The sequence below is a fragment of the Megascapheus bottae genome, chromosome 35, assembly GCF_031878675.1.
Source record: "Megascapheus bottae isolate mThoBot1 chromosome 35, mThoBot2.hap1, whole genome shotgun sequence".
Taxonomy (NCBI): domain Eukaryota; kingdom Metazoa; phylum Chordata; class Mammalia; order Rodentia; family Geomyidae; genus Megascapheus; species Megascapheus bottae.
Window position 1 is genome coordinate 7189331 of NC_143543.1, and position 72089 is coordinate 7261419.

Here is a 72089-nt window from a genome sequence, read left to right on the forward strand (position 1 = left end):
GGTTAGAGTTAGGGTAAGGGCTCTCTTTAGGGTTAGGGTTCAGGGTTGGTTTAGGTTTAGGCTTCGGGTTACTGGTCGGGTTAGGGTTTGAGTTCTGATTTGGGTTCGAATTAGAGTTCATTTTAGGTTTAGGATTAGGGTTTGTTTCTGGATAGGGTTAGATTTTGGGTTCGTGTTAGGGTTACGGTTAGTGTTTGGATTCAGGTTAGGTTTGGGTTTAGCTTTCAGTTTCAGGTTAGGGTTAGGGCTAGGGTTAGGGTTCAGTTTAAGGTTGGGTTTGGAATTTGGGTTCATGTTTGGGTTAGAGATAGGGTCTGTGTTAAGATTACATTGACCGAGAGTTTTCGTGTTAGGGTTTGGGTTAGGTATATCTTTAGGGTTAGGATTAGCATTCAGGTTAGGATTGGTTTTCACGTTTGGATTCATGTTTGGGTTAGAGTTAGCATTTGGGGTAGGATTGGGCTTCAGGTAAGGGTTAGGGTTCGGGTTCAGGTTAAGGTTATGGACAGTTTTCTTGTTGCGGTTCGCTTTAGGTTTCGGCTTCGGGTAGAGTTAGGGTTCGGGTTCAGGCTCAGATTCATATTACGGTAAGGGTTAGGGTTCAGGTCAGGTTTAGGGTTCACTTTAGTGTGTGGTGAAGGGTTCAGTTTAGGGATAGGATTACAGTGTTGATTAGGGTTAGGGTTTTGGTTAGGTTTAGGATTACATTTAGGGCTACTGTTCTGGTTAAGTTTGGGTTTGGTTTCAGGTCTGATTAAGTTTGGAGCTAGGATTAGGATTTGGCATAGGTTTCAGTTTAGGGTTAGGGTTAGGACTCAGGTTAGGGTTATAGTTAGGTTTAGGATTCTGGTTGGGTTTAGGGTTCAGGACAGGGTTCAGGTACAGTTTACGGTTAGGTTATGTTTACGATTAGGGTAAGGATTTGGTTTTGGTTAGTGTTATGGTTAGGGTTAGATTTTGGGTTCAGATTGGATTAGGGTTATCCATAGGTTTAGGGATAGAATTAGAGTTCAGGTTCACGTTTGTATTATGATTAGGATTCAGTGTTGGTTTTGGTTTAGGTGTAGGGTTAGGTTTAGGGTTTAGAGATAGGGTTAGGGTTTGGTTTAGGTTTTGTGTTCAGGTTAAGGTTAGGTTTCATGTTAGTTTAGGGATAGTGTTTAGGTTAGGGTTCGGTTTGGGTTCGAGTTTTGGTTTTGGTTAGGTTTAGAATTAGGTGTAGAGTTAGGGTTTGGGTTCGGTTTAGGGTTAGGGTTATGTGTAGGATTCGGGTTTGGTTTAGGGTTAGTGTTTGGGGTAGTGTTAGAGTTAGAGTTAGGTTTAGGGTTCAGATTCTGCTTAGGTTAAGTGTTCAGGTTAGCGTTAGGTTTAGGTTTAGGACTACTTTTTGGGTTAGGGTTAGAGTAAGGTTTACCGTTCGGCTTTGGGTTATTGTTAGGGTTTGAGTTAGGGTTCAGGATAGGGTTAGGGTTAGGGTGAGGGATCAGATTTGGCTTATATTTCTGGTTCACCTTAGGGTTAGGCTTTGTGTTTAGGTTTAGGGTTAAGTTCAGGTTACAGTTAGGGTTAGGATTCGGTTAGCCTTCGGGTTAGGGTCGGGTTTGGATTAGGATTATGGTTAGGGTTACGTTTCTGGTTAGGGTTAGGTTTCTATTTAGGATTTGGGTTAAGGTTAGAATTTGGGTTCTGTTTAGGGGTAGGGTTTAGGTTAGGTTTAGGTTTACCGTTCAGGTTAGGGTTATGGTTCTGTTTTAGAGTTCGTTTCAGGTTAAGTTTAGGTTTCTGTAAGGGTTAGATTTAGGTTTACAGTTTGGTTTAGTGTTAGGATGCAGGTTAGACTTAGAGTTATTGTTAGGGTCAGGATTTGCATTCGGGTTAAAGTTTTGGAATGGGGTTATGTTTAGGGTTTGGGTTAGATTTAGGGTTAGGGTTTGGTTTATATTTAGGTTAGGGTTACGGTTTGTGTTATGTTTTGTTTTAGGTTAAGGGTTTGGTTTAGGGTTCTGTTTAGAGTAAGGGTTCAAGTTTGGGTTAGGTTTGGAGTAAGGTTTCCACTGATGATTAGGGTTTAGGTTAAGGCTGGGTTAAGGTGAGAGTTAGTGTTCAGCTTAGAGTTAGATTTTGTGTTAGCATTAGGTTTCAGGTTAGAGTTCAGGTTAGGGTTAGGTTTCAAGTTAGGGTTTGGTTTTGGTTTCTAGCCAGGTTAGGGTTTGGGTTATAGTTAGGATGCTGTGTTAGGATGCAGTTTAGGATTACAGTTAGGGTTAAGGTTAGGTTTCATATTCGAGTTCTGGTTGGGGTTTGGGTTAGGACTCTGGTTAGGGTTACGCTTAGGTTAAGGTTAGTGTTAGGATTATTGTTAGGGTAGGGTTAAATTCGGGTTCATGTTATGGTTATGGTTAGGGTCGGGTTCATGTTCAGGTTCGAGTGAGGGGTAGGGGAGTGCTTAGGTTTAGAGTGAGGTTTAAGGTTTGGGTTAGTGTTCGGTTTAGGGTTCGGGTTGGGATTCAGGTAAGCTTAGGGTTAGGATTAGGATTACGGTTAGGGTTAGGGTTAGGGTTGGTTTTGGGTTCAAGTTCCAGTTAGGGTTAGTATTTTTTATTGAGTTTGTTTTAGGGTTAGGGTTAGGGTCCAGGTTAGGGTTAGTGCTACGTTTAGGGTTTTCGTAAGGGTTAAGTTTAGGGTTAGGAGTAGAGTTTGTCTTATGGTTGGGGTTAATTTTCATTTTCGTCTTAGGTTAGAGTTAGGTTTTGGTTTTGGTTTAAGTTTGGTTTTGGGTTCCAGTTAGGGTTCATGTTTGGGTTAGATTAGGGTTAGGTTTCGTCTTTGGATTAGGTTTATGCTTAGAATTAGATTTAGGGTTAGGATTAGGAATTGTGTGCACGTTTGGATCGGGTTAGGACTTGGTGTAGGTTTATGTTTAGGGTTAGGGTTAGCCTTTGTATTTGGATTAGGATACAGGTTAGAGTTTGTTTTAGGGTTACAGTTAGGGTTCATAAGTAGGATAGGGTTAGGGTTATGGTTAGGGTTAGAATTAGTTTGCAGATTACAGTTGGGATTAGGGTTAGTGTTAGGGTTTGGGCTCCTGTTCAAGGTCACGCTCGTTTTAGGGTTAGCTTTTGGGTTCGTTTTAGGGATATGGTTAAGTTTCATGTTAGGGATAATGTTCGGGTTAGGGTTCGGGTTGGGTTTTGGATTAGAGTTAGCGTTCTGGTTTGGGTTCTGGTATGGTTAGGATTATGGCTAGGGTTTGGGTCAGACTTAGGGTTGTTGTTCATGTTAGGGGTAAGTTTCGTGTTAGGGTTAGGATTATCTTTAGGGTTAGCCTTAGGGTTCTGCTTAGGGTTTCTGTTTAGGTTTGAGTTAGTGTTAGTGTTATGTTTAGGGTTAGGTTTTGGGTTAGGGTCAGGTTAGATTTAGGTTTAGGTTTCAGGTTGGGGTTAGGGTTACAGTTTCAGGTTATGGTTAGTGTTATGTTTAGGGATTGGGTTGTTCAAATTAAGGTTAGGGTTTGGATAAGGGTTAATTTTAGAGTCCATGTTTGAGTTAGGGTTAGGATAAAGGTTAGGGTTCAGGTTCATGGTCAATTTAGGGTTAGGGTCAGAATTTTGTGTAGGTTTCATTTGAAAGTTAGGAATCAGGTTAGGTTCTTTAGTTCAGGTAAGGGATACAATTAGGGTTAGGTTTAGGGTTAGATTTCTGGTTAGGGTTGGTTTGAGTTAGGTTTAGAGTTAGGTTTAGATTTGGGGTGGGGTTCTCACAGGGTTAGGTTTAGAATTAGGGTTAGGGTTCTGGTTAGGGTCAGAGTTAGGTTTAGGGATAGAATTAGGGTTCGGGTTGAAGTTTGGGTGAGGCTTACGATTCAGTGTAGGATTTGGTTTAGGGTTAGGTAAGGGTTAGGGTTAGGGTTAGGATTCAGATTAGGTTTCAAATTACAGTTAGGATTAGGGATAACATTCTGCCTCGGGTTCGGGTTCAGGTTCAGGTTAAGATTAGGCTTAGGGTTAGGGTTAGTTTTCAGGTTATGGTTATGGTTTGGGTTATTGTTAGGATTGGAGTTCCAGTTTTAGTTCGGTTTAGTGTTAGGATTGAGGTTCATTTTGGAGGAGGTTTAAGATTTGAGTTCCTGTAAAGGTTACTTTAGGGTTCAGGATACATTTAGGATTCAGGTCAGGGTTAGGATTCAGGTTTAGATTTGTGTTAGGGTTAGGGTTCTGGTTAGGGTTAGGGTTAGTGTTTAGGTTAGTGTTAGGTTTGGGTTTCAGGTTAGTGTTAGAGTTATTCTCACCAACAGTCCAGTAGAGGTTCATATAAGCCACATCCCCACCAGCATTTGTTGTTATGTTTCTAATTGAAATGAGGTGAAATATCAGTGATATTTTAGTTTGCAGTTCTTTTATGGGTAGAGATGTTGAACACTTCTTTATGTGTCTTTTGGTCATTCTAATTTCTTTCTCAAAAAAACAACCCTCCCCAAAATAACCATACCTTACAACATCAATACATCCATTGGATAGTCAAATTTTAATATCTTATTTTCCTATTTTATTTCTTCATTGTCATTGGGGAGTGGACATTGTAATAGTAAATTGGCATGCATTCAGACATGAGATACACTTTGTTCTACTATAGGAATCTTTGGATGTAGACATTTAGGAGATGCTTAGGCATGTGGGAAATAGGTTTCCTTGGAAGAATTTAGATAAAACACCAAAGTTTCAGTTGGTAATTATTGCTGTCTTCTTTCTTCTGTCAGGAGTATTCAGGGAATTTTGTCACTAGCTGATGTGAAACATGATAAAGGTCTTTTTCTCTGTATAAAGCTATTATTTATAAACACGTATGTTTAAATCTCTGTAATGCAACATTTCAGAAAACATAAGATTTAAACTTCTTGTGTTTGAAATTCAGTGCAAACTAGGCATCCAATCTTTGGCCATATACTCAGTGCTTCTACTGTAAATGATATGAGAGTCTTCGTTTCATTCAAACGAATCAATAGGGTTGAACATAATTTTCTTAGTAAAAACTTCATCAGAATTTAACAATAGCTAAAATCTGTGAGAGTAGTTAATGCAATATATTTGAGAGTCTCTGCTTAATACTGAGTTATAACTGTTTTTTGTACTTTAATAAGACTTTTCACGCTCCTCTCTTAAGATGACAGTGTTCTAGTTGTATTTTAGTGGGGTAGGCTATCACTTGGGAGTAAGTATGGAAAATACACTCTACTTCTTTCCTTCAACCAAAAGGGAGAACAATGGAAACAAAAGAGGTAAAATGAGCTTTAGTAGTTGTTACACACAAGCAGATTGCTTGCAAAGTATCAAGAGTGTGTGCCATGGTACTCACATAGAATTTTGTCAGAATGTACTATTTAAATCCAGAATACCATATAATGAGAAATTACTTTTACTTCAATACTTTTTTAAGAGTTTTGTTTGATTTTAACCAGAAAAAAAACCTTGTGTCATTTTCTGCCTGTCCTGGCTCTTGAATTAAGGGCCTGGGAATTTCCATAAGCTTTCTCAAGGCTGGAGCTCTACCACTTGAGCCATGGCATTATTGCTGGCTCTTTCTGTGTATGTGGTAATGAGGAATCAAACCCAGGGCTACATGAATGTAGGAAAGCACTCTATTACTAGACCATGCCCCCAACCCTACTTGTCATTTTTTTAATGCGGAGAAGAACGAAGAATATCTAACAATTACAGGTGTAGGAATGGGGAGATCAGTGTATCCAAGTCTTGCTGCATGAATGGAAATGTCGAAGAATCAGTGAATGATTGGCATTCCCTACCTGTTGCCTGGAATGGGATTCACATGTATGTGCACAAGAACGCCCTCACAAGCACATGTGTGTGTATGTGTGTGTGTGTGTGTGTGTGTGTGTGTCTGTGTCTTTAAACCAGAGCCTAGGTGCTCTCCTTGATCTTTTTTGCTTAGGGTTAGCATTCTGCCTCTTGAACTATAGCTCACTTCTGGCATCTTGGGGAGGAATGTGATGGATAATTGCAGACATTCTTGCCTGCACTGGGTTTGAAACATGATCTTCAGAACTCAGCCTCCTGAAAACCCACGAACCTGATGGGTTGTCCTGTTGTAGTGCATTGGTGATTTATTCCAGGAAATAGTATCAATCTACAAGAAAGAGTATCTATCTCCATCAATTATCACTTTATTTCAGTCCTTGTGAGGTAGCTGTTATGGTATTAATTCATTTTTACCATGTCTTTATTGTATTGTCTTTCTGTCAGTAGACATTCTGTTATGCTTTCACTTTCATCAAAATTTGCTGACACAACAACTGCAATACAGCTGTTGGTGGATGGCTTTTCTTGAAGAATAAATAACTAATGAACAACATGTTTCCATTCACTTCCACCAACCATCCTCTATCAAATATATATGTTGTATGATTTTTACTTAAAAAGTGTGTGTGTCCCACTTAAACTTTCATTGAATTCTTTTTCTAAAGTCTGTGATTGTGGTTACGGATGTGATAATATAATCCTTTGACTTGTTGTTTTGTTTTGAAGAACTGGATGAAAAGCTACCATTACTATAGCACACATTTACTTAGAGAGCTGAAGCTACATGATGGTCATTCCAGAGTTTTTCTTTGACATTGGCTTCATAACAAGCAAATAGAGGCATGATTTATGAGCATCAATATCAGAATTTCTGCAGCCCAAATCTCAGTAGCCAGGTTAACCTCTATCAAGGATAACCTCTAGAGTGGAGGTTTAGTTTGCAGAGTCTATATGAAGTACCAGCAATTTTCATGGAGTGTTTTGAAATTTGTTTCTCTCTGCTCCAGCATTTCACTGACTTGTTTGTTTTCAGGAATTTTAGCTTAAGAAACATACTGCTTCTCTGAGTCTTTGCAATGGGTTGAGGCTTGTCCTCAGGGAATAGACACCCTTTACCTGAATGGTTTTTGGCTCAAGGATTGTATCCTACCACTTTGAGCCACAGTTCTACATCTGGTTCTCTGGTGGTTGAGTGAAGATAAGTTTCTCAGGACCTCCTGCCAGGGCTGTATTTGAACCTCAGATCTCAGCCCCCTGAATAACTAGGATGAGTAATGTGAGCCACAGAGCTCCACTGATTCTAGTAATTTCCATCAACCTTGATACTAGGGATTTCATTTGAGCTTAACATTCTGTCTAAAGAGTTGTTGATTTTTATTTCATTTGTTTTCCTTGTGTGCATGAGCATATGTCTTTCTGTATCCTAACAACAGGCAAAATAAAGTAAAATTGTGTGACATCATTTAGCCCTAAAAGTACCAGAGTTTTGCTCTGTATTTGTGCCACTTATGAAAATAAGATGAGCCAAAGCCTGGAATATATGTTACAAGATTGAGTGACCGGTGAGCCCTCATCTAAGTGAGCACTAAACTTCTGAATATTCTGTCATTTTTTGATGCTTGATTATTACCAATGTCAACATCAGAACTTCACCTCTCTACTGACTATAACATTTTCACATCATTGACGGGATATCTATAGCATCATCTCTCGTGTCATTGTCTTAATTAGACTTGATAAACTTATTTCCTTTCTGATGGCCAACAACAATACTGACATATGGATAGTAGGTATTTGGGAATTCATGTGTTTTGATGAGTATGAATAATTGTTACTAAATGGGACATCACTGTTTTACTTGTGAATAATAATCCAACACCATTTAATAAATTATTAAAATAAATCAGAAAATCAATTATGACTTCAAGAGAAACTGACATCTTGTCACCATATATTTAATGAAAATGTTAACAATTTAGAAATATTTGCTCAGTAGTGTGCCATTTAAAACAAACATAAACACAATGGTTTTTTTGACAACTACATTATTATATTTCCAGTATAAAACTAGTGTAATAGATATCTATTAGAAACACAAAGGTGAGAAAAAAGTACAATGTGAATAAGTGTGTAATGCAATGTGTAAATGATTGTGAAAGAGTGCCATTATGTAATTATACATGTTAAACAGTCACACGTTTCTTTAAATATGTAGAACACAGTAATTCAACCTGTTTAAAATAATGAATAATAAAGTACTGGAAATATAATGTCTTCATGGTATAAACTGTAAGAACACCTAGAGGTCCCTCAGTTGATGAGTGGGTCAACAAATTGGGGTATTTGTACACAATGGAATTCTGTGCTGCTCTCAGAAAAATGACATTGCCCCATTTGTTAGGAAATGGAAAGACTTAGAAAAGATCATATTAAGTGAAGTAAGCCAGACTCAAAGGAACACCATTGATAACATAAAAAGAAAAAAATATGTATATCTAACATATATAACTGTATATATATATAATGTAAAGTGATTTAAAAATACATTCACCCATTTTTTTGGTTTTTGTTTTTTCTTTTCCCCTCACATCTCAATTTTATTTTTTTATTTTTACAATTATACTTTTATTGTAATTAAAAGAAGGGTTACATTATATTCATCACATAGAAGGTACATTACTTTACAAACATTGATATCCCTTCTCAAGTTTGGTCCCCAATTACCACCCCCCATACCTGACCTTCATCTTTTTTTTCTCTTTTTTATTGTAATTAATAAAAAGGTTACATGATATTTGCCATGTTGCCATGGTTGGTTCCATATATTTGTTATGGTAAATATTGCTGCAATGAACATTGTTGTGCTAATGGATTCAGTATGTCCTTCTTTCTGGATTGGGTAAATGCCAAGTAGTGGAATTGCTGCTCATAGAGGAGGTATATGTTAACCCTTTTGAGGCACTGCTGTACTGTTTTCAATAGTGGTTGAACGAGTTTGCACTCCCACAAACAGTGTAGAAGTGATCCCTCCTGGCCACATCCCCTCCAGCATCTGTTTTTATTCGTTTTCCGGATCCTGGCCATTCTAACTGGAGTGAGGTGGAATCTTAGTGTTGTTTTGATTTGCATTTCTTTTATGACTAGAGATGTTGAGCATTGCTTCTTGTGTCTATAGGCCATTTTTGTTTCTTCTTCAGAGTAGACTCTCTTTAAGTCTTAGGCTCATTTTTTAATGGGATGGTTGTTACTTTGGAGGTTAGTTTTGGAGTGATTCAATTTTTTGAGCTGTTGATCTATTTTAGATATGAGGCCTTTGTCTGTTGTTTGGTTGGTGAAGATTTTCTCCCACTCTGTAGGCTTCCTAATTAGTTTACTAGCTATGTCTTTGCCATACAATAGCTCTGCACTTTAATGCACTCCCACTTATCCAGCCTTTCTCTGATTTGTTGTGGTTCCTGGTCCTTACTAAGAACATTTCGACCTGCACCAAGGAGGCCTAGTGGATCTCCTACTCCTTCTTGTAAAGTTTTCAATGTGTTGGCTTTTACCTCCAGGTCTTTGATCCATTTGGAGTTAATTCTAGTGCAGAGTGACAAAGAAGGATCTAACTTTAGTTTTCTACAGGTGCTTAACCAGTTCTACCAGCACCAGTTGTTGAAGAGGGTATCTTTCTTCCATTCTTTATTTTTGGCTCCCTTGTCAAAGATTAGGTGGCTATAGGCCTGTGGTATAATATCTGGGTCCTCAGTTCTAGTCCATTGGTCTTCAGGCCTGTTATTGTGCCAGTACCATGCTGTTTTGTTTATTATAGCTCTGTAATGGAGTCTAAAGTTTGGTACTGAAATTCCTCCTCGCTGTTCTTTCTGCTAAGAAATTTTTTTGCTATACGGGGTATTTTATTATTCCATAAGAAATTTTGGATTGCCTCTTCTATTCTTTAAAGAATGCCATTGGGATATTCATGGATATTGCGTTGAATTTGTAGATAGCCCTTGGCAAGATTGTCATTTTCACAATGTTGATTCTTCCAATCCAGGAGTATGGAAGGTTTTTCCATTTCCTCAATTCTGCTTAATTTCTTTTTTCAGGATTTTAAAGTTTCCATCAAAAAGATCCTTTACATTCTTAGTTAAGGTAATTCATAAGTACTTTATTTTCTTTGTGGCTGTTGCAAAAGGAGTTGCTTTCCTGATTGTTGCCTCATTCCTCTCACTGTTGGCATAGAGGAAGGCAGTTGATTTTTGAGTGTTAATTTTGTAGCCTGTTACCCTTCAAAGTTTTGAATCAGCCCCAGGAGTTCGGGAGTAGAGTGTGTAGGATTCTTTAAATACAGAATCATGTCATCTGCAAAGAGGGAAAGTTTTACTTCCTCTTTCCCTCTTTGGATCCCTTTTATGCTTGCATCTTGCCTTATTGCATTGGATAGGAATTCTAATACTATGTTAAAGAGGATAGGAGAGAGTGGGCATCATTGTGTCATTCCTGATTTTAGAGGAAATGCCTTTATCTTTTCACCATTAAGTATAATACTAGCTGTGCATCTGTCATACACAGCCTTTTTTATATTGCGGAATGTTCCATGGATTCCTACTTTCTCCAGAGCCTTTAACCTAAAGGAGTGTTGGATCTTGTCAAATGCCTTTTCCCCATCTATTGAGACAATCATGTGATTTTTGTCCTTGCTCCTGTTGATGAGTTGAATTATATTTATTGATTTGTGTATTTTGAACTAGATTTGCCTCACTGTGATGAATCCTGTTTTATCATAGTGTAAAATTTTTGGATGAGTGCTTGTAGACACTTGCCCAGTATTTTGTTGAGAAGTTTTACCTCGATCTTCTTCAAAGAAATAGGTTTATAGTTCTCTTTCTTTGATGAATCTCTGTCTGGTTTGGGGATGAGGGTTATACTGGCTTCATAGAATGATTTTGGTAAAGAACCTTCATTTTCAATTTCGCTGAAAAGCTTGAGGAATATTGGTGTGAGCTCTGCTTTGAAGACCTTACAGAATTCAGCTGTGAATCCATCTGGCCCTGGGCTTTTCTTAGGTGGAAGGTCTCATATTACCATTTCTATTTCAGTGCTTGAAATAGGCCTGTTTAGTTGGGGTAGTTCTTCTTGGTTCAGTGTGGCCATACTAATATGGGTTAGGAATTCATCCATTTCTTCCAGATTCTCAAATTTGTTGGCGTAAAGATTTGAGAATTATTCCCTCCTGATACTCTGGATCTTCATAATTTCTCTTGTGATATTACCATTTCCGTCTGAGATTTTTTTTATTTCTGTATGTTCTCTTCTTTTTTTGGAAAGATTTGCTAAGGGTTTGTTAATTTTGGTACTTCTTTCAAATAACCATCTCCTTGTTGTGTTGTTTCTTTCTATGGCTTTTTTTTGGATTCCAAATCATTTAATTCTTCTTTGATTTTAATAATTTGCTTCCTTCTACTGGGATTCGTGTTGGTTTGCTGCTCTTTTTCTAGGAGCTTAAGGTTACACATTAACTTGTTGGTTTGTGATTTTTCCAACTTGTTACTGTAGGCACTCAGAGCTATAAAATTTCCTCTGAGTACTGCCTTTGCTGTGTCCCAAAGGAGCTGGTATTTTGTGTGCTCCTTATTGTTAAATTTCATAAACTGTTGGATTTCTGTTCTGATCTCTTCGATGACCCATTGGTGATTCAACAATGTGTTTTTCAATCTCCATGAATTATAGGGTTTTTGTTGGTGGAGATGGGTGTTCAGTTACAATTTGATGCCCTTGTGGTTTGAGAGAGTGGAGGGAATAATTTCAGTGTTTCTGAATCTGTCCAGGTTTGTTTTATGGCCTAAGATGTGGTGTACTTTGGAAAATGTTCCATGTGCTGCTGAAAAAAACGTATATTGTATTGTTGCTGGGTGGCATATTCTGCACATGTCATTTAGATCTAGTTGGTGTATATGGTTGTTCAATTCTAAGGTCTTTCTGTTGAATTTTTGCCTTGTTGATCTGTCCATAGGTGAGAGTGGTGTGTTCAAGTCACCAACAAACACTGTGTGTCGTTCTATGTATGGTTTCAGTGAAAGTAAAGTTTTCTTGATGAAGTTCGGAGCTCTGGGATTAAGTGTGTAGATATTTAGTATCCTTATGTCCTCCTGGAATAAAGATCCCTTTAATAGAATGTAGTAACCTTCTTTGTCTTTTCTAACTAATTTTAGTTTGAAGTCTATTTTATCTGTTATGAGGATGGCAACTCCAGCCTGTTTATGGGGTCGTTAGCATGATAGAGTTTATTCCAACCTCTCACTTTCAAACAATATTTGTCTTTTTGGGTAAGATGTGTCTCTTGAAACAGCAGAACGATGGATCTTGCTTTTTGACCATCTAGAGAGTCTATGACATTTAATTGGAAAGTTAAGTCCATTGATATTGATAGGTAGGATTGAGAGATATTCATTTGTTCCTACCATTTTTTAAAGCTTTCATTAGGGCCTGTGTCTTGACAGTTCTTGTGGTACTTAGATGGTATGATGTTTATGTGTCATTTCTTTCTCTCTATTGCATTTATGTTGGTTTTTCTATGTGTACAACATCTTTGAGAATTTTTTGTAATGTGGGTTTGGATGCTACATAATGTTGCAGCTTTTTCCTGGAATGGAATTATTTTATTGTTCCCTCAGTTATGAATGAGAGCTTAGCTGGTTACAGTATTCTTGGTTGGTAGTTATTTGACTTAGGGGCATGACATATATGCTTCCAATCTCTTCTTGCTTGCATGGTCTCTGCTGAGAAATCTGGGGCTATTCTGATTGCTATGCCTTTATAGGTGATTGATCCGGAAGATGGCAGTGGTTCAGTGTGAGTTTTTCTGACCTCTCGCCAAGATACCAGTTTTGGCAGCGTAGGGGACAGTACATACCTCAAATCAATCCTAAATAAGCTCTAGCGAGATACAGAGACCTCAGTCACAGAGGAAAAAAGGAGAAATCCGGCACAAAGAAGACAGCTGGGACCATTTACAGCTGCTCGGGGCAGTTGCGTAGAGAAAGCGGCTCTTGTGAATCTAAGCAGAAACTCTGCTCAGCACCGAAGATCCAGCAGCTGCAGACAGATCCACACAGAGCCTAGGCGAGCCCAGAGCCGACACCTGGTGATGCAGGGACCTGCCAGCTTTACGGAACCGGAAAATCCAGCAATTTGTGAGTACCTCCGAGGAGAAGGTTCCACTTCTGCTTGAGGATTGGCATTTGGAGGGAGCCCCTCCCCAACAAGCTGAGAGCAGCACCATCTTGACTACTGGCAAGGAGTTGGCCAAAACAATGATAACCTGGGAGGTGTTGCTGACAGCGCCATCTTTCTTACTGGAAAAGGATTTCCCAGAGATCCCTTAGCAGGAAATCTGGCCCCAGAACCGCTGAATTCCATCCCCTGTGCCAGCCACAAGGCTAGTAAACAAAACCCACCCGCGAATCTTTCAGCTTGTTTTCACAAACAAACCATCAGAACAGAAAATCCTGATAGCCAAATCACAACAGAAAAAGACTTTCTGAAGTGTTTGGATCCCGAATTTAGTGGAGATACAAGTTTTCTATCCTGCCCTGACCACCCCCCCCCAAAAAAAACCCTGAAGAATACCTTTTTTAATTTTTTTATTTCTCTTTGTTTTGGGTTTTTATTTCTTCCATCCCTTTTTTTATTTGCATTTTTAGGTGTCTTATTTTCTCTTTACCATCCTACCTACACCTTTTTTTTTTCTCTTTCCTCTCCTGCATCCCTCTGTCATTGTGGTTGTTCCTGGAAACATAATGACAGCTCTGGATACAGTCTGAATACAAACGATATATATATATTGATGGAGTAACCTGCTTTTTAATCTGATAGTCTCAACACAAATATTTCTTAAGCAAGAGCTCACAATAGTAAGGAATCTCCCCCCAACTTTTTCTTTTTCTTTTGTTTTTTTTTCTTGTTGGTGTTGTTGTTGGTTTTGCTTGTTTGTTTTTGTTTTTTGTTTCTCTGTTTTTCGTTCTGTATGGTTTTTTTTTTTGGTGTGCTTGTTTTTGTCTTACTTTGCTTTATTTCTTTCTTGGAGTTCAGTCACGTTTTTATTTGTGGATTCTATGAATTCATCCATCTTTCTTTGAAAAACCTTTATTATGGTCTCCTTTATGGCTTCTTTTTTTTCACTTATCACCTTGTTTATGGTTTCCTCTTGTTTAGCTATGTCTTCCTCCCTTGTTTCTTTCTTTATATTTTCACATTTTTCATTAACAATGTTTCTTTTTCTGCCCATTTGAAAATGGGAGCATGATTAATACTAAACATGATTATAGTTTTTCAGATATAACCAACCTAGACCTCTGTAGCTGGCAGATACTAGATGTTCACAAGTTTTGATTGGTGTTATCACTCTTTCTTTTTGTGTACTTACAGACCAGTCTAATACAACCACTGATAAGCGATTTATACCCAAAACAATAAGCCTCTCAATCCAAACTCTATTGTCTTTAAGTCCCTCTGAGCCTAGAGAATAATTAAACACCTAGATATACAGTATTGCTCAACAGCCAACAAGTGTAGATCCATGCATAATAAGGGTTGAAAGATGAACAGAGGACCAGAGATAGAAAAATAGAATGAGAGAGGTCAGGGGAGGTACAAGAGGATTAACGTAGGAGTGTAAGAATATTATCATAATGAAGAGAATGTATAGCATAAGGATAACTGACCTATTTTTGTAAGTAAGTTGCATATTTGAGTACAAAGTTTGGAAAGTATTGAATAAAACTTACGTGTTGCTGCACAACTAGCTCTTAGCCCAACCAGTGGCCTCACAGTGGACCATGGGATGGATCTGCTGGCTTCAGTCTGAGTGGGCTGGGCAGACCTTTTCCTGTGCTGCTTTCAGGGGTGGCCCCCAGCCAAGGGTCTGGGGATTGAGAGTTTCCAGGGACTCTCAGCAGGACCAGCAGGAGACTGCTCTGTTCCCAGGGGTGGAGCCCAGTTGAAGACATGGGCTCCAAGGGCGGAGCCACGCCTTTTTGATTCTCAGAAGGGGAGCTTGGCTGCTGGTCCGCCCTTCAGATCCCTGCTGAGTTTCCACTGCTTTTTCCAGGGAGTCTGTGACTGTGGGGGGCCCCTTGGTGCTGTCTTGCTCAGGATTCCCAGCTGGAGGATGCCCTGCTCAAAAATTGAGGGGGGAAAGATGCTGGCTCCTAGACTCCCGCACACCCCACCCGCTGTTGTAATTCAGGGTTCCGGCACCCTCCACTCTCCAGATCCAGTGGCCTGGGAGAGGAGCCTGGTGAGTGGGTGGGAGCTGGGACAACTCTGCCTCCTCTGGTGGGGTGCTGAGTCTTAGGGTCCGCCCGCCTGTCAGACTCCAGTCAGAGGGCTGGGAGGTGAGCCCCTTGGTCGGGTGGGAGTTGGGACAGCTCTGCCTCCCTTGGTGGGGTGCTGGGTCTTAGATAGCCCGCCTGTCAATCCCCAGTCAATGGCCTGAGGGAGGGCACTGTTGAAAGAAGGGACAGGATTCTAAATTCCTTGCCCCCCTGCTCCTGCCAGTCTTTCTCAGGCGGGGTGGAGGGGTCTGAGTTAAGTTCTTTTGCTTGGCACCCACTCTATTTCCCTATGTTTTTGGGGATGTGCTGTGTTACTCACGCCTCTGCGTTCCATCTGTGGGTGTTCCACGGTGGTGGGGAGTCTTTCACTCCCCTCGGGTCTCCTCCGCCGCCGCGTCTGGGTTTTGCTGCTTGCTGTTCTGGTTCTGCGTCTGGGTTCCGCTTCTTCTGCTACTCGCAGGGCCGGTGCTATCCTGGTTTCTGCTGGTCGGGGTGGCCAGCCCAGAGCCCTCCGCGCCGCTTTTCGAGGAGCAGGCAGCGAGGGGTGTGGGAGGGGTCCTCGCGTTCTGAATTCTTTGCGGAGTTTGGATGTGAGCTTTACCTGGATTTCTTTTCTGTTTTGAATCCTTCTCCATTGCTTTTTGAGGTTGTTGTTGGGGACTTCTTAAGATAATTGGCTCATGGGATTCCCTGGTTCTCTCTTTGTGTGAGAGAGAGCTAGGTAACGTCCCTGTTGTCTCGGTGTCATCTTCCAGTCTCCTCTTTTTTTCTTTCTTTTTAAAATTTTATGGTAGTATTCTAGATCTACCTACCTCTTTTCTCTATATATTCTTCTTATTACCCTTCTTACTTTCATAAGTTTTATCTAATCCTTTCCAAACTTTGTACTCAAATATGCTACCTACTTACCAACTTAGGTCAGTTATCCTTATGCTATACCTTTTCTTCATTACTATAATAATCTTACACTCCTACGTTATTCCCCTCGTACCTCGCCTGTTCTCTCTCATAGTATTTCATACTATTTTTCTATCTCTGGTCCTCTGTTCATCTTTCAACCCTTATAATGCATGGATCTACACTTGATGATTGTTGAGCAATACTGTATATCTACGTGTTCAATTATACTCTAAATACAATAGACATTGGATTGAGAGGCTTATTGTTTTGGTCATAAATCGGTTATCAGTGGTTTTATTAGACTGGTCTATAAGTTCACAAAAGGAAAGAATGATAATACAGATCAAAAATTGTGAATGTCTAGTCTCTGCCAGCTAAAGAGGTCTAGGTTGGTTATATGTGAAAAAAATTATAATCTTGTTCAGTATTAGTCTTGCTCCCATTTTCAAATGGGCAGAAAATGAAACTCAAGAAAATGTCAAATCAAGGAATAACATCCCCCACTCAATATAAACAGACAACGGAACAGTCATTGGCAAACCTAGAGGAGGGTCTTCCACGTGCTATGCAAATGCAATTGATAAATATCCTTAATGAAAAATGTGAAAATATAAAGAAAGAGATAAGGGAGGAAACCATAGCTAAACAAGAGGAAACCATAAACAAGGTGATAAATGAAAAAGGAGAAGCTATAAAGGAGGCCATAATAAAGATTTTTCAAAGAAAAATGGATGAATTCATAGAATCCACAAACAAAAATGTGACCCAAGTCCAGCAAATGTCCAAAGAGAATAAAGCTACTGAGCTATCCACTCACATGGAATTCACGGAGCTAAAGAAATCCATACATGATTTAAAGAAGAGATGCAAGGCATCAAAAATGAGCAAGTAGAAGCAAGGGAGATGAAGAATAAAGTAGATAGCTTTGATAGCAGGTTATACAATGGAGAAGACAGAATTTTTGGGGTTGAAGATCATTTAGTTGTTATAGAGAAAGAACAGAAAATGAGTCAATTCAAATCTCAGAAATATTAGAAAACGCTACAGGAGATCCAAGATATAATTAGGAAGCCTAATTTAAGGCTAATTTATATTGAGGAGGTTCTGGAGAAAGAGGTCAATGGTATTAGAAATATACTTCATGGAAGCATTCAGCCATGTTTAAGCAAACTATTGTTTGTCTATTCTTTCCTTGGCTATTAATCCATAAATGTAATACATTCTGAGCATATGAAAATATGGAACATCTTTTTTACCATATATTTTTATTGTAATTAATAGAAGGGTTACATTATATACGCCAGATAGTAGGTGCATTACTTCACAAACATTGATACCCTTTCTCATGTCTTGTTCCCCATTTTCCTCCCTCCACCCCTGCCCCTCATCTTGTTTACCCCCTTCCCTAACCTATTTCAAATAACCAAATAAGCATATGTACAATATATCAGGTAACAAGGTAAAATACTGTAACAGCATGAGATAACCAAGGGAGAGCAAAAGAGAAGAGAGATAACATACTACACTAAGGACAACAATCACTCATTTTATGGCTTTTGTTTCTATATCCTAGATACATAAGTTCATATAAGAACATTCTTAAGGGGAAAATGCTAACAAAATGTATGTAAGGATTAAACAGCATAGTGAAGTATAGGCATAAATTTAGTGTAATTTAAGCTATAGAATAATATCTATAATTCTAGAGAACTCAGGAAGCTGTTTATTGGTGATCACGGTTTGAATACAACCTGAAGAAAAATTCTTATCTCTAATTACCCAGCAAATACCCAAATGTGATAATCAAACACCAAGGGACGATAGGCAGGTTTTAAGTTCAAGCTCCAGGACAAGTAATCAAAACACAAATTTTAGCAAAGAATTATGAAAGAAAAAGTAAAAGAAGAGGCAACAGTAAAATAGAGTAGTGGAAATGATGAGATAAGTCCAGACTAATTGAAAAACATCAAAAATACACAGATTGAAATTTAAATTTTGCTGTTATGGCTAGAACTATTGACTGTAGCATTACTAGAGAAAGGCATAAGAGTCACTTAGTAAATGAAGTGATTCCAAACATATGAAGTGATATTTGATAGAAATAATCAGAGTAGATTTATTCTAAATCTTCTATACATTTGAATAATCATTTTGGTTTCATATTAAGAGGGTTTGTTACTCCCAGTCCGACTTTTCCCCTAGAATCCATGCAGACAATTTCTATCTAGTCTTCACAAGATGATGTAGCATTTGGGGGCAAAGATGCAGCCCAGGAGCCCTGCACTAGAGACCAAGATGGAGAAGACCTCTACAGCCACCATAAGCTTCCCCTTGTCACTGTGGTAGACAGGCAGTAAAGTGAGCCAGACACTGCAAAATACCAGCATGCTGAAGGTCAGGAACTTGGTGTCATTGAAGGTGTCATGCAGGTTCCTGGCCATGAAAGCCACAGTGAAGCTGGCCATGGCCAGGGAGCTCAGGAATCCCAGAACACAGTAGAAAATAGTGAGGGAGTCTTTGTTACACAAGATAATAATGTGGCCACGATCAGAGTGTATATCTGTGTCAATGAATGGAGGAGAGGTTCCTAGCCAGATTCCACAAAGAGTCACTTGGATCAGGGTGCAGATGGGAATAATGAAGTCAGGTGTCCCTGATACCAGCAGCAACCTCATCCTTCTCCCAGAAGAAGTGGCATTGAAAGCCAGAACTACAGTTAGAATTTTAGCCAAGACTGCAGAAACAGTTACAGTGAATGAATGTAACTCCAAATGCAGTTTGTTGTAGAATGCAGGTGACTGTGTTGGGACGGCCAATAAAGAGCAAAGGACAGAGAAATCAGAAGATGAGGGAAATGAGCAGGATGTAGTTGAGAGCCTGGTTATTACCCTTGACAATAGGGGTGTTCTGATGTTTCACAAACACCCCAAGAACAACTTCTATGAGTGTAGAAAAAACAAGACAAATACATGTTAAGCCATCCCTAACGGCTCTCCATAACCCAGGATATTGTGGTTCTTTGGAACCTCTTGTTTCTCTATCTTGGCATACTAATGGTCTGGGCAACTCACATATGGTGCAGAACTCAAATAACAATCAGGCTCTCTTAAAGAATTTAAAAGGAAATTAATAAATTCTTATGTAGATATATTTTTGACATGTCAATATATACTAGCAAAAACAATATATTTACTAAATATTATAAGGTATGCTCATTACTATTTTTATATCTAATATGTTCTCATATTGATTGCCACAATCCAAGTTGAAGTTGTTTACTTGAGATGACTAGCATGCATGTTGTGTCTTGCATATCTAATAACCTAACAATAATTCTCTATATTTCTTCATGCTTCCATCATAATTCTCATTCTTTCATGCACAACTCAATGTACTCAACAAGGTGAATAAGAAAGCTTGTACTCTCCTGTATGCCTATGTGCAACATGAATACTTGCCCTGTGGCCCTTCCTTGCAGTTACATTTGTCTCTGCTACTCACCTGTCATGCAGTAAGGAACCCAGAACCAAATCATTTATTGAAGGTATAAATTCATGATATGTACAAAATTTGTAGCTTCTTCTTACATCAAACCTGACCCAAAACTTATTCTGTTTTAAGAACATATCTGCCCACAAGAAACAAAGTTGTGGAAGATTTGTTTCCTTTATAATATAAAAATGATTTGGAGAGAACTGAGACCTTGTGATTAAAAGGGCTTCTCACATAATATGACAGAGATCAAATTTAAATTACAGAGTAGTTGAATAAACATGAATACAATAGACTCCAGAAAAGGTAATTGTATATGTAATTCAGAACCCACTGTATTTTTTTCAAAAAGCAGTATTAGGGGCCAGGAGTTTGGTCTAGAGGTAGAGTACTTGCCCAGCATGCACGAAGACCCAGGTTAGATTCCTTAGTACCCCTCATTCATGGCAAAAAGCCGGACGTGGTGCTGAGGCTCAAGAGCTCTAGCCTTGGAAAGCCCAAGGACAGTGCTCAGGCCTTGAGCTCAAGCCCAGGACTGGCTAAAAAAATAGCAGTATCATCCATCGTCACAATTAAATTACTAAGTAAAAGAAGGAAGACTGATTCTTAATGCACAACATTCTCACACATTTGCATAGATTTGGGGGGGCACTAGGCAAGAGTATAAATTTCTCCCAAATCTGAGAACATACCTGTCTCATTAGCAGTCTCATTCTCTGAGCAAGGATTACAGTCAAAGTAACAGGCAGGCTTTTCCTTCTGAGAGGATTTTCTGAATCCAGGAGCACAACTCTCACTGCAGGCAGAGTGAGTAGGCTAAAAAAATCAAATGAGTGCCAGTATCTGTTTAGTCTTTTTCCTAATTCTCCCAAAATTCTAGTATTTCCAATAATTGGATTATGAAACACAGTATTTCTACACATATAAATCCACTCCATTAATTAAATGGTGTTATGGTTTGCACATCATGTGACCAAAAAGACTTATGTGCTATCGGATTGTTCTCTAGTCTGTTGAACTACTGATAAACATGAACTTTTTAAAATTCAGAAATTAATATTGAGAATGTAAATCTTTGTGGAGTATCCTTGAATTCATGTCATTTCATGTCTCCTATTCATCTGTGAAATGGTAAAGAACAAGGAGGAAGAATTAAATATTATGCTATAAGGTAAAGCACAGAGCTCCCTATTTAGGATCATGTGTACCACATATACATATTATAACCTTACTTTTCCAGTATCTGTACTGGGAGAATCTTTTTCTCACAAATTCAATGATTTCATTCAATGATTCCTTTCTTAAAAATATCTGTGTAGCTGACCAACCTACAATTAAATGACCTTCCACAGAAGAGATCAAAATAAACCATTCAAACACATAAAGTGATCCCTCAGATAACTTATACCTAAGTTGGAACATGCTAAGAAATATGCAAATTGTATTTTTGATAAATAAATATTTAGAAACAAATTTACACTCTCTTAGGGGGATGTTGATTTTGGAGCTTGAATTCAGGGTCCAGACAGTATAATTGACCTTTTGTTACTCAAATTTAGCACTGTGCCATTTGACCAAGAGCTCAAGCTTATTTTATTGGTTATATATTGACAGAGTCTCACAGACCTTGCTATCCTGTTAGGCTTAAAATTCGTCTGTAGTTTTATATCTGAGCAAGGCAGCCTCCTGATTAGATGGGATTATAGGCATCAGTCACCAGCACACAGACCTGATTTTGTGGTGGTTAAATTAAGATAACAGTTGTCCAGTTATTCCTGCTTGGATTGACTTTAAACCCGTGATAGTCAGACCTGAATAGCTATCGTTATAGGAATCACTTGTTCCCATCCAATCAGCTATACATTTTTAGGGTAAAGTTAACTTCTATATCCTTAAAATATTACTGTTAAATGCAAGCCACCTCCGTTGATTCTATGGCCCACTCTATCATATTTTCAGATAAAGACAGTTGATGACCATGTAGAACATTTGGAGAAAATTTTCCTATTTTCACAACAAGATCAAGACCTTCTGGAAAACTCCAAATGTTCACAATGTCATATTCTGCAACCAGTTTTCTGTTGTTATCTAAAATCACCTGATCCCCACCAGGATTGTAAAACAATGATGTTTTTCAGAAAATAGTGTATCAGAAAGAGATATATTATCTTATGGTGAAGTATATTCCAAGGTTCAGTTAGAAAACCTGAACTGAGAAAAGTTACTGATTGCTTTTAATCACTGATTGAGAATTCAAGGATAGAAGAAACATCTAATGAAGTAGTCCAGAGGAAAATCTTTGAAGGAGTAAAAATAATCTTTCTGAATCTTGATCAATTGGCAACGAGTTGAAAGCATTTTTCAAGAGACACTTCTTTCACATAAATATTCATAAATGAGACATTTCTCATATAGCTACTTCCAGTTTGCCACAACCATAAACTCTATCAGAGTCTATAGCTTGAGTTTCTGAAAATTGTAATACCTACATTTGAATGCAACTAGGTCACTTACAAATATATATGCATATTTGTGCTCAAGGTTAGCACAGCTCCACATCTGGCTTCTTTGGAGGCTAATTAGACAGGAGTTCCAAGTGCTTGACTAGCTGTCTTCTAACCTTGATCTAAAGATTTGAGCCTCCTGAGTAGTTAGGATTACAGATGTAAGTCATGGTTACATGGCTTTTAAATCTATTTTTGGGAGGTCATGGGGCTTGAACTCTGCCTGCGCGAGCTCTTCAGCTCAAGGCTATCACCCTGCCTCTGGGCCTGGACGTTGTCCCTGAGCTCTTCAGCTCCAAGTATACTGCCCTATCCTTGAGCCAACCCCCACTTCCCATTTTCTAGAGGTTAACTGGAGATAAGAGTTACAGGTCCGGACCCAGATATTTAACCACAGACCTATGGCCACCTAATCTTTGACAAGGGAGCCAAAAAAAATAGAATGGAAGAAAGACAGCCTTTTAAACAAGTGGTGCTGGCAGAACTGGTTAAGCATCTGCAGAAAACTAAAGTTGGATCCTTCTTTGTCATCCTGCACTGGGATTAACTCCAAATGGATCAAAGACCTCGAGGTCAAAGCCGACAGACTGAAAACTATAAAGGAAGGAATAGGAGACACACTAGGCCTCCTTGGCACAGGTTGAAACGTTCTTATAAGGACCAAGAAACACAACAAATCAGAAAAATCTGGATAAGTGGGACTGCATTAAACTGCAGAGCTTCTGTATGGCAAAGGGCATAACTAGCAAATTGACTTGAAAGCCTAGAGAGTCAGAGAAGAACTTCACTAACCATACAACGGACAAAGGCATCATATCTAAAATATGTCAACAGCTCAAAAAATTGAATCACTCCAAAACTAATCTCCAAAGTAACAACCATCCCATTGAAAGATGGGCCAAAGACTTAAAGAGAGTCTTCTCTGAAGAAGAAATAAAAATGGCCTATAGAAACATGAAGAAATGCTCAACATCTCTGGTCATAAAAGAAATGCAAATCAAAACAAATCTAAGATTCCACGTCACTCCAGTTAGAATGGCCAGGATCAAGAAAACTAATAACAACAGATGCTGGAGGGGATGTGGCCAGGAAGGATCACTACTACACAGTTGGTGGCAGTGCAAACTCGTTCAACCACTATGGAAAGCCGTGTGGCAGTGCCTCAAAAGGCTAAACATAGAACTCCCTTATGACCCAGCAATTCCACTACTTGGCATTTACCCAACTGTCCAGAAACAAGGGCATACTAAATCCATTAGCACAATGATGTTCATTGCAGCACTATTTTCCATATCAAAGATATGGAACCAATCCAGATGTCCCTCAGTTGATGAGTGGGTCAACAAGATGTGGTATTTATACACAATGGAATTCTACGCTGCTGTCAGAAAGAACGACATCATCCCATTTTGTAAGGAAATGGAAAGACTTAGAAAAAATCATATTAAGTGAAATAAGCCAGACTCAAAGGACATAGGCTCAATGGTTTCCCTCATTTGTTGTATAATCAGTAGAAACCTTGGGCTCTCCTAGCAGAGATTTACAATAGAACAAAATCTAGAGACATTAAGCCAAACAGTACAACACTAAATGTAAGGACCTCCAGAATAAGGAAACAAAAGCCATATAATGAGTGACTGTTGTCCTTAATGTACTATGTTATCGTTCATCTCTTTTGCCATCCCTTGGTTATCTCATATTGTTACAATTTTTCACCTTGTTTTCTGATATATTTTATATGTTCTTGATTTGTTATTTGAAATTGGATAGGGAAGTGGGGAAATCAAAATAAGCGGGGGGTGGGGGGGACGGGGAGAGGGAAATGGGGACCATGTCATGAGAAAGGGTATCAATGTTTGTGAAGTTATGCATTTTCTATCTGGTGAATATAATGTAACCCTTCTATTAATCATAATAAAAATTTATTAAAAAAACAAATATATGTGCATACACCCCCCACATATATATGGTGTATATATATATATATATATATATATAGTTACTTTTGTTCAGCAGACTGTAGAAACTAATAGGGAAGTGTATACATTTGTACTTTTTCAAAACATTAGTTAAAAATATATTGAGTCTACTTGTAACTTAAAGAATTTGTAAAACATGGAATTCATTAGGTCCTTGTTATTGGCATGTTCTTGCTTAAGAGCATATGAACACATGTTTAGATTGCCTCACAAACATTTACCGAAGTATAATTTCTTCAGTTTTGGAAAAATATCTGAAATATTTAATGTGATATGGTAAGAAATACCTCTAGGATATGACTTGGCTCATAGTTTGAGTCATGCAAAAGGAAGGCCTGACCTGTACAAAGGAAGATACTATCCCTTTCCTATTTCCTATTGTTAGAAGGAGTTCATGCAGAGCCTGGGCCACAGCATACACAGCGTTGTATATATTGTTACTGTGTTCAGAGATAGACATGACAAAAATGTGCCTAGGCAACCAACCCAAGAAAGCTTTGTGAGGACAGTTTTTCCATGTTACACAGTCAGACTCAGAATGCAAACAATTAAAAGGGAGAGATCACAGCCTACCAAGGAACAAGTCTTTTGGGTATTTGGAAGGGCTAACTGCCTTGAAGAAATCTGTGAATCCAGAAAGATCTGGGGAATTGTGTGAAAAAATGTATGGCACATGAAATGAACCTTGCATGAAATATGTTCTCCTTGTGGTTAAATCCAACTGTGAGTTCATGATACAAACTTTGCCTTTTATTAAATACTGCTCAATACACATCATTAAATTTAGTAGCGATTCATTATCAGCATATATAATGAGGAGATTTGCTGAAGTATTTTTAATCTGGATATAAAGTGCCATAACTTTAAATGACAGAGTATAGTTTGGGATTGTTAGCTCAAAGGCAGACCCACGCCTTTTTGATTCTCAGAAGGGGAGCTTGGCTGCTGGTTGGCCCTTCAGCTGAGTTTCCACTGCTTTGTCCGAGAGTCTGTGACTGTGGAGGAGCCCTCGGTGCTGTCTTGCTCATGATTCCCAGCTGGAGGATGTCCAGCTCAAGAATTGAGGGGGAGCAGATGCTGGCTCCCATTTTCCTGCACACCCTATCCGCTGTTGTAAGGCAGGGACCCAGCGCCTTCCACTCTCCAGATCCAGTGGCCTGGGAGAGGAGCCTGGTGGGTGAGTGGGAGCTGGGACAGCTCCTCCTCCCCTGGTAGGGAGCTGAGTCTAAGGGTCTGCCCGCCTGTCAGTCTCCAGTCAGATGGCTGGGAGTTGAGCCCCTTGGTCGGGTGGGAGTTGGGACAGCTCTGCCACCCTTGGTGGGGTGCTGGGTCTTAGGTAGCCCGCCTGTCAATTTCCAGTCAATGGCCTGAAGGAGCAGGCTGTTGAGGGAAGGGACAGGATTCTAAATTCCTTCCCCCCCCTGCTCCTGCCAGTCTTTCTCAGGTGGGGTGAAGGGGTCTGAGTTAAGTTCTATTGCTTGGCACCCGCTCTGCTTTACCGATGTGGTTGGGGACGCGCTGTGTTACTCACGCTTCTGCGTTCCCTCTGCTTATGATCCACGGTGGTGGGGAGTCTTTCATTCCCCTCGGGTCTCCTCCGCCACCTATGGTCCGTGTCTGGGTTCCGCTGCTTGCTATTCTGCCAAACCCAAAAACAAGACGACTTGATACGCACCTTAGGAGAGCAGTCCATATTTTGACTGACTCGTCCTAATAAATTTTCAAACCCTTAAGAAAAATATGAATATATGGGAATCTTTGTTGCCAGAACTCATACTAAATTTAAGTTTACCTAGGTATATATTATCAGTAGTTCATGTAGCTTATAAATAAAGCAAGGCACTGAAAATGCCTAGAAGAATAGTATCTATTCCATAAACATATAAAAGGTTTGGTCCTGGCCTTTATATTAGCTGTCAGTATTCTTACACATGCAAATATCCGTAATCCAGTGAGTCATGCCCAAAATTTCCATGTTTAAGGAGAGAAAGGAGCAGGGATCAAGTACACTAATATTATTAGTAGCTAAAAACACCATGTCTAACCACACCCCCACGGGATACAGCAGTGATAAAAATTAAGCAATGAACGAAAGTTTGACTAAGTATTGCTGAGTAAGGGTTGGTAAATTTCATGCCAGCCACCGCGGTCATACGATTAACCCTAGTTAATATATAACGGTGTAAAGAGTGCTAAAACTATTGCTTAAATAAGATTCAAGCCTAATTTAGCTGTAAAAAGCATCAATTAAAGCGAAAATCAATAACGAAAGTAGTCTTATTAAATTGCAGCACTAAAGCTATAGAACAAACTGGGATTAGATACCCCACTACGTATATCCATAAACATAAATAAGTTAATAACAAATTTATTCGCCTGAGGACTACAAGCAACTGCTAGAAACTCAAAGGACTTGGCGGTGCTTTATATCCACCTAGAGGAGCCTGTTCCGTAATCGATAAACCCCGATCCACCTTACCACTTCTTGCTAATTCAGCCTATATACCGCCATCCTCAGCTAACCCTGAAAAGGAACATTAGTAAGCATAATCATTATAGATTAATAAAAAAGTTAGGTCAAGGTGTAGCCAATGGAGTGGAGAGTAATGGGCTACATTTTCTGTAGACAGAACATTACGGAATTCCCTCTGAAACACAGGGAATGAAGGAGGATTTAGTAGTAAATTGAAAATAGAGTGTTCAATTGAATAGAGCAATGAAGCACGTACAAACCGCCCGTCACCCTCCTCAATATCATGTATAGCTCAATAATAAATAATTACCAGCAAGTACAAGACTAGAGGAGACAAGTCGTAACAAGGTAAGCGTACTGGAAAGTGCGCTTGGAATAATCAAAGCCTAGCTTATATAAAGCATCTGACTTACACTCAGAAGAATTCAATTTTATGAATGCTTTGAACTATATTTCTAGCCCTATATAACATCTATTACATCAATATTCATTTAATAGACCTAAAACATTTATGGATTACATTATTAGTATAGGTGATAGAAAATAATTAAATCTTAGGAGCTATAGAGATAGTACCGTAAGGGAAAAATGAAAGACTTAAAAAAGTATAGAAAAGCAAAGATTAAACCTTTTACCTTTTGCATAATGAATTAACCAGAAATTAGATGGCAAAAAGAATTGTAGCCATAAACCCCGAAACCAGACGAGCTACCTATGAACAGCAATATTAGAGCCAACTCATCTATGTAGCAAAATAGTGAGAAGATTTGTAGGTAGTGGTGAAAAACCTATCGAGCCTGGTGATAGCTGGTTGCCCATTAATGAATTTTAGTTCTGCTTAAAACATACCATTCATATAAATAAATTTAATGTAAGTTTTAACGTTAATTTAAAAAGGTACAGCTTTTTAAATAAAGGATACAACCTTATTTGGAGAGAATACATCTGAATGTCACCATAGTAGGCTTAAGGGCAGCCATCAATTAAGAGAGCGTTTAAACTCGACCACTTAAATTATTCAATATAATATAAATAATAGGAATCTCCCAAAAGAATATAATTGGGCTAATCTAGCAAAACCTAGATGCAATACTGTTAATATGAGTAATAAGACTACCAAGTCTCCTGGCACAAGCTTATATCAGAACGAATATATCACTGATAGTTAACATAGGATATTATAAATCCACAATTATAAATTTATTCTTATTATAGATATTGTTAACCCAACACCGGAGTGCCACTAAGGAAAGATTAAAAGATGAGAAAGGAACTCGGCAAACAAAAACCCCGCCGGTTTACCAAAAACATCACCTCTAGCATAAAAAGTATTAGAGGCACTGCCTGCCCAGTGACATGAGTTAAATGGCCACGGTATTCTGACAGTGCAAAGGTAGCATAATCACTTGTTCTTTAATTAGGGACTTGTATGAATGGCGTGACGAGGGTTTAACTGTCTCTCCCATCTAATCAATGAAATTGACCTTTTCGTGAAGAGGCAAAAATTTAATAATAAGACGAGAAGACCCTATGGAGCTTAAATTTTATGACTCCATACAGTTAATAAATGAATCAATCCTGAAACAATAAATAACAAATTAACAGAGTGAAGGACCAGAAAAACAAGGCCTACTTAAGTGCCTTAATAAAATACATATGATATTATATCAATATGGAAAATAAAGCTAAATTTAAACCAAGAGAAGGTTGTAGTTAGGGTGGCAGAGTCCGGTAAATGCATAAGATTTAAGACTTTATTATCAGAGGTTCAAAGCCTCTCCCTAACATGTATTTATAATTAACTTTCTAAGTCTAATCCTACCTATTCTTTTAGCCATAGCATTTCTAACACTAGTAGAACGTAAACTAGTAGGTTATATACAACTACGAAAGGGACCAAATGTAGTTGGACCGTACGGAATCCTACAGCCATTCACCGATGCTATAAAATTGTTTATTAAAGAACCATCTCGACCAGCCACATCATCCCTATTACTTTATATAATAGCCCCCATCCTAGCCCTATGTTTAGCATTGACACTATGAATTCCACTTCCTATACCCCAACCACTTGTAAACATAAATATAGGATTATTATTTATCCTAGGTATGTCAAGCATAGCAGTTTATTCTATCTTATGATCAGGATGAGCATCAAATTCAAAATACGCCCTAATAGGTGCCCTACGCGCTGTAGCCCAAACCATCTCATATGAAGTAAGTTTAGCTATTATTCTATTATCTGTCATATTAATAAGTGGCTCATTCTCAATAACAGCATTATCCTCAGCCCAAGAAAATATATGAATAATTATACCCGCATGACCATTAGCTATAATATGATTTATCTCAACATTAGCTGAAACTAATCGAGCCCCATTTGATCTTATAGAAGGTGAGTCAGAACTAGTGTCTGGCTTCAACCTGGAATATACAGCAGGCCCATTTGCATTATTCTTTATAGCTGAATATATGAATATTATCCTAATAAACCTTATTACTACAATATTATTTTTAGGTCCAATATATTACCCAACAGAACCAGAGATCATTACAAGTACATTCATCATAAAAACTATAGTATTAACACTTACTTTCTTATGAATTCGCTCATCATACCCACGATTTCGATATGATCAACTCATATGTTTACTATGAAAAAACTTTTTACCACTAAATCTATCCCTATGTATATGACATGTATCAATTCCAATCATTACGGCAAGTATTCCTCCCATATTATAGAAATATGTCTGATAAAAGAGTTACTTTGATAGAGTAAATAATAGAGGTTTAACTCCTCTTATTTCTAGAATTACAGGAATTGAACCTGACTTAAGAATTCAAATTTCTTAGTGCTACCTATTAAACTAAATTCTAGTAAGGTAAGCAAAATAAGCTATTGGGCCCATACCCCAAACATGTTGGTAAATAATCCCTCCCTTACTAATAAAACCACTATCACTTACACTGATCTCAATTACCCTAATTATAGGAACCCTAATTACCATTGTAAGCTCTAATTGAATACTTATATGAATAGGGCCAGAACTTAACATACTAGCTATAATCCCACTAATAAACTTTAACACAAATTACCGATCTACTGAAGCAGCTACAAAATATTTTCTAGTTCAATCAAGAGCATCAATACTTTTTATATTAGCTATCCTCAATAATCTAAATACATCAGGTCAATGAAACATGCTTAGTATACAAAATAGTATTACTAACTATATTCTACTAATATCATTAGCCATAAAATTATGCCTAGTACCTTTCCACCTATGAGTACCAGAAGTTACACAAGGGATTCCACTGCTACCGGGATTAATTATACTGACATGACAAAAACTAGCTCCCATAGCAATTATTTATCAACTATCTCCATATTTAAAAGTAAATTTAATAATAATTATAGCACTATCATCAATCCTAATTGGAGGATGCGGAGGACTTAATCAAACCCAATTACGAAAAATCATAGCTTATTCTTCCATTGCTCATATAGGCTGAATACTGGCAGCAACAATCTACAACCCATCAGCTATACTATTTAATCTACTAATCTACATTATACTAACAATTACAGTGTTTATTTCGCTTAAATATTTAATAACATTAACAACAGCCTCTCTAGCATCAACATGAAATATTCACCCACTTACTACACTAACACTATTAATCTCCCTCCTATCACTTGGGCGATTACCCCCATTAACAGGATTCTTAACTAAATGGTATATTATTCAAGAAATAGTATTTAATAATATAACAATCTCAGCCCTACTAATGGCTATAATAGCCCTACTAAACCTATTTTTTACGTTCGACTAATCTACTCAACATCAATAACTATATTCCCTATAACAAATCCCAACAAGCTAAAATGATCAATTAACCCCCCCCAAAATTAAGCATAGTACCAACGCTCCTAATAATTTCCTCTTTTTCTATACCTTTAGCCCCCTTAATTTACTCTATCCTATAGGGATTTAGGTTATACAAGACCAAGAGCCTTCAAAGCCCTAAGAAGATAAATTAAATCTAATCCCTGTTAAACCTAAAGACTACAGGTTATATACCTATATCTACTGAGTGCAAATCAGTCAATTTAACTAAGCTAAGTCTTTTCTAAACTGATAGGAATCAAACCTACAAATCATTAGTTAACAGCTAACTGCCTTAATCAACTGGCTTCAATCTACTTCTCCCGCCTAGAAGAAAAAAAAAGCCCCGGCAGGATTGAGCTGCTCCTTTGAATTTGCAATTCAACGTGATTTCATCACCTCAGGGCTTCTGGTAAAAAGAGGACTTACACCTCTGTGATTAGATTTACAGTCTAATGGTTACTCAGCCATTTTACCTATGTTCATTAATCGCTGATTATTCTCCACTAACCACAAAGACATCGGAACTTTATACATAATCTTCGGTGCTTGAGCTGGAATAGTAGGAACAGGCCTAAGTATCTTAATTCGAGCAGAACTTGGTCAACCAGGAACGTTACTTGGAGATGATCAAATTTACAATGTTATTGTTACAGCCCATGCCTTTGTTATAATTTTCTTTATGGTAATACCTATTATAATTGGAGGGTTTGGTAATTGATTAGTACCACTAATGATTGGAGCACCAGATATAGCATTCCCACGTATAAATAATATAAGCTTTTGATTTTTACCACCTTCCTTCCTACTTCTACTAGCTTCATCTATAGTAGAGGCAGGGGCTGGAACCGGCTGAACAGTTTATCCTCCATTAGCTGGAAATTTAGCTCACGCAGGTGGTTCCGTCGATTTAACTATTTTTTCACTTCACCTAGCAGGGGTATCTTCTATCTTAGGGGCCATTAATTTTATCACTACTATTATTAATATAAAACCACCAGCAATTACACAATATCAAACACCACTATTTGTATGATCAGTACTAATTACTGCAGTACTTTTACTCTTATCCCTACCGGTATTAGCTGCAGGAATTACTATACTACTAACTGACCGAAACCTAAACACAACCTTTTTCAATCCTGCTGGTTGTGGAGATCCTATTCTTTATCAACACCTTTTCTGATTTTTTTGGTCACCCTGAAGTCTACCTTTTAATTCTTCCAGGCTTTGGCATAATTTCCCATATTGTAACTTATTATTCAGGAAAGAAGGAACCTTTTGGGTATATAGGAATGGTATGAGCCATAATATCAATTGGTTTCCTAGGATTTATTGTATGAGCACATCATATATTTACAGTCGGAATAGACGTAGATACTCAAGCCTATTTTACATCTGCTACTATAATTATTGCTATTCCTACTGGTGTAAAAGTTTTCAGCTGACTAGCTACCCTTCATGGGGGGAATATTAAATGATCACCAGCTATATTATGAGCCTTAGGCTTTATTTTTCTTTTTACAGTTGGGGGCCTAACAGGAATTGTCTTATCAAACTCACCATTAGATATTGTACTTCATGATACTTATTATGTAGTAGCACATTTCCATTATGTTCTTTCTATAGGAGCTGTATTTGCTATTATAGGAGGATTTGTCCACTGATTTCCTTTATTCACAGGATATACTCTAAGTGACACATGAGCAAAGATCCATTTCACAGTAATATTTGTTGGAGTAAACTTAACATTTTTTCCTCAACATTTCCTTGGACTTGCAGGAATACCACGATGATACTCAGATTATCCAGACGCCTACACTACATGAAACACTGTATCTTCAATAGGATCATTTATCTCCTTAACAGCAGTTATCTTAATAATCTTTATGATCTGAGAGGCACTAGCTTCCAAACGAGTAGTTAAGTCAGTAGAAATAGTAGCTACTAATTTAGAATGAATTCATGGGTGCCCTCCACCTTTCCACACATTTGAGGAGCCTGTATTCATTAAAGCCTCATAGAATAAGAAAGGAAGGAATTGAACCCCCTAAAACTAGTTTCAAGCCAGCTCCATATACCTATATGTCTTTCTCTATTAGATACTAGTAAAATTATAACATAACTTTGTCAAAGTTAAATTACAGGTTAATCCCCTGTGTATCTTAATGGCGTATCCAATGCAACTAGGACATCAAGATGCTACTTCACCAATTATAGAAGAGTTAACTGACTTCCATGATCATACTCTAATGATCGTTTTTCTTATTAGTACATTAGTTTTATATATTATTTCACTAATGTTAACTACTAAGTTAACACACACTAGTACCATGGATGCTCAAGAAGTAGAGACAATTTGAACCGTATTACCCGCCATCATCCTTATTATAATTGCACTACCTTCATTACGAATCTTATATATAATGGATGAAATTAATGATCCCTATCTAACCGTAAAAACTATAGGTCACCAATGATACTGAAGCTATGAGTATACTGACTACGAAGACTTAATGTTTGATTCATATATAATTGCTACCTCAGATTTAAAGCCAGGAGAAATACGATTACTAGAAGTAGATAATCGAGTAGTTTTACCAATTGAGTTACCTATTCGTATATTAATCTCATCAGAAGATGTGCTACATTCATGAGCAGTACCATCACTTGGTCTAAAAACTGATGCTATCCCTGGACGACTAAACCAAGCCACTCTAACCTCATCACGACCCGGGTTATATTATGGTCAATGTTCAGAAATTTGTGGCTCAAATCACAGTTTCATGCCTATCATCCTAGAGATAGTACCCCTAAAATATTTTGAAGCATGAACATTAAGTATGTCATAGTCACCACTATGAAGCTAAAATCAGCGTTAACCTTTTAAGTTAAAAATTGGACGTAGTTATCCCATAGTGATTATGCCTCAGCTAGATAGCTCCCCCTGATTTGTGACTATCCTAGGAACTATAATCTCCCTATTTATTATTTTCCAAATAAAAATCAAAAAAATTATTTCTTTAATAATTCTATTAAAAAATAGAATCAACTATATTTAAACCTTCTTGAGAAACAAAATGAACGAAAATTTATTTGCCTCTTTCACTATCCCTTCATTAATAGGATTACCCCTAGTAATTCTGATTATTATGTTGCCAATACTATTCTATCCTTCAACAAATCGACTAATCTCTAACCAATTGTCTACTATTCAAGCATGATTGATAAGTAATATTATCAAACAATTAATAATGACACATAATCCAAAAGGTCAGACTTGAACCCTGATACTAATCACCCTCATCATATTTATTGCGTCAACAAACTTATTAGGCTTACTTCCCCATTCTTTTACCCCAACAACTCAAGTATCAATAAATTTAACCATAGCTATCCCATTATGAACAGGCACTGTAATTTTAGGCTTTCGACATAAAACAAAAGCATCTCTAGCCCGCTTATCACTCTTTATTAGCCCAAATTCAGAAAAAATACTTTTCCCACTTATCCTTCTATCTTTGTGAGGTATATTAATAACTAGTTCAGTATGCTTACGACAGACAGACCTAAAATCACTCATCGCCTATTCATCAGTCAGCCATATAGCCCTAGTTATTCTCGCCATTATAATTCAAACGCCTTGAAGTTATATAGGAGCCACAGCTATAATAATTTCCCATGGATTGACATCATCAGCCCTATTCTGCCTAGCCAATACTAACTATGAACGTGTACATAGCCGAACCATATTATTAATCCGAGGTTTACAATCCATCCTACTCTTAATAGCTATATGATGATTTTTAATTTCACTGACAAACCTCGCACTACCCCCCACTATTAATTTAATTGGGGAATTATTTATTATCATCTCAACCTTCAAATGAGCCACAACAACTATCCTATTAACTGGACTAAACATAGTAATCACAGCAGTTTATACATTATATATACTTATTTCAACCCAACGAGGAAAACTTCCAATTCATCTTATAAATCTAAAACCTACGCACACTCGAGAACACTCCTTAATTACCCTTCACCTACTTCCTATAGTTCTATTAAAACTAAAACCAGAATTAATTCTAGGTCCAACATTTTGTAATTATAGTTTATAAAAACACTAGAAATAAAGATTAAACTCTTTTAATTACCGAAAAAGTAATAGCTAAGAACTGCTAATTCTTATGCCCCATATATAAAAATATGGCTTTTTTACTTTTTTAGGATAACAGTAATCCGTTGGTTTAGGAACCAAAAAATTGGTGCAATTCCAAACAAAAGTAATAAATATAATAATTTTCTCTTATATATTTATTTTTATTATTCTTCTAAATCCATTCATATTGAACCTATTGATAATTTAAAAATCAAGTACCAATAATATATTAACTGTAAAATGAGCATTTACTCTGTCTAATTCCACTAATAATTTACCTTAATGTTAATAAAGAAATTATTATTTTGAATTGACACTGAGTTACCATCCACACTATTAATATTAACATAAGCTTCAAAATAGACTTTTACTCAATTATATTCATACCTGTAGCACTATATGTCACATGATCAATTATAGAATTTTCACACTGATATATAAAACATGACCCCTACCTTAGCCTATTCATAAACTATTTAAGTATATTTTTGATCACTATATTAATCCTAGTAACCGCAAATAATATATTTCAGCTATTCATTGGATGAGAAGGAGTAGGGATCATATCCTTTCTGCTTATTGGATGATGGTATGGACGTACAGATGCTAACACAGCAGCTATACAAGCTATTATTTATAATCGTATTGGAGATATTGGACTAGTAATTGCCATAGCATGATTTTACAAAAATTTCAATTCTTGAGACTTTCAACAAATCTTTTCTATAAAATTAACATCAAACCTCCCTCTACTAGGACTGATTATTGCCTCTATCGGAAAATCAGCCCAATTTGGCCTACATCCCTGACTACCTGCTGCTATAGAAGGACCCACACCAGTATCCGCATTACTACATTCAAGTACTATAGTTGTAGCAGGAATCTTCTTACTTATTCGATTTCACCCCCTATTATCAGATAATACTACCATACTCTCAATTATTTTATGTACTGGAGCAATAACAACATTATTTACAGCCATTTGTGCACTCACACAAAATGATATTAAAAATGATATTAAAATGATATTAAAAAATTATCGCTTTTTCAACTTCAAGCCAACTAGGATTGATAATAGTCACATTGGGAATTAATCAACCTTACCTGGCATTCTTTCATATCTCTACTCACACTTTCTTCAAAGCAATACTATTTATATGTGCAGGGTCCATTATTCATAACCTCAATGACGAGCAAGACATTCGTAAAACAGGAGGAATTTCAAAATCTATACCAATTACTTCATCAGCTATAGTAATTGGAAATTTAGCCCTTACAGGGATACCATTTTCGTCTGGATTTTATTCAAAAGACTTAATCATTGAATCAATAAATACATCCTATATTAACTCATGGGCGATAATTACAACCCTAGTAGCCACATCCTTAACAGCAGCTTACAGCACACGACTTATTTACTATGTTTTATCAAACCCTCCATGATCCATAACTATTATATATATGAACGAAAATAATAAAAAACTTACCTTTCCAATCCAACGTTTGTTATTAGGAAGTATTTTCGCAGGTTTTATCTTATCTAATTATATTCAACAAATAAATATTCAAAGCATAACTATACCATTAATAATTAAACTAACAGCTATTCTGGTAACAGTAACAGAAGTTATAGTAGCCATAGAACTCAACCTAATAACCCACTATATAAAAGTATATCCTAACAACTATAAAAATAATTTTTCAATTATATTAGGATATTTTCCCCTAATCTTTCACCGATACCTGACTATAATTATCCTGAAATTTAACCAAAAAATTGCAACATCACTATTAGATCTTATATGACTCGAAAAAATTTTACCCAAAAATATTGAATCAACACAAACTTCAATATCATCAGTAACTTCAAATCTAAAAGGCTTAGTTAAATTTTATTTCATATCATTTATATTATCTATAATTATTCTAATAATAATCATCATCTAACCCCACGAGTAATCTCAATAATAATAAAGACTCCTACAAGTAAAGATCAACCTGAAATAATCATAAGTCAGTTTCCCAAATTATATATACTCCCAACTCCAATAGAATCCTCATGAACAATCAGAATCTCTTCCCCTTCAATACCCAATAAATTTAAACCTATAACAGAAGAAGGTAAAAACTCTAATCCTTCAGAAACCATAAAAAGAACAATTAAAATAATTTCTAAGATAATTCCAGAAAATAATAAGAACCACATTCAAGAGTTAGAACTTCACATCTCAGGGTATTCTTCTGTAGCTAAAGCAGTAGTATAGTCAAAAACTACAAGTATTCCACCCAAATAAATCAAGAACGCTATTAATCTTATATAAGAACAACCGTAATATAATACAACACCACACCCAGCATCCCCACTAATAATCAACCCAAACCCTGCATAAATTGGTGATGGCTTAGCTGCCATCACAACAATTCCAAGAACTATAATTATTAAAAGAAAATTACTCAAGTAATTCATAATTTCTACATGGATATTAGCCATGACTAATGACATGAAAAATCATCGTTGTTATTCAACTATAGAAACTAATGACAATTATTTGTAAGTCTCACCCGTTATTTAAAATCGTAAACCACGCCTTTATTGATCTACCTACCCCACCAAATATCTCGGGCTGATGAAATTTTGGTTCCCTGTTAGGTATATGCTTAATCCTACAAATATTAACTGGTCTTTTCCTAGCTATACACTATACATCTGACACTTTAACAGCTTTCTCATCAGTAACTCATATCTGCCGGGATGTAAACTATGGCTGACTAATCCGCTACATACATGCCAATGGAGCTTCCCTGTTCTTCATCTGCTTATATATCCATATCGACGTGGAATCTACTACGGCTCTTACCTTTATAAGGAGACATGAAACGTTGGCATCTTGCTCCTATTCCTATCTATAGCTACTGCATTTGTTGGTTATGTATTACCCTGAGGACAGATATCATTTTGAGGAGCTACTGTTATTACAAATCTCCTATCAGCAATTCCTTATATTGGCCAAAACCTAGTAGAATGAATTTGGGGTGGATTTTCAGTAGATAAAGCTACCCTTACACGACTTTTTGCATTTCATTTCATTCTTCCATTTATTATTGCAGCCCTAGCCACAGTTCACCTTTTATTCCTACATGAGACAGGATGAAATAATCCCCTAGGCATCCCATCAGACTGTGCCAAGATTCCATTTCACCCATACTACTCAACCAAAGACTTTTTAGGAGCAGTAATATTAATCATATTTTTATGACTTTAGTATTATATTTTCCAGATAAACTAGGAGATCAAGACAAGTATACTCCCGCTAACCCCCTCAACACCCCATATTAAACCTGAGTGATACTTTTTATTTGCTTACGCTATTCTACGATCTATTCCCAACAAACTAGGTGGCGTTGTAGCTCTAATCCTATCAATCCTAGTTCTAGCCCTACTCCCATACCTCCACACATCCAACCAACGAAGCCTGTTGTTTCGCCCACTTAGCCAGTTCCTATTTTGAACCCTAGTATCAGATCTACTTCTATTCACATGAATCGGAGGACAACCAGTTGAACCCCCATTTATCATCATCGGCCAAACAGCCTCAATCTTATATTTTACTATTATCTTAATTCTTATACCATTAGCAAGCTTAATTGAAAAAAAGATACTCAAATGAAGATTGCTGTAATAGTATAATTCTAATACTTAGGTCTTGTAAACCTAGAAAGGGATATAAAACTCCCTTAGAGCTAGTCAAGGAAAAGACTTTTGCATCCTACCACCAACTCCCAAAGCTGGAGTTCTATTTAAACTATTCCTTGAAACACCAAAATAATTACCCAGACCACATCTAACATTATTTAATCTTAATTGCCTTCCTACATTCATATATTCTACCAATATAACATCATAAATCAAAGCTACTTTTTGTAAATTCTCAAAATAATCTCACCAACAGCCAATATCTAGGGACTTATTACCCCTTCCCTTACTCCTCCTCCATTAACCCACAATAATCAGTAAGGATCTTCATGTAATACATATATACATATATATATATATATATCACAACCTACACTTACTGGTCTTAAATTACTAGTGATATGTATAATTATACATATTATGTATAATCGTACATATATTATGTATAATTATACATATTATGTATAGTCGTACATATATTATGTATAATTATACATATTATGTATAATCGTACATATATTATGCACAGTTATACATATAATGCTTAATCGTACATAATTCATATAATACATTAACCGTCTGGGTTCTGTTGCTTTTCCAGCTCTCTGGAGGAAGGAAGATGGCGCCGAGACAATAGGGACACTGCCTAGCTCTCTCACACGAAAAGAGAGAACCAGGGAGTCCCACAAGCCAATTATCGTAGGGAAAGCAATTTCCTTTTTGAATAAAATTATTGATAAGACAAAAGATTCCAAATAATCCCTTTGTCTGATCTAAATTTCCAATCCCTTTCCAAAGAATGGGACCATACTCAGCCCATTTCCTTGAATACTCACTCTTCGGTATCATAAAATTTGCTAGATTTCTAAATCTGGTCGCTGATTTTAATTCTCTTATAACACCTGAAATGGCACCAAATTACACATCTTTAAATATTTCCCCACTCTTCCCACCCTCACCTGTGGAAACATGTAGAGACCAGGCAGTGTTCCTATCTGTGCAGATGTTAATCCTGATTGTCCTGTAAGTACTGCTATAGACTTGCTGTTGCTCATACGGGAGTAGTTTGGACTATTGTATTTCCCAAAGAGGCAAATGAAGGGATTTTTAAATGCCATTGGAAATCCAAATTGAATATTGCAGATATGAAATCCCAGAGTCAAATTATGTAATAGAACAGGATTTTGGTTGATCTCTCCAATAGCAAATGTCAAGGCCATAAAAAACCAGTAGTTCTTGAAGATTAAACTGTGTGATTAGTATAGAAATTTAGGAAAATTTTTTCACAACTTATTATTTTGATGAATAGAATTTTTGCTCCTCTGCCAAGGAATATTAAAACATTACTCCCAATTAAGATCAAATGGGAATGTTGTGTCTTATCCTTGTATATATGATTAGATAAGGACATGAAGAGAATTTGTTATGAATGGGATTCAGAAAAAAACTTGACTCAATAAAGACAGCTTGCTTAGTCTGTGCTACCTTACATTTCACAATAAATCTGCTGTGTATTAAACATAAAATAGTCTTTCATGAACAGCAATTTTGCCCTGCAGATAATACATTTTTTATTTATTTAATGATTTTTACCTTTTTTTTGCCAGTCCTGGGCTTGAGCTCAGGGCCTGAGCACTGTCCTTGGACTTTCTCAAGGCTAGAGCTCTACCACATGAGCCTCAGCACCACTTCCGGCTTTTTTTTCTATGTATGTGGTACCGAGAAATCGAACCCGGGTCTTCATGCATGCTAGGCAAGCACTTTAACCACTAGGCCAAACTCCCGGCCCATGATTTTTACCTTTTATTGTTATTGGGGAGTTGATATGTGGTGGGATTAGTTACATGAATCAGGAAGTGAATAGCAAGTATAATTCTTTTTGAACCATCTCTCCCCTTTTGTTGCTCTCTCCTGGTTTTCCTTCCTGTCTCCATCCACAAGATATACACTTCATTTCCCACATACTGTCTAGTGAGTAATAAACTTTACTTTTCAACTTTGTTCCACCATTTATTTAGAACAAACACGGTTATGTAGAATAAACAAGGTTAAAGGAAATGAAAAGAAAAAATAGCAACAATGGCAACTGAAATATCTGTTGTCTCATTTTTTTGGAGTTAATTTCATAGAATATTATTTTATATGATCAATTGAACATATCTCCTAGGGCTTTTTTCAACCACTCCGTTAGGTATGATCCTTTAGCCTCTGTTTGTGAATGTTTAGAATACTATGTAATTCACAGACACACTAAATATATTTTGTCTTTCCCTTGAATAAGTAACTCAAGTCTGTGAAAACTCTTGTGTTTTGAATCAAAGTTTATGTTATGTGGTTATACGGCAGGCCAGGGTAATTAACAAATCTTCACTTTTAGAGCAGCTTTCAAACTAAAGTATCACTTAATCAAGAGTCTATAGAAAGCTGTACTATCAGACCCAAATTATTGAACAGCTCTACCTGCCAGATCAACCAGAAAAAGAATTTATATATCAGGCCAGTGAATTTTATTTTTATTTATCTAAAGAAACAAAATATTTTCATCCAACTTTGAGTATTTCCTTATAGAGAAAGGAGCCTCCAACATGTGGGAAGAAGAGAGAATTGTAAGTAAGCTTTACATTGAAATCCCAGTGCCATGGTCACCATTGTAAAATGCAATGATAACTACTATCTTCCTAATATATTTATCAATTGAGAAATAATAGATGAGTAAAGATGATGTAAAAATCATTTTTCTTTCCTTCATCTGTGCAAGGGTTTGTGTGAATACACACACACATTATGAAGAAATTAATATTAAATCAAAACATATTTTTAAAGAGAAAACAATGGAGGCAAGACAGAAATGCAAGAGACATGATGAATTTGCTCTAAACAAAGTGTATTATATGTCACATTTCAAAATGAATGATTATCATTCTCATGATATATTCCAAGAAGAAGAAAATAATGAGTGTGAAGAAAAACTAATTGAACGACAACATAGTACATTAAGGACAACAATCATTCATTATATGGCTTTCGTTTCACTATCCTGGAGGTCCTTTCAATTAGCTTCACATTATATGTCCTTATGTATCAAGATTTTGCTCTATTGCAAATCTCTGCTAGTAGAGCCCAAGGTTTCTACTGATTATGACGAATGATATCTCATATTGGTATAGCATCTCACTTTGTTATCTGATTTATTGAATTTATTTGTATTTGGATATTTGAAATTTGATAGGGAAGTGGGGAAAACCAAGACGGGTGGAGGGTGTGGGGGGGGAGGGATACGGGTACCAAGACATGTGAAAGGGTATCAATGTATGTGAATTAATGCACCTTCTATCTGGCAAATATCATGTAACCCTTTTACTAATTACAAAAAAAAAACTAATTGAATGTACACATGTGGAGCAGCAACCTGACAACATTATTTCAAAAAGCAAATATTTCTGTTTTGGAGATTTAGTAAATGGTTATGAAAGCAAAAGTTGAAATGATTGTTATTATAAGTAATGACAAAATTTGAAATTCCAAATGTAGAGAAAGATGCTTATATAATCTGTCTAAAGCTGAAAGGTCATCAAGTATTTATCCAAAACATCTACACATCTACAGCAAGGTGCCTTGTATATATACATGTTTATGGAAGATTCTCTAGATTAGAAGAGTAAAGAGAACGATAACAATTACATGCACCTATGTCTGTAACAGCTGGTTCTTCACTAGAAACGACAGAAGCAGAAGAGCATTGTAAGACATGTATTCAGATAAAATTAAAAAAAAACTCTAAGGCAAAACTCGAAGGTAAAATTACAAACTATTCACCAAGATCCCTGTACCTAGGAGAAATATTTCAGTATGAAGGTTAAATGGATAATGATATTCCCAGAAAAGACAAGTTAATAGAATATATTTCACCAGACCTGTACGAGATATATGAAATTATCCTGTCCAATGGCAGAACCATTTATGAACAAGAAGAATATACAAGAATGTATCAAACTTACTAATAAGAGTTTGTATACAAGAGAGCTGAGAAAACTTTAACATTGTAAATATGCTAGAAAATCATATGCAATTTTTGCAAGGGGTAAATACTAATATAATTATTTGGACATTTTTATACAACAGCATAAAATTAGGTGTCCAATATTGCAAAGGATGGGATTATAATGCCATTGCAGATTTGTTTGCCTTTAATGTTTCATCTTAATATCTTAAATGAAAATTTTTCTCTGTAACATCTCTGTTATTTACTTATGTATTTTGATTATTTTGTGATTGTTTTCTCTTTTTCTCTCATTCCCATTACTATCTTAGATTGCTATAATTATTCAAAAAAATTTTCTGTACTCTTTTTAAGACCCCTAATTACCAGAACATTTATAACATAGAAATTAACATTCCCAATTCAGAAATCACCAAACACATAGAAAAAACGCCATTACTGGTGGTGTGGCACACGTGGTGGGATTCTAGCTTTGAGAAAGCCAAGGAAAATACTCATGCCCTGAGTTCAGTCCCTACGACTGGCAAAAAATATATTCCCCCAAGAATACACACTGCTGGGTGTCGGGACTGAGTGCCATCTTGGATAACAAACGTTCGTATTTGTAATCCATTCACATTTTTGCTGAATCTACATCTGTATAAAACCAAGCAACCAGTTTTCATGCAAAAGTTCTGTAAAAATAGGTAGATACTCAAAATTACTGCTAGATTTCTTTAGTAGAAAATCTGTGAAAGAGGAGGCAAATTTAGTTCAAATGTAGTGTGCACATGTATAGAACTATCAGAACGAACTACTTCGTAATGTCATTTGTAATAAGTTAATATAGGATAAAATTATAAGAATCCTCTATTTCTGTAAAGAATGTCTTTGGGATTTTGATAGGGATTGCATTGAACTTGTATATCAATTTTGGCAATATAGCCATTTCTACTATGTTGGTTCTCCCTAGCCATGAGCATGGGATGTTTTTCCATTTCCCAGTGTCCTCTTTAATTTTTTCGTTAGGCTTTTACAGTTTTCATTGGATCATTCCTTTACATCTTTGGTTAAGTTTATTCCTAAGTATTTTATTCTTTGGGGGGCTATTGTGAATGGGTTCATTTTCTTGATTTGGCCTTCCGTTTGTGAATTGTTGGTGTACAAAAAGGCTACTGACTTCTGACGGTTAATTTTGTATCCTGCCACATTGCTAAAGTAGTTTATTAATTCTAGGAGTTTGGGACTGGAGTTTGTTGTGTGACTCAAGTAGAGCATCAGTGTATTTGTGAATAAGAATACTTTAATTTCTTCTTTCATTTGTGGATCCTTTCATGTCATTTTCTTGTATTATCGCTCTGACTAAGGGTTCCAACACTATATTGAAGAGAAGTGGAGAAAGTGGGCATCCCTGTCTAGTTCCTGATTGTAAGGTAAATGGTTTCACTCTTTCACCATTTAGTATAATACTGGCTGTATGTTTTTCATATATGGCTTTAACTATTTTGAGGAATGTACCTCTTATTTCTATTTTTTCTAGTGCTTTCAACATGACTGGAGGTTGTATTTTGTTTTCGTCCCTTCCCTAGCCAATTTCAAATATCCAAATGTTCATATATACAATATATCAGATAACCAGGAGAAACCAAGGGACAGCAAAAGAGATGAGAGGTAACATAGGACATTAAGGACAACAATCATTCATTAGAAGGCTTTTGTTTCTACATCTAGGAAGCCCTTGCATTTAGCGTCATACTATATGGCCTTATGTATTTAGGTTTTGTTCTATTGTAAATCTCTGCTAAGAGAGCCCAAGGTTTCAACTGAATGTGACACATTGCGCATATACTCGTTTGAGTCTGGCTTACTTCACTTAATATGATTTTTTTCTACGTCTTTCCATTTCCTAAAAATGGGGTGATGCCATTCTTTCTGATAGCAGCCTACAATTCCATTGCGTACAAGTACCACACCTTGTTGATACACTCATCAACTGAGGGACATCTGGGTTGGTTCCAAAGCTTTTCTATGGTAAAAAGTGCTGCAATGAACATCGTGCTCGTGGATTTAGTAAGTCCTTGTTCCTGGACAATTGCGTAAATGCCTAGTAATGGAATTGTTGCGTCATAGGTGAGCGCTATGTTTAGTCTTTTGAGGAACTGCTATAATGTTTCCATAGTGGTTGAACGCATTTACATGCCCACCAACATTGTAGTAGTGATCCCTCCTGACCATATCCCCTCCAGCATCTGTTGTTATTAGTTTTCTGGTTCCTGGCCATTCTAACAGGAGTGAGGTGGAATCTTAGAGTTGTTTTGATTCGCATTTCTTTTATGACCAGAGATGTTGAGCATTTCTTCATGTTTCTATAGGCCCTTTTTATTTATTCTTCAGAGAAGACTCTCTTTAAATCTTTGGTCCATCTTTTAATGGGATGGTTGATTCTTTGGAGACAATCATGTGATTATTGTACTTGCTCTTGTTGATGTGTTGAATTATATTAATTGATTTGTGTATTGTGAAGTAGCTTTGCCTCCCTGTGATGAATCCTCTTTCATCATAGTGTATAATTTTTGATGAGTTGTTGTAGACGTTTGGCCAGTATTTTGTTGAGAAGTATTGCATCAATGTTCATGAAAGAAATGGGTATATAGTACTCTTTCTTTGATGAATCTCTGTCTGGTTTGGGGATGAGGGTTATACTGGCTTCACAGAATGAGCTTGGTGAATAGCCTCCATTTTTAATTTCATTGAAGTGCTTGAAGAGTATTGGTGTGAGCTCTGCTTTGAAGACCTTATAGAATTCAGCTGTGAATTCATCTGGCCCTGGGCTTTTCTTAGGTGGAAGGTTTCTTATTGCCATTTCTATTTCAGTGTTTGAAATAGGTCTGTTTAGTTGGATTATTTCTTCTTGGTTCAGTGTGGGTATGTTAATATTGGCTAGGAATTCATCCACTTCTTCTAGATTCTCAAATTTGTTGGCAAAAAGGTTTGAGAAGTATTCCCTCATGATGCTCTGGATCATTTCTGTCGTGATATTACCATTTTCGTCTGTGATTTTGTTTATTTCTGTATGCTCTCTTCTTTTTTTTGGTAAGATTTGCTAAGGGTCTGTCCATTTCTTAATGTTTTCAAAGAACAAACTCCTTGTAAGTTGATTCTTTCTATAGCTTTTTCTGGACTCCCATTAATTTAATTCTGCTTTGATTTTAATAATTTGCTTCCGTCTACTGGGATTCGGGTTGGTTTGTTCCGCTTTTCCCAGGAGATTAAAGTGACACATTAAATTGTTGGTTTGCGATATATTCAATTTGTTATTGTAGGCACTCAGATTTATAAATTTTCCTTTTAGTACTGCCTTTTCTGTGTCCCAGAGGAGCTGGTATTTTCTGTGCTCCTTTTTGTTAAATTTCATAAACGGTTGGATTTCTGTTCTGATATCCTCGATGGCTCATTGGTGATTCAACAATGTGTTGTTCAGTCTCCATGAGTTACAGGGTTTTCATTGGTGGAGATGGTTGTTTAGTTCCAATTTGATGCCCTTGTGGTCTGAGAGAGTGGAGGGAACAATTTCAGTGCTTCTGATTCAGCCCAGGTTTGTTTTATGCCCTAAAATGAGGTCTGTTTTTGAAAATGTTCCGTGTGCTGCTGCAAAAACGTATATTGTTTTGTTGTTGGGTGGAATAATCTGCAGATGTCTGTTAGATATAGTTGGTCTATACAATTGTTCAAATAGAAGGTTTCTCTGTTGAGTTTTTGACTGGTTTGTGTGTCAATAGGTGAGTGTTTTGTGTTAAGTCATCAATAACCTATGTGCTTCAATCTAGGTATATTTTCAGTAAAAGTAAAGCTTGCTTGATGAAGTTCGTGTTCGGGTATTAGGTGTTTAGATATTTAGGATGGTTATGTCCTCCTGCAGGAAAGACCCCTTTAGTAGCATGTAGTAACCTTCTTTGTCTTTACTCACTAATTTAAGTTTGAAGTCCATTTTATGTGATATGAGGATTTCAATTCCAACCTGTTTATGGGGACCATTAGCCTGATAAACTTTCTTCCAACCGCTCACTTTCAAAAATGTTTGTTTTTTGGGTAAGATGTGTCTCTTGAAGACAGCAGAATGATGTCTATGTCGTTTAATTGGGAAGTTAAGTCCATTGATATTGAGAGTCAGGATTGAGAACTATTTATTAGTTCCTGCCATTTTAGAAAGCTTTCATTAGGCCCTGTGTCTCGACAGTTCTTGTGGTACATAGATGGTATCAGTTTTAGGTGCCATTTCTTTCTCTGTATTACATTTGTGTTGGTTTTCTATGTGTAGAACATCTTTAGGAATTTTCTGTAATGTTGATTTGGTTGCTATGAACTGTTGAAGCTTTTCCTTGGAATGGAATGTTTTTATTGTTCCCACAGTTATGAATGAGAGCTTAGCTGTACATTATTCTTGGTTGGTAGTTATTGCACTTCAGGGCATGGCATATATGCTTCCAATCTCTTCTTGCTTGCATGGTTTCTGCTGAGAAATCTGTGGTTATTCTGACTGATTTGCCTTTGTAGGTGATTGATCCTTTCCCCTGGCTGCCTTTAGGATCCTTTCTTTGCTCTCTATTGATCCAGTTTGGATAATATAGTGGCGGTTTGATGTTCTTTTCTTGTCAGGTCTGTTTGGGGTTCTAAAAGCTTCTTCTATCTTGATGGGCCTGCCCTTCTGGATTTGGGAAGTTCCCTGAGATGATTCCCTGAAGTATATTTCCAGTACAATTGACCTTTTTCTCTAGACCCTCGTCAATACCAATTAGTTTAAATTAGGCTTCTTAATTTTATCTTGGACCTCCTAAAGCATTTTCTCATATTTCCTAGATTTGAGTTGACTCATTTTCTCTATAACAACTAAATTATCTGCAACCCCCAAAATTCTCTCTTCTCCGTTATATAACCTGCTTTGTACTTTATTCTTCATCTCCCTTGCTTCTAATTGCTTATTTTTGATGCCTTGCATCTCTTGTTTTAGATCATGTATGGATTTCTTTAGCTCCTTAATTTTCCTTTGAGTGGTTATCTCAGCAGCTTTATTCTCTTTGGACATTTGTTGGATTTTGGTCACCTTTTCGTTTTGGATTCTATGAATTCATCCATTTTTCTTTGGCAAGGGGTGCAATCAAAACAACAGGCAGTCTTTCCCTCCTGGGGTGATTTCCTGAATCCAGATTCACAACGGTCACTGCAAACTGAATGAGGTATCTGAGAAAAAGAAAGGAAGAAAGATATCAGTAGCTACTTAGAAATTATCTAGATATCACACATGTTCACTGTTGTGAAATAATTCAACTGTCAAGCATAATACTTTGTGCCTAAATCTAATCATTGTATTAAATTCTGCTATAGATTTCAAAGTAGAAATTCCTCATAACTGGTATACTACAGTCTTGACATTCAGCTTATTGAACTATTGAGGAAATGGAGCTTTTAAAGATAATGGATAATGGTGAAAGAGTATGTCTTTCTAGCCAACACTATGAAACTTCCTTGAGTTTATGTCATTATATGTTGTGTCTTGCTCTTATGTGAAATACTGAAGGACCATGAGGAAGAACCCAAATTGAAGCTTTCATAGCATGCTCTAAATCACAGATATCACTTTTATAGTGATATATGAACCCTAGGCCCTTCATATCTTTCTTTATGCTTCTCAGTTGCCATGTGATGAGATTGGTCTCTTTTGGACAAGAAATGCAACAAACCCTCTAGATGCTACCCAGGTAATGGCAGCCACAAAAAATCAAGCTCTGTATTGTCAGTATCTTCCCCCATAAATACACACCAGGCAGTAGGAAATGAATTTTATTTCTGGTCCTCCGCTCATCTCTATGTACAGATGAGACATTGTTAGGCCAGCTTCAACGTAAGAAAATCCTGTGATCTTCATTAACAGAGACTTCATTAGTGTCTGTGAATTGATGCTCCTCAGGGAACTACTAACTGATGAGCTTTGGCCATTACTAAGCCTCTCACGTCATTCAGATATTTCAAATCGTATGGATATACTGGTTACATTCTAGACATGAAACCCTGCTTTATGACCTCACAAAGTACAAACATTAGATTATGGCAACATTAAGAATAGAACTCCCATTTGTATGCTACTGGAATGCGTAAGACTTGGCATGTCTCCTAAGAGGTCTGTGATCTCCATGTATTTGTCTGCTGAAGCAGTCACAAGATAGCGCTTTGATTTGACTATTCAGGTCAACATAAGAAATTTCAATATTATGTGCTTTAAGTATATAAACTGTCTTGTTTGAATTGGCATCACATACAAATACAAATCCATGTCCCATGCTAGCTAAAAAATGCACAGGTGAAAGGTGATTCTAAGTGACCCATCATCTGCACAATGAATTGTCATATTTTCTGTATTTAGTCTGGACTTTGGAAGTCATACAGTGGCACTGATTTATAATCTAATTCAGAAATTAGTGTCTGTGCTTTGAATGGATGAACTTGTCAAGTCTGGACTTTGTGTTCAAGAAAATGGTGGCCACTGCTTTCCCTATGGACATATGTTGTCAGCCAATGCCTTCACCAACACATTCTGCCATGAACAGAGAAGGAAAACATCAATATGCCCTACCGCTGAGGAGTTCTTCCATTTTTGACAGAGGAATTCATTTTATTTGTTTTCAAGAATTCCAACAAGCCCCCTGCATACCATTCAGGTGAAGATATGTACAAAGTCAAGCAACATCTTGCCATTACATTAATTTCTGTCACCACAGATACTCCTTTAACAGGCCAACTAAACACTGAATGACTTGCCCACAATAGCAATCAAATGAACCTTTCAGCTTTATAAAGTGATACTCAGGATTATTGTTACAAAGATGGAAACTTGTTAAAGCAGGCTTTATCTTTGATTATACATCAACATTCCCAAACTTACTGGTCCTTTATACCCAAGACTCAAGAATAAGAAATTTTTGAAGTTGAATATATTTAAATGTACAATGGTGGGGCATAAATGAGAAAGAGGGGCATAAATTTCAGATTTTTGCTTACTTCTCTATCCTATATTCTGATAATGACAGCTGATGACCATGTGGGGCATCACTTTACGTTGAAGACCTTCTGGAAAATTCCAAATGTTGAAAATATCATACTCTGCCTTTAATTTCTTTCTTCATCCAAAATATAATTGTTTCCAGCAAGATTGAGAAACTGGATGCTCTTTAAAAAAGGGTGCACTTATTAAACCAGATCTTGCTGCTCACATCTTTAACCCTAGCTACTCAGGAAGCTGAGATCTGAGAATTAAGGTTCAAAGCCAGCCTGAGACTCTTATCTATAATTAATCCAGAAAATGGGAAGTGGGTCTTGGCTGAAGTGTAGGGTGGTACACTTGAGCAGAGGAGCTCATGGGAAATGCCTTGAACCAGGGGTAGGATGGTAGCCTTGAGATGAAGAGCACAGGGACACTATCCAGGCTGAGTTCAAGCCCCATGATCTACAAAAATGTTGGGCTTACTAAAGGTATATATAATTAGATTATAATTGCAGATAATATTACACAAACTCAAAGACTACAACCAGATACCTAATTTAGAATATAATAGCTGTGAGCATGCTGATTCATTTGAAACACAAAAAATTAAATGGAATGTGACATTCATTTATTTTATGTCAATTTTGTCTTTAAGTGCACATGAACACAGGTTATGAGTACCTTCAAATATTTAAAGAAATAAAAGTATCTTTTGTCAGTTGCAAGTGTCTCACACTTGTATCATCCTAGCTACTCAAGAAGCTAAAATATGAGAACTGAAATCTAAGGCCAACCCAGTCAAAATATACCCTTTGAGACTACTATTTCCAAGTAACTACTCAAAAACTGGTAGTGAAAGCTGTGGCTCAAAATGGTAGTGCTCTAGCCTTGAGGAAAAAGAGCTCAGGGAAAGTATCCAGAGTTCAAGCCCCAAGACTGACAAAGAAAATAAAAAGAAAAGAAACTGCTCTTGACATTTACAAAAAATGATCTGAAATTACTTCATTTAATTCTCCATAAAATCACCTTAAAGAATGTTGTGGAAAAGTTTGAACCAATACAAACATGATACTCACTACACTCTCTGTAAGAAATGAAGTTTACAATTTGGGGAGAGGACAGTAGGAATGGGGGAATAGGGAAACAGTAGGGTGGGGTAATACTTTTAATAATAAATGTAATAATACATGATCTTTAGAATAAAATATAAAAATAAAAACAAAGCATAAATTAAAACATAAAACCAGAAATAAAAAAAAATGTGACTCTGTTGTTCCCACGAAGGGAATTACCTGTGTAGGGGAGGGCAGCATCCCCTTCCCATTACTCATCAGTGTCAATTCTGTTTGATGTACAAAGGTTTCATAGTGGGTATGGGGCACAGCATACACAGTATTATATATGTTGTATCTCCCTTCAGCTATGGCCATGTCAAAAATATTCCTCGACCACCATAAGGAAGGATCATGAAGACAATTCTCCCATGTAACACAGTCTGGCTCAGAAATTGAACAATTAAATGACAGAAACCACGGCCTTGCAAGATAAAAATTCTCTGGGAATTTTGAAGGGTTAACTATTCTGAAAAATCTGTGAATCTGGTATTATCTTCATGGTAGTGTGATAAAATGAGAGTTATTTGGAGTGAGCCTAGCATGAAATACCTCCTTCTGATGGTTAAATTCTGCTGTGAGTTTATAATACAAAGCTTTTCTCTCATTAAAAATTGCTCAATAGCACCGAACTTCATCAAGGAAACCTTACTTTCACTGAAACCATACACAGTGATGGAAAGACCAACCAGGGAAAAACTAAACAGAGAAACCTTAGATTTGAACAACTGTATAGACCAACAAGGTCTAACAGACATTCGTAGATTATTCCACCTAGCAACAACACAATGTACGTTTTTTTTTCAGCAGCACGTGGAACATTTTCCAAAATAGACCACATTGTATGGCATAAAACAAACTTGGGCAGATTCAGAAACACTGAAATTATTCCCTCCACTCTCTCAAACCACAGCGGCATCAAATTGGAACTGAACACCCATCTCCACCAACGAAAACCATGTAACTCATGGAGCCTGAACAACACATTGTTGAATCACCAATGGGTCATCGAGGATATCAGAACAGAAATCCGACAGTTTATGAAATTTAACAAAAAGGAGCACACAAAATACCAGCTCCTGTGGGACTCAGCAAAGGCAGTACTCAGATGACAATTTATAAATCTGAGTGCCTACAATAAAAAATTGGAAAAATCGAAAACCAACAATTTAATGTGTCACCTGAGGCTCCTGGAAAAAGAACAACAAACCAACCCTAATCCCAGCAGAAGGAAGCAAATTATTAAAATCAAAGCAGAATTAAATGAATTTTAGACCAAAAAGAAGTATAGAAAGAATCAACAAGACAGGGAGTTGGTTCTTTGAAAAAATTAACAATATTGACAGACCGGTAGCGAATCTTACCAAAAAAAGAAGAGAGCATACCAAAATATAATCACAGATGAAAATGGTAATATCACGACAAAATTTACCAAGATCCACAGCATCATGAGGGGACACTTCTCAAACCTTTATGCCAACAAATTTGAGAATCTAGAAGAAGTGGATGAATTTCTAGCCAATATTAACATACCCACACTGAACCAAGAAGACCTAACCCAACTAAACAGGCATATTTCAAGCACTGAAATAGAAATGTCACAAGAGACTTCTACCTAAGAAAAGCCCAGGGCCAGATGGATTCACAGCTGATTTCTATAAGGTCTTTAAAGCATTTGGCAGAGTACCATAATTTATAATAATATAACAATATTTTTTAACATTAGTGGGTGTAGAATTGAGTCCCATATCTAGCCTACTAATATATAATTGCAGTAGTCCACTTATCAACAGGAAAATATTTCCTGAGAAAATATTGCTCAATTATGTGTGCTCAGTACCACACATAAAATTGTATTTAATCCAAACTACACTCCTCTTCATATCTATTGATATCTAAGAAAAACCCACCAGCTGAAAGTATAACATTTAATGTTTCTTAGAATACTAATAAAAATAGTCAGACATATTCTGGGCAATTAAGAGAAGGAAAATCAGCAAAACGTGGTTAGATAGAGTTGAGTAAGATAAATATGCTAAGCTGGGTACTGATGCTTCATGTATGTATTTGTAATTTCTCTTGAAGCTGATATCTGAGGATTATGCATTGAACTCATCTTAGGCTTGGTGTCTGGGAGACTCTTAATTTAAAGTTAACAACTAAAAGTGCCCGATATGAACCTGTGGCTCAAGTGGTAGAGCAATATCTTGAGCCAATAACTTCAAGAACAGTTCCCAAGCAGCAGAACAGAAATAAAGATAAGCAAGCATACCAGCATCATATAAAGATATATATTTTCTATACCAGGGAAGAGAATAACTTTTAGCACTGCCACCTTGTCTTCAAACAATGGGAGTCAATCTCAGGATACACTTGTCAAACAAGTAATTGAGAAGAATGAAAATATATAGGCAATGACATCTTATCCTGCAACAGGCAAGGAATATGTTTCCAGATTATCTTGAAATTATGTTCTTTACTTGAAGTTCTTTACTTTTATACAGCCATTTATTAGTGAAAGATATTTATTACAGTTTATGTTTAGATTGTGAAGCATATCTGATATACAATAATGATGCAATGCTTAGTTGGAAACAGTGATTAATTGCCTACAATAAAGTGTGTGTGTGTGTGTGTGTGTGTGTGTGTGTGTGTGTGAGAGAGAGAGAGAGAGAGAGAGAGAGAGAGAGAGAGAGAGAGAAAGAGAGAGAGAGATTGTAATTGTGTTTGTGTGTGTGTTGTAGAGCATGAGATGAGTGGCAAAATGTTCTTTGTGGGTTTGTTCTCACAAAGCGAGGATTTTGGCAATTCAGCTACAGGTTTCCTTCAATATTTAAGTGTTTAATTCTCATGGGCTGGCTATAAACCTCATTCATCAGACAGAAGCCTTCTCAGTACTTAGGATTACAGTCATAAGCCACCACCCTACAGTAATAATTTTATAACTATCCTCACAATATAAGTATTAGCAAATAAATCTCAGACCACTGGTCATCATGGAAGAAAATGTGTCTGCAGCCTTTTAGTATAGACCTCATGCCACTGATTCTGTTTGTTTGTAATAGCATTACTTCGTATTCTACATTGACAGCTGGTATGGAGGAGACACAGGGAACCTGGGATAAAGTGTAGAGGTTAAAGCCCTGGAAAGACAGCAAACCCCAAATCTTCTCCTAACACCAGATAGAAAATTAGTCCACAGTAGATAGAAGATAATACAATGAAAGTAATCTACTTCTTGTGCATAGGGATGGGAGTACAGGGTAGAGAACACAGAACATTCATATGTGCACATGGAGTTCTCACAGCTATATCTCATACTGAAAACAAAACAGTACATGAAAAGGCAACGTTGAGTTACTTATGGCGTGCTCCCTTCATGACTAGAAGCAACACTGGTATTGCCTTCTCTTCCCAAAATGTAGAGAGGGAAAAAATCCAGAAATCATCACATCTTCATCCATGTGTACTCAGTATTTCATTGTAGAAAATCAGCTAGTGCCAGCCAAGGACCTGACAGAGCATGAAAGCTGGAGAATAATGGGGGTGAAAATCAAAAGGCACATACCCGAAGCATCTACGCAGCTTAAATTCTGGCTAGAAATGAGGCCCATAATGTCAGATATTTATATCAATATGAACTTAATTCTAAATTAATCAACATATTTTATTAAGACATGTTCACGTGTGTGTGTATGCAATGGGAACTCAGATTACAAAAAATATAGTTTCTTGTAAAAATCCATACCAATTTCCTTAGCACATGCATTAACTTGCATTAATCATGTGCTGGTTTCCCTTTTACCTTTATTTTTGGCAGCATATATTCTTAGTCTTCTTCATAGAGATTGTCACTGGAGTGAGATAAAAGACAGTGTTGAGGGCTGGGAGGGTGACCTAGTTATAGAGTGCTTACCTAGTATGCACACAGCCCTGGATTTGAGTCCTTGGTGCCACAGTGAGGAATCAGGATGAACTATTTTAATTCATCTAGCTTTCTTGTAAAGCAACATAGCTGCTAAGTGTTGCCAGGAGACACTGTAATTTTGCAAAGAACAAAGAACTAGGCCCAAGCCTAAGATTTGCTTCCCTGCCAATGAGTTGCAGTTTCCTTAAAGTCCTCTGCCATACCATAATAATAGGTCCAACAGCAACAACCACAGGAAGGAAGAGAATATGGGCATAAAACAATGGTTTGGGGAAGACTTCAGAACCAATCAAAACACAAATGATCTTTCTATTCAAATTCTATCCATCCAGGGCATACTGTGATGGGATCTCCCCTAACCTCCTACATCGCAAATAAAAACCACTTCCCCACGACTTTTGAAATTCATTCCCAGGTGGCCCTGCTACTTTAGGATGTGCTGGTGTGAGTCCAGGCTGGAGCTTCCCCTGCAACAAAGACCCTTTTGCTTTTTGCACCTGTGCTGGTCTCCTGGTGTTCTTTGAGGATACCTCAATCTGGACATTTCAACGGAAACAGAAAAATCTGGAAGTAGTGCTTTGGCTATGTATATTATTTATACGCAATAGATTTCTATGTTTCTATCAGAAAGAAAGCCTTTGAAAATTTTGTAATTAAATGGAAAGACTGGGAACGGTTTTTGTTAAGATCAGTAAGTAAGACCCAGAGATGACAATAGTGTCTTTCTAGCTTTGGAAAACCTCAAGGATAGTGCTCTGAGTTCAAGCTGCAAGACTAGCAAAACAAATTTCAATGTTGAGTAGGAGATGATGACCAAAAGAGAATAGGGAAAAGTAAAACTCTCTCCACAGAAGCAGAGTTTTGCTTGGTTTCCCCTCAGGATTTATACATCTAGGAACTCACACTAAGTAAGATTTAATTCTCCAGATATAAACCAAAGAATAGGTGAGCTTAGTCAGGGAAAGTAACCATGACAACACTGGCCTAGCATGTGGGCTTCAGCTATTCTTTCATTTTGAATTTAACTAGAAAAAAGGCAGACCAAACCTCATGCATACAGTTGGTTGCTCACCCCTAGCTGGCTTGGCTCTCCTCGCCAACCCCAAAAGGTGGCAAATATCCCTGCGGTGGTGGGGAGGGTAGAGCAAGACTGGCAGTAGGCCAGCAACAATGCTGAATTTTTGGGAGGGCTCTCAACTGTTCAAGGAAGAGCCTGCACTCCGACTTGGTTTTTTCAGGATCTCCCAGGACCTTGATAGGTGTCAGAAGTGGGTGGATAATTGTAGGAGAGCAGACTTAGAAGATAAACACTTGATCAGGTAAATACACATGATTCACACTGGGACCTCCATGATCAGTAGAACTAGTCCTCACAGGACAGTTGAACTGTGTCTATGTTGGACTGTGGATGCCTGAGCAGTGGGCTCCTATTCCACCCATTTAAATTCATGCAAAGCTCACCAGCTGGGCTGACTCTTCTACTGTTGCCACCTCTGACTTGGCTCACAGTTTCTTTGGAGAAGACTTCTGTATCATTACAGCTTCCCTGATGTGACTCCATAGACTGGAAAGCCTAATGCCAACCTAAAACACTTCCATGGAGAGATACTAGTTGCTCATTGGAGACATAATTTCTTCCCTGCTCTTCCCATCATCTTCTCCTAATTGACATCGAATTTTTTCTCACTCTGATCACGATATCTTTCAGGAAGTCTAATAACAAATGCTGCCGAAATTAAGGGCAAAGGAACAATTACACATGATTCAGGTATGTTACACAAAGAAGTATAAAGAGCTTTATGATATTAAGCAGGGTAACTAACTTGTGGGAATGACACCCATTGCACGTTTATATGTATTTTTTCTATATAAGCTCTTTGTATGTTTAACTTACAATAATGAAAATTTAAAATTTTAAGTGATAAAAAGATCCTATAAGAAACCTCCACACTGCTTTCCAGAGTGGCCGAATTAGCTTACAATCCCACCAGCACTACAGTATGGCTGTAGTGCAAGAATCTGTCATTGTCTGAATTTAAAATCTTGGCCATTCTTGTTGGGGTAAGATGATATCTTAGGGTTGTTTTTGTTGGCATTTCCTTTATGAACATGGATGATGAGAATTTTCTCATATGTTTTCTGCCATTTCAACCTCTTCTTTTGATAAGTTTCTCTTTTCTATCCTGAACATCATAACCCAGGATATGATAAGGACACCTGCTCAGCTATGTTCATTTCTGCACTATTCACAATAGCCAAGGGATGGAAACAATCCAGATGCCCTACTGCACATGAATGGATAAAAAATATGATATATATATATATAGTGGAATAGTACATAACTAACAGACAAGACAAAATAATGGCATTTGCAGGTATGTGGATGAATTTAGAGGGAATCATGTTGAGTAATATAAATCAAGACCAAAGGAACAAAAGGTGCATGCTGTCCTTAATATTGGGCTATTTGATCCAAACGGTACACAAAGCAGTGACTCCATATTTCCATATTCAATGCTATGGACAAGGTATTAGAAATATAAACACAACTATATAGACATAAAAATTTGTGACTCTAAAATATGATCATACAAAATGTAAAGAATAGGCTATTACAATAGAATGGAATTCTCATTAAAAAGTACAGAATGTGATTACAATCCTGAAGTAAATCTGTTTTCAAAGGCCATTGAGATGTCTTCATTGAAACTGTGTCTAATATATTTTGACAAGTAGAAATCATAGTTAACTATAATATTAAGGCTTGAAATAGAGAACTTTTTCTTCTATTATCACATGTTCACACACAAGTACATCATGAAAAAAAACTGATTTGTGTGTGTAGAAAGTTCAGTATAAGTTACCAGTTTTGTTGGGGGCTGAGTGTGGAGTAAGACTGAGCTTGCACCTGCAGTACGGCTTAGAGCTAAGCAGACAGGAGATGAGCTGCCATGAAAAACAACTTGTATCATAATGAATGATGCCATGCTTACCAACTTTGAGCTGTGTCAACAGTATTGTGAACTTTCTGGCTTTATTGCTTCTTGCTGGGGTGCTATGTCTGAAACTTGCTTGTTGTTTTGTATGAAAGTAACCCCTGGATGTTTCCTGTTTCTAAGATAGTATATAAGACTAGAACCAAAAATAAATGGTGCTACAGTATAAATCTGCAGTCTCTTAAGGCTCCAGTCTTAAGCTGTAAAACTCCCGATCCCATCTGTTTTTTGTGTTTTTCTTCTCATCCTCGCCTCCAAATCAGAAATCCTGCCTTGATACCGGCTGGCTCTGGCACAGTTTGAAGGAGCAATTTCAGAATACAAATATGCAACACATTTATGACAATGACTTTATTGACATGAAATTGCTGGATTCACCAACGTCATTGCTGAATTAGGCAATAGCATATGGCTGCTTTTGTGGAGGACTCTATAAAATAGCTTTAATCAAATAGTAATCTGTGGATCTTATGGCAATTTGGTGTGCAAATTGACCATCTGTTTATGATGCCCTAATAACTTTGGTTGACATGTCACTGGGAAAGAATTTTTCCTAGCCATTTCTATGTGCATCTGATGTAGCATCCTCTGATGCAATACAGTTGCATCATCCTTAATGGCTTTCGTGAAAGTAGTTCCTTGGCACAGATGTTGAACCAAATTTATCAAAGTTAACTTCCTTCCTGGGGCTTCACTGTGATCTTGGAGGAAATCCATATCACCTGAGATGAACAAGGAGAGTATGAAAACATGTTTTCCAAGTCGTGGTATTCTCCAGGATGCATAGCCACAGCTGCAGAGCCACAATAAAAGAGATTTACATATTCTGCCTGTGACTTCACCAAAAATTTGGTGGAAGAGGAGCTACAGTGTCAATACAGAGACAAAACTGCACCTATACAAAGACATATGAGCATATATACGTGACACTGTGGGGAACTTCTAGCCAGAATTTCAGCTGGACAGATATTTCAGAGATGTGTCTTTTGATTTTTACACTCAGTCTTCTCGAGCTTCCCCTTCCTGTCAGGTCCTTGGCTGGAACTAGCTGCTTTTCTACAATGAAATATTGAACATAAGTGGATGGAAATGTGATGATGTCTGGGTTTTTCCTTCTTTACATTCGGGAAACAGATGGCAGTAACAGTGATGCTACCAGGGCTGAACATACAAGCCGTTAGTAACTCAATATTTTATTTCCATATACCATTTTTTTCTCAAGATGGGAAGCAGGTGAGGGAAGTCTAGGTACACAGATGATGTTATCCATCTGTACTGCTATTTCATCCTACTCCCTATGCACTGGAAACAGTTTATTTTCATTATTTTATTTTGAATCGATTTGGGGTAATATTCTGCCTGCTAGTAGGAGAGCACTCTGGTTTCCTTCCATTGTATCTCTGTAAGCTTCTCACTTCCAGCATTACTTTATCCACTCCATCCAAGTTGTCATTGCAGGGGATTAATTGATGTTATTACTACCAACCAGAGTCAGTGGCATGAGTTCTATCCAAAAAGGTTTCAGAAATATTTCCTTCCTCACAGACAAGTGGTCTGAGAAGATCTCTTCAGTAACTTTTATTGTAGGCTGGTGGCTTATGATTGTCTATTCTTCACTATGCTGGAGGCTGGTATTTGAGGACTAATGTCTGAAGCAAGCACCAACATAAAAATCCTTGACACTTTTATCTCCAATTTACAATCCAAATCTGGAAGGAGAGCTGTGGGTCAGGTGGCAGAGTTCTAGCCTTGAGAAAATAAGCTCAAAGACAGTATCTGGCCTCTGATTTCTTGCCCTAACGCGCATGCACACACACACACACACACACACACACACACACACACACACACACACACGCACATTCTCTTTTACTGCAGACAAATAGTTACTTTTATAAACTAACCACTGTAACACTATTTCATGTCAGATATGCTTCACGATCCAGGCATGACCAGGCATTGTAAAAGGTTTTTTATGATAGACTTTTGTCTGCCCTCAGTACGTTTTGATTTACTCATGTACGTATACAGTCTTGGCTCTTGTCCTGGAACAGAGGGACTCACTAATAAATGCCTATACAAAGAAAATGGAAGGGAAGAGAAGGGGATGGGAGGGGAGGGAATGGGAGGGGCAGGCATAAGAAATGGCTATTTGGAACTTTAAGAAACTCTAACAGCCTACTCCACATAAATTGTAAGAAAAAATATCCTTGCCTCTATCATTTTCATTATTTTTCAACTGTTTGGGTGACAAGTGGGTCATTGGGTATTTGCCCACATTTGGTAGCTAAAATGGCAGTGATAAACCTTATATATTACATATATGTCTTTATCTTATATGTCACTGACGTTTCCTTACCCTTATTTCTTTTGTGCTGCCCTGGAATCCCAGCACCTGCACGCTCTCCTTGAGCTTTTTGGATGAAGGCAAGTGATGTACCACTTGAGCCACAGCTCCACATCTGCCATATTTTGGATGTTAAATAGACATTGAGTTTCTTAGACACACCTACTGAGGATGGGTTCAAACATGGTCCTCAAATCTCAGATTTCTTAGTAGTTAAGTTTACAGACATAACACATCTTTGCCTTAGCTTATTTTGTTTCTTCACCACTATCTGACTATGTTTTTCCAATTTTCCTTCTCTTAAATTTCCCCCAAAATGCTTTAGTCCTTTTGCACATTAGTGCTAAGGTAGACATATAAAGCAGTATAGTTTCAACAGATTGATGTTTCTTATCTATCTGCAGAAATGAAGAAAAATATGGTCTGGGTTAGGTATTGATTACAGGCATGAGTATTTATTCATGAAGTTATTCATATAGATAAGTGTATTGCTGCAACTAGAAATTGGTAAGTTAGAGATTTGACTGAATTCTAAATCCACTGATGCTCCAAACTCTTTCTCAATTGTTATACAATAGGGTACTTTTGTCACCTAACTGATTCATATTGTTCTACATTAGATGCCATATACTTTGATTGTATGCATGGGCATATTTATACCTTGTCACACATCCTTTTTTCTGTCTCATATCACTTGAGCCACCCATCTACTTCTGGATTATCATTGGTTAACTGCATATATGAGTGTCTTGGAGAGATTTGCAATAGAGCAAAACCTAGATCCATAAGACCATACAGTATGATGTTAAATGAAAGGACCTGTAGGATATAGAAACAAAAGCCATATAATGAGTAATTGTTGTCCTTAATGAACTATGTTATCTCTCATCTCTTTTGCTGTCCCTTGGTTATCTCATATTTTTACACTATCTCACTTTGTTATCTGATATATTGGATACATTTGTATTTGGTTATTTGAAATTGGTTAGGGAAGGGGGAAAAACAAGATAAGGGGTGGGGGTGGTGGGAGGGAAAAGGGAACTAATACAGGAGAAAGGGTATCAATGTATGTGAATTAATGCACCTTCTATCTGGCAAATATAATGTATCCCTTCTATTAATTACAATAAAAATATATGAAAAAATTTTTAAAAATTTACAAAAAGTATCACGGAATTTTCTGTTCCAGCTTGTCTTCATTGAGGCTCTTTGGATTACAGGAACAAATAGTTGTAGCTTCATAAGATAGCCCCAATTTGTAATTTTTACCATCAAAAAGCTTCAATTCTTTTTTTATAATTTTTATTTTGTCTGTGACTTAGTACAAATTATAATTTCAAAGGGTTTCTTTGTGATTTTTTTCCACAGAAGGGTCTAGTACATTTGGAATAAATTTACTTTCTAAATTTCCCTTCTCCTTCATATATTTTATATTAAAGAAACTTAGCAATGATTTTCAGAATCAAGCTCTGTGATCCAGAACATTAGCATGAACACTGACTGTTTCATTTTATGGAGATAATTCCAGACACAAATGCGCATGAATGACTACTTGGAATGTAAATTATCTATCTATGAATGTATTTTTAATGTTATCAATGAAATGAGAAGCCTCTAGTTTTCATGGCATTTGCATGACAATCTTTACCGACATGTAAATAAGCAATGAAAATGTAAACTCATACTATCTCTATGGGACTCTTTGAGGTACTAATCTGCAAGTTCTTTCCCAAAAATGTTATTTCTTCACTTGAGGTTGCAGGTATTTAGTGAGGAATTAAATACTATACCAGAAATATATACACCTTAACGTCTAAAACAGAGGAACAGCACTGTAATTCCTTGTGCCTAGCAGGCAACTCCAGCTCAGATCAAATCTCTTCATTTTTATAGGCTTCATGTCATCATAAAATAAACTGGAGTGTCTCTAAATAAGATTTTTCACACAGGTAGAGCTAGTGACTCAAAGATAATGGTAATAGAATATATGGTATCTGCTGAAAGCCCACTCTATTGTTAATGGATGACAGGTTTTGTGGGTGTGCAACTGTTAATAGAGCACTTTCTCTGCCGAAATAAGTTTCTGAATCTCATTCATGAAAAATTCTCTTCAAGTCCTTACATAATCCTATATACACTGCATTAATGTTTCATTCCCATTTTGGTTCATGTTTATACATACTCATTGGCCAAGGAGCAAGCATTCAATCCATCAAAATCATGAGCTTTGAAGTACTCCTAAATATCTATACTCTGTTCACAGATGTATCTTTATTGAAGTACTTCTAAATTTTAGTGCTCTGTTCACAGATTTATCTTTAAGAACTACCAATTTTCTTTGGCCTTGACTTTTGCTATGAAGACATCAATGAAAACCTTGATATTCACATAACTTGAGTCTGGGGTTTGATGTATGTCATGTTCAATGTGAGTCTTGAAAAGCATTTAAAAACATTCCAAGCTACTCCTATATGAGAGAGAGAGAGACATCAAATCTCTAGCAGCACTTACAGGACCATCGAGATTAACAACTTCTCAAGTTGGGACACTTTTGGGCCTCTACCGTTTTCCAAAAGTGAGGGTGGGAGGAGTGAAGTGATATTGTTTAAATATCAAGTTTGGTATTAGAAAATTATATAAAGAGACTGGATTTATGAGCATATAAAATTGGTAATATTAAAAATAAGAATTCAAGATAATGGGAATATTGTTCAATTTCTTGGCAACGATGAAGGAAACGTGGAGCATACAAATAGAGTTTTTTGAAGCTTTAGCTTTATAAATTATTTTTTTAAACTACCAAGAAATGAAAATAGAATATAAAGGCATGTTGAGCTGGTGCTTTTAGCTCACAAGTGGAATATTAGCTACTCAGGAGATACATTTCTAATTCACTAGCAAAAAGAAAGGAGGAATACGTAGTTCAAGTGGTACAATGCTACCTGTGTTATTTATTCACAACTGAATCCTATGCTGCAATCAGAAAGAATGACATCCCACCATTTGTAAGGACATGGAAAGGCTTAGAAAAACTCATATTCAGTGAAGTAAGCCAGACTCAAAGGAACATAGGCTCAATGGTTTCCCTCATTTGTCATAATCAGTAGAAATCTTGGACTCTCATATCAGATATTTACTATAAAACAAAACCTAGGTACATAAGGCCATATAGTATGACGCTAAATGAAAAACTTGCAGGATATAGAAACAAAAGCCATATGATGTGTGATTGTTGTCCTTAACGTACTCTCTTATCTCTCATCACTTTTGCTATCCCTTCATGTGGTTTCTTTTAAAAGACATCCTCATACTAGACATTTTTTAAAGACAAAATACTAATGAATTAACTTTCTTGAAAGTACATTGAATGCTAGGCATTGGAGGTTCATATTTGTAATCATAGTTATTCAGGAGACTGTCATCTGAATACAAAGCAAGCCCAGGTAGAAAGTATCATGAGGCTCTTATTTACAACTAACTATCAAAAAGCCTGAAGAGGAGCTATGGCTCAAGAGTGAAGTACCATCCTTGAGTGAAAAAGCTAAGAGACAGAACTTAGGCTCTGAATTTAAGCTCCAGTACTGGCGCACAGAGACACACACAGACACACAGACACACAGACACACACACACACACACACACACACACACATACTTGCACAACAGACGTGTGTTATGGATCTAAAACTAAGAAAATATTGTTTGTATGAATCTTTCTTTTTTTAAATTTTTTTCATGCTACAAATATTTTTATTGTGAAGGTGATATACAGAAAGGTTAGTTGTAGAAGTCAGGTAATAAGTGGGTTGCTTTTTTCATGTTTAATAAACAAGTATTCAAGGAAGGATTCTTTTTTCATATGTTTTTATTGTAATTAATAGAAGGGTTACATGTTATTTGCCAGGTAGAAGGTACATTGATTCACATACATTGATTCCCTTCCACCTGTCTTGTTCCCCATTTCCCTCCCCCCACCCCCACCCCTTATCTTGTTTTCCCCCCTTCCCTATCCAATTTCAAATAACCAAATACAAATATATCTGACATATCAGGTAACAAAGCAAGATACTGTAACAATGTGAGATAACCAAGGGACAACAAAAGAGATAAGAGAAAACATAGTACCTTAAGGATAACAATCATTCATTATACGGCTTATGTTTCTATATCCTAGAGATCCTTTCATTTAGTGTCATACTATATGGCCTTTGGTATCAAGATTTTGCTCTATTGCAAATCTCTGCTAGGAGAGCCCAAGGTTTCTGCTGATTATGGCAAATGAGGGAAACCATTGAGCCTAAGTTCCTTTGAGTCTGGCTTACTTCACTTAATATCATTTTTTTCGAAGTCTTTCCATTTCCTAACAAATGGGGTGATGTCATACTTTCTGACAGCAGCATAAAATTCCATTGTGTACAAACACCACATCTTGTTGATCCTTCCTCATCTGAGGGACTTCTAGGTTGTTTCCATATCTTTGCTGTGGGAAATAGTGCTGCAATGAACATTGTTGTGCTGGTGGATTTAGTATGTCCTTGTTTCTGGATGATTGGGTAAATGCCAAGTAGTGGAATTGCTGGGTCATAGGGGAGATCTATGTTTAGTCTTTTGAGGCACGGCCATACTGCTTTCCATAGTGGTTGAATGAGTTTGCACTACTACCAACAGTGTAGTAGTGATCCAGCCTGGCCACATCCCTTCTAGCATCTGTTGTTATTAGTTTTCTTGATCCTGGCCATTCTAACTGGGGTGAGGTGGAATCTTAGAGTTGTTTGGATTTGTATTTCTTATGACCAGAGATGTTGACCATTTCTTCATGTGTCTATAGGCAATTTTTGTTTCTTCTTCAGTCTTTGGTCTTTTTTTTAATGGGATGGTTGTTACTTTGGAGATTAGTTTTGGATTGATTCAATTTTTTGAGCTGTTGATATATTTTAGATATTAGGCCTTTGTCCGTTGTATGGTTGGTGAAGATCTTCTCCCACTCTGTAGGCTTCCTAATTAATTTACTAGCTATGTCCTTTGCCATACAAAACCTCTGCAGTTTAATGCAGTCCTACTTATCTAACCTTTCTCAGATTTGTTGTGATTCTTGGTCCTTATTAAGAAAGTTTCTACCTGTGCCAAGGAGACCTGGTGTATCTCCAATTCCTTCTTGTAAAGTTTTCAGTGTGTCGGCTTTGACTTCCAAGTCTTTGATCCATTTGGAGATAATTCTAATGCAGGGTGACAAAGAAAGGTCCAACTTTAGTTTTCTGCAGTTGCTTAACCAGTTCTGCCAGCACCAGTTGTTGAAGAGGCTATCTTTCTTCCACTCTATTTTTTTGGCTCCCTTGTCAAAGATTAGGTGGCCATAGCTGTGTGGTTTAATATCTGGTTCTTCAGTTGGCGTAAGGTTTGAGAAGTATTCCCTCATGATAATGTGTATCTTGGTAATTTCTGTCGTGATATTACCATTTTCGTCTGCTATTTTGTTTATTTCGGTATGCCCTCTTCTTTTTTTGGGATGATTTGCTAAGGGTTTGTCAATTTTTTTAATTCTTTCACAGAACCAACTCCTTGGTTTTTTTATTCTTTCTATAGCTTTTTTTGGACTCCAATTCATTTAATTCTGCTTTGATTTTAATAATTTGCTTCCTTCTCCTTGGATTAGGGTTGGTTTTTGCCTCTTTTCCCAGGAGCTTAAACTGACACATTAAATTGTTGGTCTACCACCCCCCCCCCCCGCATCTGACCATCTTCTACATATTGCTACATATCAATCATCCACCCAACCATTTATCACTAGTCTTTTGGGTATCTATATTCAATCAATCTACCTATCATCCATCAATGTACCTGCCTATGTATGTACGTTTGTATGTACATACGTATGTACATATGTATGTATGTATGTATGTATGTATGCATGTATGTACTTGTTTATGTATGTATGAATGTATGTATGCGTATATGTAATCTATCTATCTATCGTTTGATTGATCTGACTTTTTATTTGTGTATCTTTATTTTCTATCATCTGTTTTTGCTGTTCAGTTAAACTCTCAGGTTGGTATGCTAGATAATTTTTGCTGATTTCCCAAAGGCTATATTTCTTTATGAGTTTTAGAAAGTGATATGGTACATATTTTTGATATTATTTATTAGAAGAACATACCTGAATTATTGCTGTTCTCAAGCAAGTTATATATTAAATAATTCCATGGTTCAATGCTTCTTGATTTATAATCACCTAGAGATGGTGTTTTATAAATCTCTTTGCTTTATAAAATTTATTTCATTATATTTTTTTAGTCCTGGGGCTTGAACTTAGGGCCTAAGCCCTGTTCTTGGGCTTTCTCAAGCCTGGATCTTTACCACTTTAGCCACAGCATCACCTGTGGCTTTTTCTATGTTTGTGTCACCAAGGAATTGAACCCAGGTTTTCATTCATGCTAGGCAAGTACTCTACCACGAGGCCAAAGTGCCAGTCCCTCTCTTACCTTTTTATGATAATTGTGTCCAGACACACAGTTCAGCCTTTCCAAATGACCCATGAGTAGCTGGTATTGGGATTTTTTCTGCTTCATATTAGCATTGTGTTTGTGTGTGTGTGTGTGTGTGTGTGTGTGTGTGTGTTTGTGTGTGTGTGTGTGTGATCTTTGTGTCACTAGAAACATTATTCTCTATTATCATAATATGGAAAAATTAACTGTGCTCCCTAATGGTCCCTCCTGGTCCACTGCTGGAACTCACTTTCTCTTACTGTTACAATGACAGATTCCTTTCTAAAATTGTTCTTACTGACATGCCATGGAAAGTGAGATGTGTTGATATGTGTTGTTTATAATTCATATTCCAGTCAGGGAAGCCCTGGCAGTTTCTTCCTAGATGAGCAAAATCTGTCTTGGCTGTGTTTCCTTGATTATATGCTGACTTTATACATTCTCTTCTACCTAAATGAATCAACATCTGGTACTCGAAATATCTGAGGAAGAAAGCTGTTGATCACAGAATTTAGGTCAGGGATAATGGGAAATGTGTTATATTTCAAGTGAAGGCTTGAAAATTATTTGGTTAGAAGACAATTGTCTTTCAGAAATATTCCAGATTTTTACAGTAAATGCAACATAATATAAATGACATAAGTGCATTATATGTGAATAAAAATTTCCAATGGATTGCCAGTGGCTTATGGTCAAAATCCTTCTTAAGGGGCCTAAGATCCAAGGATCATGATTTGAAACCAGCACAGGCAGGAAAGTACGTGATACTCATATCTGCAAAGATCCACCAAAAAGCCAGAAGTGAAACTATGGCTCAAATGCTAGAGTTCTAGCCTTGGGCAAAAAGAAATATACGGACAGTGCCATGCTTGAGTTCAAGCAAAGACTGGCAAAAAAATAAAAATAAAGTTTCCAGCCCAAGTGAGTTCAGAGAAGTTGTTGTAACAGCCTCCAGAGGTGCATTGAGATCATAAGTTTCATTTATTAAAACTACAAACCCTTCAGACATCTGCAAGTGGTTCAAATAAAATGTTTTCCTTTTTTCTAGCAAGATATCTTTACTTTGTTGGGTTTGTTATCTTGCCTTCTCATTCTGATCAGAGATTCATAATCTGTTCTGTTTTGCACTTATAGAGAAGAGTCATATTCTCCTTAGGGCATTGGAATCTAAAGTCAGCCAGCAAATTATGAAGGATCTATAACCAAAGTTTCTCTGAAAAAGTTTCCTGACCTGAACAATCTACAAAGTACAATATAAATATTTGTATAGCTATAACCTCCAATGGTATTTTTGAAATCGTTTTTGTGTCCTGTCAGTACTGCAGCCTGTGCAGTGTCATTTAGCTATTTTGCTCAAGGATTCTACTCAACCACTTCAGTCATACCTTCACTCTCAGGTTTTGGCTAGGTAATTGAAGGTAAGTCTTTTTTTTCTAATTGTATATTATTGTAGGGGTAATATATAGAGAGGTTACAGTTACGTTTGTCAGGTAGTGAAGGTAAGTCTTATGGACTTTCCTGCCCACCCTGGCTTTGAATTGAGATCCTCAGATCCCAGACACCTGAGTAGTTGAGGAGCAGTAATTCCTTAAGAATAACAAGTTATGAGAATAAATAAAAAAGAAACTAGTTAGACTGATTTAAAGAATGTTACTTTAATGAAAAGCATAAAATGACATTGATAATTGACAAAAACTTCTCCTAAAATAAAATGACTCTCTTAAATATTGTCTCTAGGTATAATATTCCTTTGAATGAACAGGGGGAAATTTATGTGAAATTAAGTAGTAAAGTGCTTTTTTCATCCATATATATATTTATTGTAATTAATAGAATGTTACATTTTATTGACCAGATAGAAGTTGCATTACTTCACAAACATTGATACCCTTTCTCATGTCTTGTTCCCCATTTCCCTCCCCCCATACCTACTACAGAACTTTATATAAAGTGCTATATTAGATTCACACTGCTACGATAAAATACCTAAAAGGTTTATTTTGAATCACAGTTCAAAGATTTGGGTCTATCATGAAGGTGTGATATAAGGATGGGAATATGTTTTTGAGTATTTACATTTTGAGTCAGGAAGGAGAGAGGGAGGGAGGTATCGAAGAAAGAGAGAGAGAGAGAGAGAGAGAGAGAGAGAGAGAGAGAGAGAGAGAGAGAGAGGGGGGGGGTAATTTTATAATCCATCTTGATGATACAATTTCAGTAACTTTCAAGTAACTTTCAACTAGGCAATAATTCTCAAAGTTAAAATAGCATTTATCAATCTTAGGGCAAAAAACTTTAGAACAGAGCTTTGGGGAACACAATCGTATTTAGATGGAAAACAGTTGATCACACACTTAGCTACACAGGAGGGTGAGATCTGAGGATTGGAAGAAAGCCTGTGAAAATCTTATCTCCAATGAAACATTAAAAATGTTAAAAATGGAGTGGTTGGCTTAAGTGATAAATCACTAGCCTTGATCACAAAAGCTCAAAGAGCACTAAGTTCAACCCACAGAACCAACAGGTGCGTGAGCACACACACACACACACAGACACACACACACACACACACACACACACACACACAGTTAAATCATAGAATATACTGAATAAATATTTGCTGAATTTGTATCAAGTACTTCTTGATCCTGTCCATGAGTACTCTATGTTTGGAAAAGTTAAACAAAAGTTATTTTTTGTTGATTCTGTTCTGTCTTAGCTGTCCCATTGAACACATTATTCTCACACAATCTTCGTTTTCATAGAGTTTATCGTATGTTGATGGAGTCTATGAATATCAGAAAAAAGTCTTAGTTTTGTTTTCAATAACTTCTCTCTTTTTTCTTGCAATATGAATCATTGTTGCCAAGGAAACAGTTTCCTTTCTAGGGTAAAAAACCCTCAGGTTGTCTTTATGAATTCTTTTGACGTTGAAAGCTGCTTCTGATGTTGGCTATAGTGTCTGGAGAAAGCCAGCAGATGGACATCTTTGCCCATTACTTATGTTTGCTTGACCGAGTTGTTCTGTGCTCTTGGGGATCAAATGACACAAAAAGGCAATGGCTATGTTTAGAATGAGCCTAATTCTCATCTCTCCCAGAATCCTCCTTCCTTGTTCATTTACATGATTGAGATCTCTGGGTATATATGCTATCCATAATATGAAATCCACAATTTATTTTTGAGTGTCATGCGACTTGGACCCTGGACCTGGGCGCTGTCTCTGAGCTCTTCTGTTCAAGGCTACCACTCTACCCTTGATCCAAGCCCTACTTCCCCTTTTCTAGTGATTAATTGGAGGTAATATGTCACGGTCTTTAGTGCCTAGGGTGGTTTTGAACATTGATCCTCAGATCGGAAACTCCTAAGTAGCTGGGATTGCAGGCGTTAGCCACCATGACTGGTAAAATGCACACTTTCTAAGCTGTTTGCCCTAGATTGGTAGTGTGTTTTCTAAACACTTCAATTTCTTCCCCATTAAGAACAAGGAGAACAAGTTTTTCTACTTAAAATGGGGAAATCTGAGATCTGCTGGAACAGAATCAGAACATTGGATGTTAAAACAGAGTGTTGGTGCTTGCCTGGGCATAGGAAGGCAGAAGTTGCATTTGGTTGGGCCATTCCTCAGCTCTGCAATTTTGATCACAGAGCTTCTCCATTCTCCTAATTGAGTGCCAGCGGCTCATGACTGTAAGCCTAACTACTCAGGAGGCTGAGGTATGAGAATCAAGGTCAAAACCAGCCAAGCAGAAAAGTCTGTGAGACACTTTTTCTCCAAATAACCCACAAAAATTTGGAAGTGGACCAATGGCTCAAGTGTTATAGCACTAGCCTTGAGCAAATTGTTACAGGAACAGTTCCCAGGCCTTGAGTTCAAGCCCCAACACTGATACACATACTGACACAGGTAACATACACACACACACACACACACACACACACACACACACACAATTCTCCAAGCCTAACATTATTTTGCTGAACAAATGATGAGGATAAATGCATTTTCTACCACAATCTGCCATCAGGTCCTTCACTACTCTTAAATATAGATATATAGATATTTGCACATTTATGAATCCAGATATTTTTAAAAGAGCACTACTGATAGATCTATTTATCTTTGAGTGGTTGGCTTTTGGTAAACATTGGAATTATACTCTTCAAATGGGTACATCTGCATGCATGTCAATGACCTGGCCACATGAGTCAAAATTATTTTTAGATCCTTCCAATGAAGCAAAAATATTCTCTTGAAATTTTCTATACCTCATGCCCTAGATCTATGAAGACAAGGACAATGATTTATTCTACATTTGTATAAATTAAGTCAAAATGGTATCATTAGACTCAAATCTCCATTTGAATGTATCTCTTTCTTATTTGAAGTGAACACTGTCTTTTTCTTACAATCTACTGACTTAAAGAAGAGAAGAGGAAATTGAATTATTACTGTCTTTTAATTTTAGGAAAGAGTTTATATTTTTATACAGTAATTACTTTGTGTTAGAAAATACATTATAGCTTACTACTTGTGGATCATACTTATAATCCTAACTACTCATGTGGCTAAGATCCAAGGATCAGAGTTCAAAGCCAGACTGGGTAGGAAAGGCCATGAGACTCTAATCTCGTTACCTACCAAACACACACACACACACACACACACACACACACACACACACACACCCCTCAAAATGAAACCAGACCAAACCCAACATGTTATAAATGGAGCTGTGGCTCAACTGGTTGAGAAATGACTTGAGCAAAAAAGCTCAGGCTTAGCACCAATGCACTGAGTTAGAGCCTGGGACCAGCACTGAGAAGTATATATCTATACTTACATCTATAAATAATACATAAATTATATAGTGTATCGGAATGATAATATTACAATACATATAATTAATATACTATTATTTTAATATAATACATAATTAATTATATAATAATGCATACATATGCATAATAATGTTATGTGTAATATTATATGATACACATACATCATATAATATTCATATTCTATGCTATGTAATTGTATATACTATACTATACACATTCTATAGTGTATATACAATTATATAGTATATATGACATACTATATAGTGATACATATTATTCATTATGTAATAGACATTATATACTATATAATTGTATAGTGTCTACAAAGTATATTATATATACTATATAGTATGTTATCTGAATTTATTTCAATATAAATCTAGCATAAGTTAATATAATTAAGAGAAGAATTTATAATAAATGTAAACAAATGATGCATTGTTGTGTATTATTCAGGTTTTGCATGATATGATACTGATACAATCCATTAGCTCCAGGAATGTTTGCACATGTTGCTATATAGACACTAATGTCCTATGTGGACAAAGATGCTTTTCTTCTTAAAATATATTATAATATACTTGTACACTTTTGTATGGTGTTCTAGGTTGACCCTATTTCCTCAAGCATACTGGGTACTAAGTGAGCTCACCGCTAGTAACCTACATTCTTGTCTGTGTATCCTGGGAACCTTTAAGTTTCCTGAAGGCTTCCCCTTCTGTGTGCAGTTTAAAATTTGTGGATTACTTGTTTGCTTCTCCAGAGGATTTAAACCTACTGCTTTCTAGTTTTATTTCAGCTTAGCTTTACAGATAAAGAGCAAATAATGCAATATTTATGAAAGTTAAAATCCATAATGTATTTTGTAGAATACAGCATCATCTGGTGGTGAATGCACTATGTTATTTGATAGACTGTGTACATTGCAGTTCTTGTCATGAAATGTTCTGTCATGTTAAATGAGTCCAATAGATTGGAATATGCTATGAACTACAGCAATGTCATTTCTGACATTCTAGCCTTTTTAATCTATAACTGATCTAGATGCCTCAAAATCACCACATAGAGTTATGGATCTTGAATTTGGTTTTCTCTTTCTCTTGTGATTTGATGCTCTCTTTAGCATACCTTTTATCACAAAACC

The 72089-nt window shown here is 36.8% G+C and overlaps 1 pseudogene; it reads right to left on the minus strand.

The window, feature by feature from the left end:
• Positions 1 to 18228: 18228 nt before the first annotated feature.
• Positions 18229 to 39279, minus strand: LOC150042575 (vomeronasal type-2 receptor 116-like; annotated as a pseudogene).
• Positions 39280 to 72089: the final 32810 nt, after the last annotated feature.